Source organism: Rhinopithecus roxellana, chromosome 15 (assembly GCF_007565055.1).
Source record: "Rhinopithecus roxellana isolate Shanxi Qingling chromosome 15, ASM756505v1, whole genome shotgun sequence".
In the NCBI taxonomy this organism is placed as follows: domain Eukaryota; kingdom Metazoa; phylum Chordata; class Mammalia; order Primates; family Cercopithecidae; genus Rhinopithecus; species Rhinopithecus roxellana.
The window spans coordinates 128,547,115-128,619,203 of record NC_044563.1 but is presented as its reverse complement, the minus strand read 5'-3'; the positions used below and the strand labels follow the sequence as shown (position 1 = coordinate 128,619,203).

Here is a 72,089-nt window from a genome sequence, read left to right as displayed (position 1 = left end):
CCGTGCCCGGCCTCCCCTGGATTAGTTCTTACAGGAATAGATTAATTCTTGCCAGAGCAGGTTGTTATAAAAGTGAGGTTGCCTCTAGTGTTTTGCATCCTCACATGTGTCTGCTTCCCTCTTGACCTCTCCCTATGTTATGACCCAGCACAAAAGCCCTCACCAGAAGCCAAGCAGATGCTGAAGCCACACCCCTTGGACTTCTCAGTCTACAGAGCCATGAACCAAATAAACCTTTCTTAATAAATTATTCAGCTTCAGGTATTCTGTTATAGCAACACAAAAGGGACTAAGACAACTACCTTATCATAATAATACTATGATAGTCAAAATAGATAATGTCTGTTAAAATGCTGAAACAGTTTACACATGTTATTTTTACCTCATTTGAGTGATTTATTATTCATTAATATGTAGAGCGGCAATAAGGTATAACAACATAAACACTGAGATCATTAATCAAGGGTCCTGAGATTCTACTCTTGTTCTCCATAAATTAGCTGAGTAAATATGGTAAGTCATTTAACATTTGGGCTTTAGGTTTGTCAATCTATAAAAATGACAAAGTATCATTTAGAACCTTCTAGCTAGGAAATATATCATTTTGTGATCTCCTAAATCTAGTTTTTTCTCACATGCTGGCTCTAAGTGTTTGAGATAGGCTCTTGCTCTGTTGCCCAGACTGGAGTGCAGTGGCATGACCATGGCTCACTGCAGCCTTAACCTCCTCAGCTCAACTGATCCTCCTGCCTCAGTCACTCGAGTACCTGGGACTACAGGCTCATGTCACCGCACTCAGCTATTTAAAAAAATTTTTTTGTAGAGACAGGGTTTTCCTGTGTTGCCCAGCCTGATCTCAACCTCCTGGGCTGAAGTGATCCTCCTGCTTGGGACTCTCAAAGTGCTGGGATTGCAGGTGTGAGCCACCATACCCAGCCTTTAAGTTTTCTCCATTAAGAGACTGTTGCATTTTCCCCCTTTGCTCCTGCCTTGCTGAATGAGTTCATATACATGATTATTACAAAATACAACATGCTTAGGAAAATCTGTGACACATAGAAAGAGGAATCTTTTTTCTTTTGAAACTTTCACTTATTTTGTTTTGTTTAGTTTTGAGCAGGCAGTGCATTTACATTGCCCAAATCTAAAACACCATCACAAGTGACACAATGAGGAATCCAGCTCCCTACCTTACCTGTCTACCCTTTTTCCTGCTCCCATCTTATTCCTAGCTATCCTTCCTGTGTTTTTCTATGCCCAGTTCAAACGATATAAATAGGACTTTTCTAATTTTCTCCCTTTTCCTGTTAGACATTTTACTTTTTTCACTTAATAACATATTCTGGAAATTACCATACATCAGTACACAGTGAGCCACCTTCTATTTTTTTTTCACCTTCGTATTGTTCAACTGTGGGGCAGAACCATAGTTTATTGAATGAATCCTCTAAAGAAGGACACTTGTTTCTAACATTCTGCTGTTGCAGAAAATGCTGCAAATAAATAACACTGTGCAGACATCATTTTGTATTACATACAGGTGGATCTGTAGAATAAATTCCCAGAAGTCAGATTCCTAGGTTAAAGAGTAAATTAAATTATGCATTAAAAAATGTCATATTGCTCTCAACAAAATTCAGACTATTTTGCACAACTAGCAATGTATCAGCGCGCCTGTTTTCCAACAGCCTCATCAACACAATGTGTTCAAATGTTGGATTTTTAAATAATCTGATAGGAAAAATGATATGCAGAGCGATTTTAATTTGCATGAAGAGCTTTTAAAGAAAGAGTTGAGAAGTTGAAATTTAAGGTGAGTTTTGACAGAAATAGATTCTTCAAAGTGTCCCCCAAATAGGAAGCTTCACAGTTAATATTTAAAACCTCTTGTAAATAACAATTGGCATTGAAAGCAAAATATTACTTTGTAATCCAAAGCATATTGTCAGCCAAGCTCAAGGAAGCTTGGCGATTGCTCAATCTTAAGTTACTCAATCTTAAACCAGAGAGATGAAATGGTGCGTTCGTGAGCACTAGCCTTGAACTGTTAACTCTCCCAGCACTGTTAACTGGAGTTTCTTTATTGTTGGGCTCTTATCCATCCTTCGTATGAGTAATTCCAAATTAATAACTGCATGTTAATAAACTCCAAAGGTGACATTACACATATCTGATGTCTTGAACAAATATCCTAGAGCAGAATGGCAGAAACAAGATGAGAAACAGAGCTGGAGGAAATTTTGTTTTATATTGAGTCAATTCAACTCCCTCTCTCCCCGTTTCTCTTGCTCTCTCTCCACATGCACACATCAGCAGAAGCATTTCTTTCAGATTAAAAGAAATGGAAATGTGTACATTCCATTCTATTGTCCTCTTAATTCTAAGTTAAATAAATCAATTTTAAGGAGTTGAATGCTATATAAAATATGTACTATACCTGCTGTGTTTACATGTTATAAAAACTACTATACCAAAGGCTATCTAATATCATTTCTTTTGGTAACACCCCAAACCTCATTTACTTTAAATATACACTGTGCTTCAGTTTACTCATCAGTAAAATTGTAAGGATGCTGATCCTCACCTCACAGGGTTTTTGGTGAAGATTAAATAAGTCAAAACAGCCAGGCATGGTGGCTCACGCCTGTAATCCCAGCACTTTGGAAGACCGAGGTGGGCAGATCACCTGAGGTCAGGAGTTCGAGACCAGCCTGACCAACATAGATAAACCCCATCTCTACTAAAAATACAAAATTAGCCGGGCATGGTGGCGCATGCCTGTAATCCCAGCAACTTGGGAGTCTGAGGCAGGAGAATCGCTTGAACCTGGGAGGCAGAGGTTGTGGTGAGCTGAGATTGTGCCATTGCACTCCAGCCTGGATAACAAGAGCGAAACTCTCTCTCAAAAAAAATTAAGTCAAAACATGTAAAGCATCTAGAAGAATGCACGGCATACAGTAAACACTCAACACATGGCAGCTATTATTATATTTATTCTTTTGTTAGTGAAAATTTTCCTATGACTGCAGACTCTTTGGACATAGTACCTATGGTAGGCATCACATACATTATTTCTAATGTGCATGTTGAAGAAAGTCTTGAAACCTTAATTAATGCACAGTTGTCAGAAAAAGCCTGGAAAGTGGAAAAATGAGCAAATATACAAATGTTTATATTTGTGTTACAATTCTGTCCTTAGAAAGGACTCTCTCATGGTTAGTGTCAATGCTGAACTTGTTTGATGTACTGGAGGCAAAATAATGGTCTCCATATATGTCCATGCCCTAATCCTTGAAATTTGTGAATATGCTACTTAACATGGCTAAAGGGATTTCACAGATGTGATTCAGGGTAGGGACCTTGAGATGGGAGATTATCTTGAATTATCAGCCTGGGCCCAAATTAATCACAAGCCTTTAAAAGCAGAGAAGCTTTCTTGCTGAGGTCAGAGAGAGACGATGACAGAAGAAGGGTCAGGGAGATGTGAGGGGAGGACTTGACTAGCTAGTTGGCTTTGAAGATAGAGGAAGTAAGCTGAGAACACAAATAGCCTCTTGAAGCCAGAAAAGGCAAAGAAACAAATTCTGTCCTGGAGTCTCCAGAAAGGAGTACAGCCCACCTGATGCCTTGATTTTAGCCCAGCGAGGCCTGTTGCAGATTTCTGACCTATAGAACTGTAAAATAATACATTTGTTACAGCAGCAGTAGAGAATGAATACACCACAGTAGCAATATTTTGCAAGGACGTAAAATTTAAGTCCATTTATTATATGTTTTGTACTAAAAATATTAAAATGAAACATGCCAGGAAGGAATAAACAGCACCACATACTACACATTCATCTGAATCACAGATGAATTTGATGCACAATATTCCAATTTGTTATTCTATAAACATTTGAGATGGCTTAGTCCAGGTCTGAGGCTAAAGAAAACTTTTGAGCTATGGGCAAGAAAATCAAATCGCTGCTATCACTTAAGGGCAATGCCAAATCTGTTTCAACTGGGACTTTCACACATAGATGCACAAATGCACTGGGTGGTTTTCTTATTCCTGGTGAAACTGGATCTTTGGAAACTCTTGGCAAGAAATGGTTTGGCTCAAATTTCCAAAATTAAAAATATAGCCTAGGCCGGTCATGGTGGCTCACACTTGTAATCCCAGCACTTTGGGAGACCGAAGGGGGCGGATCACCTGAGGTCAGGAGTTCGAGACCAGCCTGACCAACATGGTGAAACCCTGTCTCTACTAAAAATACAAAATTAGCTGGGCGTGGTGGCATATGCCTGTCATCCCAACTACTAGGGAGGCCAAGGCAGGAGAATCACTTGAACCCAGGAGGCAGACGTTGCAATGAGCCGAGATCATGCCATTGCACTCCAGCCTGGGCGACAAGAGTGAAACTCTGTCTCAAAAAATATATATATATATGTACACACACACACACACACACACATACGGCCTATACTACATTTCTAAAATTGTAGAGTTAAAGAAGTTTCAGACCTTTTTTTTTTTTTTTTTGCGACAGAGTCCTACTCTTGTCACCCAGGCTGGAGTGCAATGGCACGATCTTGGCTCACTGCAACCTCCACCTCCCAGGTTCAAGCCATTCTCCTGCCTCAGCCTCCTGAGTAGCTGGGATTACAGGTGCCTGCCACCATGCCCGGTTAATTTTTGTATTTTTGGTAGAGACAGGGTTTTGCCATGTTGGCCAGGCTGGTCTTGCACTCCTGACCTCGTGATCTGCCTACCTCAGCCTCCCAAAGTGCTGGGATTACAGGTGTGAGCCACTGGGCCCGGCCATTTTTTCTGACTTAAAACTTAAATAAAATAACATTCTGCAGTTCACTTTTATTAATTAATAATGAGAGTATGAATTAAGAGCTACTAATCCATGTTTCCATGCTGCAGTGCAAGATAGTACTGAAAACATAATACGCCAACCTTAAAATACCAGAACTCTCTACAGAGCTCAGGGGTAGTTAGCCCACATATAAATCCATTTGGGAAGTTTCTATTCATTTTCTGAAGTACTTAGATTTTAGAATGGAGGTGGATAAATAGCCTTTACTCTAGCTTATTTCAACTACATTGTGGTCGCTATGATACCAATTTTTTGAGACTTACTGAAACTTTGTTTATTACCCAGTACGTTGTCCATTTTTATAAGTGTTCCCTCTATGTTTACTGGGGAATTGGATTATTTGTTAAGTAAAGGTTAATATATGTGTCAAGTTTTCTACATCCTTACTTAATGTTTGATCTGTTACAGAGAGTGGTAAGTCAAAAAATCTCTGAATGTGATTGTATACTTGTCTGTTTTTCCATGCAATTCTGTCATGTATATGTGTACATACACACACACACACACACACACACACACACACACACACATAGATTAGATAATTGCAAGCTTGGAGTTGCTATATATTCCAGGTTAGTTTAGATGTTTACCATTATATAGTAACACATTTATCCTTTATAATGCATTTTCTTCTTAAACGTCCATTTAATCAGACAGCAATATAGCAAACTAGCTTTATTTTCATTGTATTTACCTAGTTTTTTTTCTATTATTTGATATTCAACCTTTCTGTGCCTTTATATTTTTGATATGTCTTTCTTAAATGTGGTAGAGTCAGATTTTTTTCATCCTAAATGAAAATCAGCTTTTTCATTGGTGCATTTAACCTACTTACTTTTGATATATTTGGCCTTACTTTCAACCTTTCATTTCATGCTTTTTAAAATATGTGCTTTTCCTATGATGTTTTTCCCTCCTTTTCTTCTTTCTTTTGGAGTTCAAATGATGTCTTTTTCAGGATAGACACTGAGCTGCTGTAACAAGGAGACTTTAAAATAAATATCTTAACTGGGAGAAATGTTTATTCTCTCCCATGCAACCGTTCAGAATAGGCTGGGGCTTGGGCACTGTGCCTTCAACAGCGGTGAGTGGCTCTGCTGCATGAGGTCATGCAAGGACCCAGGTTGGTGGACTGGCCCTGCCATCTTGTTTAGCTTTCATTTTCGGATCTCATGTGATCACTCCAGTTGTCATTTTCTAGCCAATGGAAAATACAATTGAGAGGAAAGCAAGTAGCTTTCTTGTAAAATGGTTATCTGGTTGCATTCATCACTTCTACTTGCATCCCATTAGCAAAAACTTTGTTATACGGACACACCTATCTGTAGCAGAAGCTGGGAAAGATGGTCTCCATCTGGTAAGCCATGTGCTGCACTAAAATTCATGGTATTCCATTATTAAAAGGAGGAAAGGGAGAAAGCGTCTTGCCAATAACACTCATGAGCTCTTGTTACTCCGTTCCTGTTCCACATGAATGTGGGTCCAGTAATATAGTTTTATCTTGCTTTTTAAAAAAATCCTCTGATAAGTATATAGTTGTTGTCATTATTTTCTAATTGGTCATTGCTTGGATTTACCCACATTGTTGCTAATTTTTTTGCATATCATTTTTTCTTGCCTCTTTGTCTCATCCTTTGGGTTCCATTTCACTATTCTTGAAGAATGTTGCATTGCCATGTATCTATTACTGCTTAACAAATTACTCCAAAACTTGACGAATTGAAACCGAATTTATTATCTCAGTTTCTGGAGGTTAGAATTTGGCATAGCTTCTCTGGATCCACTGTTTCAGGGTTTTTCTCATAGGCCACAATCAAGGTGTCACCTGGGGATGTGGTCATCTCAAGGCTCAAGTGAGAAAGGATCAGTGTCCTAGCTCACTCCGGTGACTGTTGACAGGATTGGGTTCTTAGACCATTGAATGGAAGCCTCAGTTCTATTCTGGCTGTTGAGGCCACCCTGAGTTATACCTTTGTTTAGTGAGGGTCTGATGGCAATAAGCTCTATCAGTTTTTATTGTCTTAAAAATACAGCCATGTACTGCATGATGACATCTTGGTCAACAATGGTCCCATAAGGCTACCATTTTTAGCTCCTCTAATGGAGCTGAAACATTTCAATCACCTAATGATGTAGCTGTCATCATTATAGTGCAACACATTACTCACATTTTTGGTGATGCTGTTGTAAATAAACCTACTTCACTGACTTTTTATTACTATTTTAGAGTAATTATAAAAAAGTAGTTTACTGTAAAACAACCTCAGGCAGGTCCTTCGAAGGGATTCCAGAAGAAGATATTGTTATCGTAGGAGATGACAGCTCCATGCATGTTATTGCACCTGAAGACCTTCCAGTGGGACAAAATGTGGAGGTGGCAGACAGTGATATTAATGATCTTGACCCTCTACAGGCCTAGGCTCATGTGTGTGTGTCTTAGTTTTTTTGTTTGTTTGTTGTTTTCTGAGACGGAGTCTCGCCCTGTCGCCCAGGCTAGAGTGCAGTGGTGCGATCTTGGCTCACTGCAAGCTCCGCCTCCTGGGTTCATGCCATTCTCCTGCCTCAGCCGCCTGAGTAGCTGGGACTGCAGTTGACCACCACCACGCCTGGCTAATTTTTTTTTTTTGTATTTTTAGTAGAGATGGGGTTTCACCATGTTAGCCAGGATGGCCTCGATCTCCTGACCTCATGATCTGCCCGCCTCGGCCTCCCAAAGTGTTGAGATTAGAGGTGTGAGCCACTGCACCCGGCCCTGTGTCTTAGTTTTTAGCAAAAAAAGTTTAAAAAGTAAAACAAAAAAGTTTTAAAAATAGAAAAAAGCTTATAGAATAAGAATATAAAGAAATAAAATATTTTTGTACTATTGTACAATGTGTGTTTTAACCTGAGTGTTATTACAAACAAGTCAAAAAGCTAGAAAAATGAAAAAAAAGTATAAAGTAAAAATGTCACAGTAAGCTAAGGTTAATTTGTTATTGAAGAAAGAAAAACATTTTCTATAAATTTGTGTAGCCTAATTGTACATTGTTTATAAAGTCTACAGTAGTGTACCATAATGTGTCAGGCCTTCACATTCACTCCCCACTGACTCACCCAGAACAATTTCTAGTCATGTTCATATTAAGTGACCTAGAAGGCATACCATATTTAGTTTTTTTATACTGTATTTTTACTGTACCTTTTCTATATTTAGATATGTTTAAATACACAAATGCTATTGTGTCATAATTACCTACAATATTCAGTATAGTAACATGCTGAACAGCCTTGTAGCCTAGTATCTATAGACTATTCCATATAGCCTAGTGTCCAATAAGCGATGTGGTCTAGGTTTGTGTAAATACACTCTATGATGTTTGCACAAGGCCAAATAGACTAATGACACATTTTACAGAATGTATCCTCCTCATTTAGTGGCTCAAGACTATATTTTTATTTCAGCTTTATTCTAGTTCTTTCTTTCTGGGACTCCAAATAGAAGTAGATCATTTGATTTCGTCCCACAAGTCAATTAGGCTACTTTTTTTTTTTCAGTCTTTTTGCTCTTTGTCTATCATTTTGAAAGTTTCTATTGCTGCGTTTTCAAGTTTACTGACCTTTTCTTCTGTGGTGTTATTGGTTTTCATACATTTTTGTACATTTAGAAATTTAAAAACAATTCCAAATAACTCACTGTCAAAGAATAAACAGAATGGAAGTTTGAAAATTTTTAAACCGAAGTCATAAAGAAACTGAAATGTAAAGGAAATACATTTCAAACTCATTTGATGTAGCCAAACATACTATTTAAAGGGAATTTAAATTCTTAGAAAAATTTATTTATTTATTTTAAAAACAAAATTAAAAATTGATAAGGTAAGTACCTAGCTCAAGAAGTTAGAAAAAAAAGCTTGGTGTAGTGGCACATGCCCGTAGTCCCAGCACACTACAGCCTCAAACTTCTGGGCTTAAGTGATCCTCCCCACTCAGCTTCCCAAGCAGCTGGGACTACAGGTGTGCACCACAACATTCTGCTAATTTAAATTTATTTTTATTTTATTTTATTTTTTTTTAGAGAGATAGGGTTTCACTATGTTTCCCAGGCTAGTCTCAAACTCCCAACCTCATGTGATCCTCCTGTCTCAGCCTCCCAAAGCTCTGGGATTTCAGACGTGAGCCACCATACCCGGACTCAGCTATATCTTTAATTCAAATTTAGGAAACTCACGAATATCATTAGCTATATTTATAAATAGCCTTGGGGTGGAATGTTAATTTCTTGGGACAAAATCAACTTAGGTCTAATCATATACTTAAAAAAAATTCAGATAATCATATATTCTGACTTTACACCTAAATTATATAGATCATGTAGAATCTTAAGCATCTACTGTTGAATACAGAGTTGAAAAAACATATACATAAACAATAATAAAATCATAGTGAGAGGTGAAGCCAGCTGGACTTCTGGGTCGGGTGGGGAATTGGAGAACTTTTCTGTCTAGCTAGAGGGTTGTAAATGCACCAATCAGCACTCCGTAAAAACACACCAATCAGCACTCTGTGTCTAGCTAAAGGATTGTAAATGCACCAATCAGCACTCTGTAAAAATGCACCAATTAGTGCTCTGTGTCTAGCTAAAGATTTGTTTGTTTGTTTGAGATGGGGTCTAGCGCTGCTGTCTAGAATGGAGTGCAGTGGTGCAATTTCGGCTCACTGCAAGCTCCGCCTCCTGGGTTCACGCCATTCTCCTCCCTCAGCCTCCCAAGTAGCTGGGACTACAGGTGGCTGCCACCACGCCTGGCTAATTTTTTTGTATTTTTAGTAGAGGCGGGGTTTCACCATGTTGGCCAGGATGGTCTTAATCTTCTGGACTTGTGATCTGCCCACCTCGGCCTCCCAAAGTGCTGGGATTACAGGTGTGAGCCACCAGGCCTGGCAGTAGCTGAAGGTTTGTAAATGCACCAATCAGCACTCTGTAAAACGGACCAGTCAGCACTCTGTAAAATGGACCAATCAGCAGGATGTGGGCAGGGCCAAATAAGGAAAAAAAATCAGGCCACCTGAGCCAGCAGTGGCAACCTGCTGGGGTCCCCTTCCATGGTGTGGAAGCTTTGTTCTTTCGCTCTTCACAATAAATCTTGCTGCTCCTCGCTCTTTGAGTCCGCACTACCTTTATGAGCTTAACACTCACTGCGGAGGTCTGCGGCTTCACTCCTGAAGTCAGTGAGACCACGAACCCACCAGAAGGAACAAACTCTGGACACACCACCTTTAAGAGCTATAACACTCACTGCGGAGGTCTGTGGCTTTGCTCCTGAAGTCAGTGAGACCATGAACCCACGGGAAGTAACAAACAACTCCGGACACACCACCTTTAAGAGCTGTAACGCTCACTGCAAAGGTCTGCAGCTTCACTCCTGAAATCAGTGACACCACGAACCCACTGGAAGGAAGAAACTCTGGACACATCTGAACATCAGAAGGAACAAATTCTGGACACACTCTCTTTAAGAACTGTAACACTGACCGTGAGGGTCCGCAGCTTCATTCGTGAAGTCAGCGAGACCAAGAACCCCCTGGAAGGAACCAATTACGGACACAATAGCATACTCACACACTTGTATCGATAAATATTTATTGACTAAAGGCATATTTAAAGAGTTGCTGTGATAATTAAATGAGATAAATTACTTTTTAACTTTTATTTTAAATTCAGGGTTGCATATGCAGGCTTGTTACATAGATAAACATGTGCCATGGGAATTTGTTGTAAATGAGAAAAAAATTATAAAGTTCCTAACATAGTTTATAATGAAGGTATTAAATGGCTGCTCTGTGCAGGGCACTATGCCAGGTGCTGGGGATATGAAGATGACTAAGACAGCATCCCTACTCTTTGGGACCTTTGGTTTACAGGAGCTACACAAATTACTTGTGATGGAGCAGGAAGTACCATGAAGCTCACAGCAGATACTCAATAAACATTGAATTTTTTATGGCATTACCTTCTTTACAAAGTACTTTCATGAACATTATCACATTCAAAACAATGGTTACAATACGTTTCATGTGAATAAGCAAAGGTTTTAGGTATTCAGCAGAGGATAAGATGACTTGTTGGGATGCATAGGCATGGCTTCCTGGGAAAGATGGCATTTGAGAAGAGTGCTATGGTTCGAATGTTTGTGTCCCTTCCAAAATTCATGTGGAAACTTAATCCCCAGTGCAACACTATTAAGAGATAGGGCCTTTAGGAAGCGAGTAGGCCATGAAGGCTATGCCCCTGATAGATGAAATTAATATCTTTGTGAAAGGAAATTAAATCTTGGGATCCGAAACTCATTAAGCCAAAGGGAAAAGTCAAGCTGGGAACTGGGTCACTCAAACCTGCCTCCCTCTTTTGGTTCCTAAATAAGATGGCTACAAGATGAAAAGCTACACACCAACCTACACACCTCTTCCATATTTTGCCCACAGGAAGTTCCTAGTGAGCTGCAAGATCTTTACCCTAAGGTGTTTCTGTTAAAATTTCACTGTGGCAATGTAAATCAATAGCTGCCTTTACAAGTGCGGTCACCCCGCCGCCAGTCAGACACAATGCACATTTTTTTTGTTTTTTGTTTTTTTGAGATGGAGTCTTGCACTGTCACCCAGGCTGGAGTGTAGTGGTGCGTTCCTGGCCCACTGCAACCTCTGCCTCCTGGGTTCCAGCAATTCTTCTGCCTCAGCCTCCCGAGTAACTGGGACTACAGGCACACATCACCATGCCCAGCTAATTTTTGTATTTTTTAGTAGAGATAGGGTTTCACCATATTGGTCAGGCTGGTCTCAAACTCCTGACCTCGTGGTCTGCCGGCCTCCCAAAGTGCTGGGATTGGATTATAGGCGTGAGCCACCACTCCTGGCCCACAATGCACATCTGATTGCTCCCCTGCCCCATTTCGTCTATGTTATCTTATGTAAAATACAGATTCTCTGCCTTTTTCCTCTGCACCATTTGTCTATGTCATCTTATGTAAAGAAATGCAGGTTCACTGAGCCAGACAAAGGCATGAATGACTATTTTTTCCTACTCCCCTCTTAAATGAGGATTGTGTACTTCTCAATATCCTACTCTTTCCCCTTTAAATTAGGAGCCCTCAACATCATCTTCAGAGAAAGGCATAGACCTGTCTTCCAGGCACGCATCCTTAACTTTGGCAAATAAACCTCTTAAAATGATTGAGATTTGTCTCATCATTTTTCTCAATTGACATCTGGTAACCATGAAGGGATGCTGAGTGAAGGTAGCCCAGCCTGCAGCAGCTCTCCTATCTGTGCTTGGTACCAGCTTGGGCACATTATAGCCCAAACCGATAGGATGATTTGCTGAAGTCGAGGATCCCTGATCTTCCAATGTTTTTCAGTTGGGGGTCTGATGTTCATTTGCTGTTAAAGAAAAACTCCTTTTTTGTGAGGAGTTTCCATTCACTTCCATCAAGGAAGGTGAGCCTGTCTGCTTCTGCCTTGGTGGAGAGCAGTCTTCAGCTTGGGCCCCATCATTAGGTAAGAAACTGGTTTGGAATTCAGTCTTGCAAATTGTTTTTAAACAAGTAAAGTTAGCACTAACAACCAGCTGTTGTTAATTTCTGCTTACATTTGGAGCGTTCAGAAATCATATAATTTGTGTGATCATTGCTAGTTTTGCTTAACTGTTTTGTTGTTTGTTTCTGTCTTGTTGGTTTTTTGTGTGTGTGTGTTTTGGTCATTTTCCTTATCGGATTTGACCAACTCCATACCCTCTAGCTCATGAGTGTGGAATATTCTACTCTAAAGAAATAAAAGCACCTTGCTTCCCTCAGGCGACTGAGAATCTCGTGGGGCTGTCTGGGAGGAATGCTCCCTAAGACGTGCAGTAGCTCTAAGTAGGTTCCTCCTCAGAAGAACATATTTAGGGTCTAATCTCAGCAAACAGGTGCATATAAGGAGCTGACCCCTCCTGCACCCTGAGCCCCTGACACACTGTGCCAGGTAGCTGTGACACAGGTGGACTGAACCGGTTCTGGGGGTAATGACCCTGAAAAATTAGGTCTGCAAGCAGCACACTTTGGGTTCGACACATGTCCTGACTTGGCTAAATCCGAAGGGGAAATCTAAATTACTGGGAACGAGGCCTCTAAGTTAGCTAAAACCCCAGCAGCTGCAGAACATAGTTCCACTGTTAGAAACTCTGGCCAGGTATATGCAAAATACTTATGGTGAATCGTCATGCAAATATTTAACCAAGTGGACCACTATAACTAAAGCAGATTCTAAGTTACAGCGGCCTAAATGGGGATCTTTTGAGATGCACAAATTAGTGTACCTGTGAACCAGGATGGAAAATACAGGCACAAAAACTAAACAACCAGAATGGGAGAGCTACTTTCAGTGGTACCTGGAGAGTAAAAGGGGGGAAGATCGCCTCATCTCCCTACAGAAGGCCAATAATCAACTTAGAAAAGATAATCAAGAACTCTCCAATTTTTTATCTCTCTTAAAGAAACCCTAGGAATCCATTATTTCTCCCTTGGCACCTCTCCCACCTCCACCTCCACCCCCAATCTACCCTGATTTCTCTGAACTTCCCGGATCAGATCTGTACCCTTCTTCTCCTGCATGTTCCAATCTATCATCTTCTCCTTCTTGTCTACCACTGGCTCAAAAGAAGACAGTAAAGAGTCTAACTTCAAAGACCCTACCTCCTGCTGATTCTCTGGTAGCCCCAGTGGCAGCCTCTCATTGGAAGATGTGGAGGAGATGGAACTTGCAGGGACATCTCTCATGGTCACCCTATTTTGGGAACCCTGGTGTTTGTCTACGAACCTGGTCAAAAGCTGAATTTTGAGGCATAAAGAATTTCCTGGCTGGGTGTGGTGGCTCACACTTGTAATTCCAGCACTTTGGGAGGCCGAGGCAGGCAGATCACGAGGTCAGGAGATCGAGACCATCCTGGCTAACATGGTAAAACCCTATCTCTTCTAAAAATACACAAAATTAGCTGGGTGTGGTGGCACACACCTGTTATCCCAACTACTCAGGAGGCTGAGGCAGGAGAATCACTTGAACCTGTAAGGTGGCGGTTGCAGTGAGCTGAGATTGTGCCACTGCACTCCAGCCTGGGCGACAGAGTGAGACTCCATCTGAAAAAGGAAAAAAAAAAAGAATTTCCTGACCACCATAAAGATCCAACTGGGGTTGCCTGAGAATTTGAGCTAATTATTAGAACCTATGACCCAAGTTATTCAGACCTTTATCAGCTAGTCCACATGTTGGCCTCAGAAGCTAAAGCTAAGGAATGGCTGGAAAAATCACAGTGGTCAGACCCTATAGCAGATTTGACCCCTTAAGGCCCAATAGAGCCGTGACAACCAGCCCCCAAAATCCAGAAGACAGGCACAAAGATGCACGGAAAAGAGCCACTGCTCTGTTAAATATCATTCCTTCAGTGTTCCAAAGGGTTGTGGATTGGAATAAAATCTAACAATGCTGCCAGAATGCAACTGAATCAGTTTTAGATTATTTTACACATTTTGATAAAATGTTGAGACAATATTGCGGGATGTCAGCTGATTGTTTTGAAAACAATAGAAATGGTATATTATCAAGCAAATTTCCTTTTTTTGTTTTTTTTTGAAGTGGAGTCTCACTCTGTTGCCCAAGCTGGAGTGCAGTGGCGCTATCTCAGCTCACTGCAACCTCCGCCTCCTGGGTTCAAGCAATTCTCCCTGTCTCTGCCTCCCGAGTAGCTGGAATTACAGGCATGTGCTATCATGCCTGGCTAATTTTTGTATTTTTTTTTTTAGTAGAGACGGGGTTTCACGATGTTGGCCAGGCTGGTCTCAAACTCTTGACCTCAGGTGATCCACCTGCCTCAGCCTCCTAAAGTGCTAGGATTACAGGCGTGAGCCACCATGCCCGGCCAAGTGCAAATTTCTTAAATGGACTAGATGATGATTTAGCCACCCTTGTAAAATGCCACATGACAAATTGGGCCATGGCCAGAACTAATGAACTAGTTAACTTAGCTGACCAATTATCCCGCACTATGCTAAAAAACGAAAAACAAAAGATTGCCTGAGTTATGCATTCACAGATAAAGCAATTAACTTCTCAAGCCTCTCAGTCCTGGAAAGACTTTAAGCTCCCTCAGTTTGAGGACTCTTCCTGCCCAGTCTGTTTCCACTGTTAAGAGATCAGGACACCTTAAAAGAGACTGCCTTAGAGGGAAACAAAAGAAAAGGCAGGTAAGTGCAACTCAGTGAGCTGGGAAGACTAGGGGTGCTCCGAGGAAGTTCAGGGGTTTCACCTCTCCAAACAGCCTACTCTGACAAAGAAATTAGGAGAGATTTGTATAACAATACACCATGAGCTTACAACTGCCTTAACTGACACAGGAGCAACTACATCTCTTATAAATCCCACCTTATTTAGAAACCCCATTCCTCGGAGTAATGAAAGAATTAACATGGTGGGTGTGTCTAATAAAACTGTCTCATGTTTTAAGTCCAAGCCTATACTTTACCATTTTGTTGGGTTCAGCTCCCCTGCCACAGGCTCTAAGTGTGACAGGCACAGTCTGTCCCAAGCATTTCTAATATGCCCTAGGGGGCCCCTGTCAATTTTTTGGGCCAGGATCTCCTCAACATCCATAATGCCCACATGGGATTATGGCATTATCTTTTTCATCAAAAAGTGAACTCTTTTAAGAATCGGAGCCAGGAGACCAAAAATACCAAATTCAAAAATGTCCTCACAATGTACCACAATTTAGTACTGTAATGTTAAGACGTCATCTTGTGACCAGGAAAGTGAAATAGAGACAGAGAAGGAAATATTAGGGGAGAAGAGAGGACATTGGAATAAAGAGCAGGCAACAGTAAAACTCCTTTTGGCTTCCACAATCTTCCTGTTAACCCCAGAAGCGGAACACTTACTCAAGGATGTCCCCTCCCACTTATGGTCTCAGTCACATACAGATATAGAGAAAATATTCTCAGCCACTCCTATAATGGTAGAGATAAACCCAAAGAAACCCCTACCCAATCTTAAACAATATCCTCTATGACAAGAAACCATAGATGAAATTGCCCCTATCATATAAGATGATCTGAAAAAGGGGCTCATTATTCCCTCCATAAGCCCCTGCAACAGCTCTGTGTTCCCTGTTAAAAAAAAAACGTGGGAGAGGATGGAGATTTGTATAGGACTTGAGGGTAATAAAAAATATAATACCCAGAGACCTAGTAGTCCCCAACCCACATATCTTTCTATCAGCTATACCCACCACCAGTCAGTATTTCTCAGTTGTGGATCTCTGCAGCGCTTTCTTTAGTATTCCTGTAGGTCTGGACAGCCAGTATTTGTTTGCCTTTACTTGGAAAGAATGGCAATATATGTGGACTGTAATCCCCCAAGAGTACACAGAAAGTCCTGTTTACTGTTCCCAAATATTAAAAGTTGATTTAGAGGATTAATTTTTCCCCAGGGCTCAACACTCATCCAGTATGTGGATGACCTTCTCCTTTGTTCAGACACACTCTCTTCCTCTCTGGAAGATAGTCTATATTTAGTCAGTTAGCCACCAAGGGACGTAAAGTGTCTAAAGACAAACTGCTGCTATGCTTACCACAACTTATGTATTTGGGGCATATTATCTCAGTCAAAGGACTGAGTATTAACCCTGATAGGGTGAGAGGAATTTTAGCTTTCCCAATGCCCACCACCAAGAAACAACTTAGAGGACTTTTGGGCCTGGCAGGCTATTGTAGAAACTGGATACCAAATTTCTCCCTTATAGCTCAACCTCTGTATGCATACCTAAAAACTGAACAACCTGATCCCATCACGTGGACTCCAGAGGGAAAATCAGTTGTACAACAAATAAAGGAAATTCTAAAGCCCCAGTCTTAGGGCACCCAAACTACAAATTGCCTTTCTCCCTTTTCATACATGAAATCAGAGGTACTGCATTCTAGAAACACAGTGATCAGCAGAGACCTAGAGGCCTAGAGAGACCTAGAGACCTAGAGGCTATCATAGCCAACAGCTGGAACCTGTGACTCAAGGGCTGCCTCCTTGTGTGAGAGCAGTAGCAGCCACGGCCCTTCTGTACAAGCCTGTTGAAGAAACAAATACGGGTTCCTCCTTTACCATTTTTGTGCTGCATTCTCTTGAAACCCTTCTAAACTCTCATCATACTCAACATCTCTCTGTCAACTGGTTAGCCTCTTATGAAATTCTTCTTTTATCATCTCCCAATATTACCATTTGCTACTGTAATAATCTTAACCTGGCCACTCTTGTCGGGCCCTTCCAACAAAACCCATCATGACTGTGTTCCGGTAACTGACCTATTTCTCACACCCAGGACAGCCCTACAAGAGATGCCACTGGATAATGCTGAGATAAAATGGTGTACAGATGGGTCTTATTTAAGAGGAGAGAATGGAAACTTTAGACCAGGAGATGCTGTGGTTTCCTTACTAGAGGTAATTGAAGCCAGTCCTCTTCCGCAAGTCAGATCAGCTCAAGTGGTCAAATTGATTGTCCTGATCTGAACTTGTCAATTAGCAAGAGACAAGGCTGCAAACATTTATACTGACAGTGCTAGGCTTCTGGGGTTGCTTATGACTTTGGGAGGCTATGGAAAGAGAAAGGATTTTTTTTTTTTTAGAAGTTTTTTTTTTTCTTTTTTTTCTTTTTATTATACTTTAAGTTCTAGGGTACATGTGCATAACATGCAGGTTTGTTACATATATATACTTGTGCCATGTTGGTGTGCTGCACCCATCAACTCGTCAGCACCCATCAATTCGTCATTTATATCAGGTATAACTCCCAGAAAGGATATTTTAACTTCCTCAGGGCAACTCATAAAAAATGGACAACAAGTATCAGAGCTGTTAGAAGCCATTCTACAACCAAAACGTTGGCAGTTATAAAAATCCCAGGTCATTCTCAGACACCACAGAAGGTCGGGGTAACCAACTGGCTGATACCACAGTTAAAAGAGCAGCATTTGATCCACCAGCCCCAATTTGGGAAATGGCCATAAAACCTGAAACACTTAAAAACATGTTGAAAGAAACCCAGAACATAGCTCCTACAAAAGAGAAATCTACCCGGAAACAGGCAGGGGGATTTTTGTCTCCCAAAACTGAAATATGGTGTGGACCTAATAAACCCATTATTCCAATGGGATATCAGGTCTCCCTTATGGAATATGCTCACAACCTAACCCACTGGAATCCAGATAAAATTATATCCTGGTGTAAACAATATTACTGGAAACCATCCTCACAGTGGCACAAAAAATTTACCCTTAATGTGTTATTTGTCCCAAATATAACCCAGGAAAACCCCTCCATGGGGTCCAGGGTCATTTTCCCCTTCCAGCTGGACCTGGTATGGCAGCATGATTTTATCCAGCTGCCATCATCTCAAGGTTATCGGTATGTTTTAGTAATGGTCTGCATGTTTTCCCATTGGGGTGAAGCTTTTCCCTGCAGGCAAGCAACAGCCATGGCAGCTGGAAAAATCCTACTAGAAAAAATTACTCCACTATGGGGAGTCCCCTGTGAACTTCACAGTGATAGGGGAACTCACTTTTTACTGGCCAGATTTTTCAAAATCTTTGTAAAATTTGGCCATGTTTCAACAGTTTCAGGGTGCCTACCACCCCAGTCCTCAGGCCTGGTGGAGAGGACCAATGGAATAAATAAAACACAATTGGCTACGTTCACAGAGGCATTTCACCTCCCCTGGCCCAAAGCACTCCCCCTAGTGCTGCTTATACTCCAATTCACCCTTCCTGGAAAACATCAACTGTCCCCTTATGAAATTATAACTGGAAGGCCCATATATATGGGAATGAAAATAACCAATCCAACTTTTCTCAAGGGAGATAAATCGCAATATTGGGAGGGATTCATTTATCATCTTAAAAAAGCCAATACTTGGTAAAGAATTCCTTTCACAGTGTGCTCCCTGAAGATAAGGTGCCTGGTCAAGCTCTGCAGCCTGGAGATTTTGTCTATTGAAAAAGACATTTAATAAGGTATTCTCTTCAACCTCAATGGAAAGGCCCATACTAGGTGCTATTAACTAATCCACGTGCAGCGAAATTAGAGGGTATAGCCTCATGGATTCACATCTCTCATCTTAAAAAGACACAAACTCCTGACTGGACTGTAAACTCCCATCAAAGACCTTCACCTCCAGTTCACTAAACATCGACCCTCAATCCAGAATAGAAGCAGACGACAGCTGCTGTGGACGGCTTAACCCCAAGACACAGGACCAGGCCTGTATACAAAAGAATGCCTATGTTTATCGTATAATAACCATTACAATTATTGTCCTAGAGCTACTGGCAACTGCTGTCTTATAAGAACAGGACACTTGCCTTGTCTGATTAAACATCCTTTTAGTAACTAAAATGAATTTTACAACCTTGCTATTATTGACCCTATATCCCTATACCTTCTTGCCATTGCCACCCACTGACTCCAATGAAACAAACCTGTTTCTACAATGGACTCAGGATTATGCAGACAGATTACAAAAGGACACCTGCTGGGTATGCAGACTCATGCCTCTTTCCAGTGGCTCTGGCCTGCCATGGTCGGTATCCTCCTTCCAAGGTTAGGACTGAATAGAATACCAAAAATTTATTACATCACAGAAATGGTCTGGTATTCTTAGTGCTGGCATAACAGAACAAGGAAGATGGGAAAAGTTTTTCAACGGAAAGGACCAGCTCATTAGCTCTCACTTTAGCATCCCCCACAACTAAAACAAAAGGTGGTAACTATGCCCCCAAACAACAGCCCATTTCAAAATAGAATAATGCAAATTTGGGATGAATTTATCTGGCCCACCCTTTCATTTGGCCAACTCAGCCAAAATGCTGGGAACAAAGAAACCACACCAAGGATTTATGGCCAGACAGTTCGAGAAATGTGGGGTGGATACCAGGAGAACGCCGTGACCACATTATCATATTACAAGACACTGACTGGCATGCCACTGATTGATTGTAGCAACTAGGTATTTATTGGTTAGCGCCAAATGGGACATATTGGCTGTGTGGTACTAACTTATGGCTGTGGTCACCTCCAGGGTGATTAGGACAATGTTCCCTAGGTTATGCTGAGCACAAGGATGAATAATTCAGACCCTGCACAAACCAGCAAGCCTTTTTCATTTACAATCTCACTGGACACATTCAGTATTCCAGTGGCATGATCACTTGAAGATTTGAAGGTAGGTACTAAAGGCATTGTATGGCATATAGATGCCTTAATGAATTACACCAAGAAGGCCCTAAATGATAGCCAGATGAGTATCTCGTTGCTAAACAATGAGGTCATGCTTTATACTCCCAGCAACACAGCGGGAGGCCTGCACCATCATAAAAACTCAATGTTGTGTGTATATTCCACATGAATCGAAGAACATAACCGACTTATGACTGATACGAAAAGCCAGATAACCAACCTGTCAGATCCAAAACCCTCACTCATCAATTGGTTGAGTGATTGGTTTGCATCCTGGGGAAGTTGGTGGCAGAAGCTGTTGCTTATAATAGGAATAATAATAATAATTTCTGTTCTGTCCTGTTTCTGCTTACAGTGTTGTTATGGTAAGTGCTTGCAAATAAGTCCACACACAACTGAAAGGTCTAGGGTAATGATTGCCCAGGGAATTGCTGTAATTGAGGAGGCAGTAATATAACCTGACCCACCTTCCAGGTTTGCTTCCTATTTGTTGCTATAAATCTGGTCTAGGGACATATATACATATATATGTGTATGTGTGTGTATTTTTTTTCTTTTCCTTTTCCTTCTTTTCTCCCACTTTTTTTTTTTTTTTTTTTTAAATCTTCATGGTACATAACATCTTAGGAATGAGCCTTCCTAGCAACGTGGGACCTGAACTTCCAGGAGTTAACCATCCTAGTGAGGAGAAACCAGGTCAAAAGAAAAGGAAGAGAAAGCAACCTAGGTCAGAAAGCTGTATTCCTTCTGAAATACTTTCTCTAAAAGACTTTAAAGAAAAAGAAGGGAAAATGTGAAAGGAAATTAAATCTTGAGACCCCAAACTCATTAAGCCAAAGGGAAAAGCTAAGCTGGGAACTGGGGCATGCAAACCTGCTTCCCCCTTTTGGTTTCTAAATAAGATGGCTACAAGATGAAAAGCTACATGCCTCCTCCATATTTTGCCCACAAAGAAATTCCTGGTGAGCTGCAAGATCTTTTAAGGTAGTTCTGTTAAAATTTCACCACGGCAATGTAAATGGATAGATTATCGTTACAGATGCAGTCACCCCGCTGCCCACCAGACACAAATGCATATCTCATTGTTCCCATGCCCCATTTTGTCTATGCTACCTTATGTAAAAATGTAGATTTCCTGCATTTTTCCTCTGCTCCATTTGTTTATGTCATCTTGTATATATAAAATCAGATTCACTGAGCTAGACACAGGCATGAATGACTACTTTTCCTTATCCTCCTCATACATGAAAATTATGTACTTCTCAAAATCCCACCTTTTCCCCTTTAAATTTGGAACCTTCAAAATCATCTTCAGAAAAGGCATAGAACTGTCTCCTGGGCGTGCATCCTTAACTTTGGCAAATCAATCTCCTAAAATGATTGAGAGTTGTCTCATAATTTTTCTTGATTGACACCTTTATAAAAGGACTGGAGGAAATCAGGCATGTTTGCCCTTCCTTCTTGCATCATGTGAGGACACCATCACATCAGGACAACAGGACAGGATCTTGGAACAGGACACCATCTTGGAAGCAGAGACTGGGCCTCTCCATCAGACATTAAACCAGCTGGCACCTGAGCGACCCGGTCTCCAGAACCGTGAGAAAATAAATTTCTGTTCTTTACACATTACCCAGTCTGTGTGGTATTTTGTTATAGCATCATAAACAGATTAAGACAAAAGTCTTCAAACAATGAATGGATTTCGAAAGGAGTAAAAGATGGGCTGGGCATGGTGGCTCACGCCTGTAGTCCTGGCACTTTGGAAGGCTGAGGTGGGCAGACTGCTTGAGCTCAGGAGTTCCAGACCAGCCTGGGCAACATGGCAAAACCCAATCTCTAAGGACAAAAAGAAAAGAAATGAAAAAAAAAAAAAAAAGGGAATGGAGGGGTGGGAGTTTTATAGACAAGAAAACAATAAGCAAACAGATAAGCAAAAGCATGTCCTCAGTAATTCCATGTTGCTTTATCTGTATTCATGACCATGTGTACAAATCTCTTCTGGAATTCTGCTGACTACTGGTATTTGCAACTTTTGGCATTACCCCTCACCCACCTCTGAAAACCTGGAGAACATTTTCTCTATCTTTAATCTTCATATACAGGCTTAATGAATTCCGATGATTATTAATGGAAATTACATAACATTAATTTATTCACCAATATTTATTGGACCCTTGATATATTCAAGACCCTGTAGCTGGTGCTGTCGGAGTTACTAAGATGAACTATATATACAACTACTCTATGTATACAAATAACTACTCTACAAAGCAGAAAACTGTCAAGTGCCTTAAAGGAGTTGAAACTGTATTTGCTACAGGAGGGCTGAGAGAAGAGAGAACATCTACAATTTTTTTTTCTCTCCAATTCTCTTCCTACAACTAATTCATCCGACCTTGGAGGTTTGATCTTATTAAAAAAAAAAAAAGTTAACTGCTCTTTTACAACCTCCTCTTCAAGATTTCTTGTCAGGGTTTGCTGTGCCCTTCGCAGACTTTTTCTTCACCCAAAGATTTGAGGCAATTAGAAGCCATTGCCTTCTCTCTGCCGTTGGGTTCCAGAAAGCACCATACATTGTCCGCAGAGACTTTACTCAGGTTTACACTTTCTTGTTTTGAATCTTCAAAAATTAGTGGAGCATGGTGGCACATGCCTGTAGTCCTAGCTACTCAGGAGGCTGAAGTAGGAGAATCACTTTAACCTGGAAGGCGGAGGTTGCAATGAGCCGAGATCGCACCACTGCACTCCAGCCTGGGCAAAAGAGACTCCATATCAAGAAAAAAAAAAAAAAGTATCTGATTGTGTTTAGCATCTCTGCAATATCCCCTCGACTTTGGCCTTTAACCTCATTATGAGTACCCTGATGGAGGAAGGCCCAGGAAGTGGTAGCCTTCCTGGTTTGTGACGCACTATATGTTTTGCGTATTTGTTTAACATCGGAATGGCCCTGAAGGCTGGAACATCTTATCTGTGTTTGAGAGTTATGGAAACTCTGATCCTCTAGGAGAATAATTTTTCCAAGGTCTCAGATCTCTAAAGTAGTAGACCTTGGATCTGAACATTGCTATTTCTGACCTTAAAGCCCACGCATTTCCCACAACATATTAACCATGATAAACTGTATTTTAAAGTTCATCTTTTCTGGTTTTTGTGAAAGTCTTTTAGAAATCTCAGCTCATCCTGAGACCCGGCCACTGCACTCCAGCCCGGGCCACAGAGCGAGACTCCGTCTCAAAAAAAAAAAAAAAAAAAAAAAAAAAAAGAAATCTCAGCTCATCACAAAGTTTCCTGTTCAGTCTCGTGGGTTTCATGTACTCAGCCAGCATTTATTTGCCAGTCAAGGTCTAGGATGGCTGCCTGTCCTCTGCAGCAGCCCCAAGCCTATTCATTATTGTCATTTACAATTTTACAGTCATAATTATTTCTTTGCATAATAGCATTCTGAGATTTTCCAAAATTTCCCACTGTCCTTGTTTTACAGTGCGCAGAACTCACTTTTGCTCTAACTTGACTCCAAGATGACACAATTTCCCAGTTTTTTCTTTTTTTAACGGTTGGGGGATGGGGGGACACGGAACAGAACACAGTGGTCTAGCTAACCGGTTTCCACTAGATGTCCAGCTATCTTTTAAAATACTTTGTTTCCGCACGGCAACTCCAGACGCTAAAAAACCACCCAGGTTACGAGGGAACCTAGAGGATAGGTAAAGGCCCCCTGAGCTGGCCCCGCCCCGTGGGACTGGGCGGCGTGGGCGGGAGACGCGGGGCGGGGCCGCACTCTGCTCGCCAGTGTCTTTATAGATCACCCGGAAGGCACGCGGGGCCGCGGCGTGCTGCTCCCAGTGGGGCCTCTCCGCCACTCCAGCCCCGCGCTCTTCGCCACGGCCCTCGGGCGTCTGCGCCGCAGCTGCGGCCCCCGCCTCTTTGGAGTCTCTTGCGGCCGCAGCCCGCGGCCTGCGTCGCTTCCGGCAGATCCGGACCGCGGGCGATGGCTGCCGCTGGGGGCGCCCGGCTGCTGCGCGCCGCTTCTGCGGTACTCGGCGGCCCAGCCGGCCGGTGGCTGCACCACGCTGGGTCCCGCGCTGGAGTCAGCGGCCTGCTGAGGAGCCGGGGGCCGGGCAGGAGCGCCGGGGCTAGCCGACCGCTGAGCGTGTCGGCGCGGGCGCGGAGCAGGTAGGGCGCCGTGTGGGCGCGGGCCGGGGTCCCCGGTGGGTGGCGCCTGGCTGGTTCGGCCGAGTCTGGTTCCGCTGCCTTCTACGCGTCGGGCCCACACCCCGGAGGCCTGCCTCTCGCCTCGCTCTTCTGGGGTGCCCTCGCGGCTCCGTCTCGCTGCTCGGTGGCGTCGCTGCCTCCCTTCCGTCGCACTGCAAAGTTCCTTCCCGTGTTACCCACTCCCGGCGGGAATCGGGGACTCCGGATGCCCAGCTACTTTTCCCAGCGCCTCCCGTGCCCACAGGAAAGCCGGGACTTTGCTGCTGCTTGTTCTCCGTGTGATTTGTCTGGGATCTGACCTTTGCTCTGCCCGAAACTGGCAGTGACCTTCGCTACAGGCTCCCCTGCTGCTGTCCTGGCCTGACACTCCTGCCAGCCGTTTCTTTCCTGGCCTTGCCCTGCTTTGGGAGGACACCTAGGTCCCAGGTCTTTGTCAGGGGGTGTCCAGGTAGAATACACCAAGCCCATAACCTCTGCTGCTCTGTAGGCCCTTTGCTAGTTGCTCAAGTGTTGAAAGCCCCTGCGTTGAAGTAATCCGCCAGGACTTGAAACTTCGCTGTGGCACGGATTGTCTGACGTGCCTAACTTCGTCAGTCCTTAGGAACCCAGTTTCTCCATTTGCAAGTTGAAGATGATAACAGTTTAGACCTCCTACGGTTAATTGAAGAATAAATGAGTTAATACAGCGATACGGGTTGTCTTGTGCCTGGCACATAGTGAGGGCTCAGTAAATGCCACTTGGTAGCAGCAGCAGCAGCTGCCGCAGCAGCAACCTCCTAGGCTCACAATGTTGAGAGGGTTTTGTTTTAAATATTTTAAGAGATGTGAACAATTTCCCCCAAAAGTGTTGAAGTTTTAGGTTCTTGGGCGTATTTGTTTTTCAAAGACACTCCCTAGGTATACTAGAGATAAAATTTACACATGATTTCTAGCAGCAAGGAGGCTAGCAACATGGTGGTGATTTATATAAAGCAGATCTCTCAACAGCCCTTTGACCCCATGATGTAGGGTAGCAGGAATAGAGAACTAGAGGGAGAGTATGTTGGATTTATATGCTGCTTTTTCTAGTTTCTTCTTGAGAAGGTCTCTCTGAGAGCAGGGTGTAAGACTTTCAGTCATCTTTTCCCCACTAATCCCATTATCTAGTGGGTGCTCCATACATTTTTGTTGTGTGAACTTTGGGGGAAATGAGGAAGAAGGCAAGCCAGATTTATTTGTTCCTGTTTCCTCTGAACTTCCCTGCCTTTGATCTGTGTGGATGCCTTGCTTTCTGTTATACAATGGATGAGTTTTAGACAATTGTATAAATTGGGACAGATACTGAACATACTTGTGTAACTGGTACAAGGGAATATGAATGTTTTTGTAATAATTGGGAGTTATCTTTCTCAGGTTTGTTTTTTTGGATTTGGATATGTCAGGTTGTCTTAAAGGGGAGCATATCTGTTTCCTCATAATCCTGCTGCCCTCTTTATTGGCACAATTTCTTTTTTTTTTGAGACGGAGTCTCGCTCTGTTGCCCAGCCTAGATTGCAGTGGCGCAATCTCGGCTCACTGCAAGCTTCGCCTCCCGGGTTCACGCCATTCTCCTGCCTCAGCCTCCCGAGTAGCTGGGACTACAGGCGCCCGCCACCATGCCAGGCTAATTTTTTGTATTTTTAATAGAGACGGGGTTTCACCGTGTTTGCCAGGATGGTCTCGATCTCCTGACCTCGTGATCCACCCTCCTTGGCCTTCCAAAGTGCTGGGATTACAGGCATGAGCCACCGCGCCCGGCCTGGCACAATTTCTATTCGTGGTCTTATCATTTCTGTTACAGACCTTGGAGCTACAAGTGGATTTTCCAGTTCTTACTGTGTTAATGAAACTTGTGCTGTCCAATACAGTAGCTACTAATCACATATGGCTATTGAAGTTTAAGATAATTAAAAGTAAATAAAATTAAAGATTCAATCGCCTAGTTACACTAGCCACATTTCAGGTACTCAGTAGCCACATGTGGCTAGTGGCTACTGTACTGGACATTGCAGGTATGTGTAGAACATCTTTGTTATGGCACAAAGTTCTTAGGGACAGGCAGAGCAGTTCTAGAAACTGTAGTTCTGTCTTTGAAGTTTAACAACTCGATAAACTATCAGTAATTGAGAGTCAGAAAAACTCCTTTTACTCTAAAATACCGTGACACAATACTTTACATTTTGCAGTGATTTAGGTAGCAAAGAGCTTTCACGTGTATTATTTCATGTGACTCTTAAGACAATTCTATGAGGTAGGGAGGGTAGGTAAATGGGAATAAAAATTTCATATTAAGTAGCTGGCAAAACTAGGACTAGAACTCAAGAAGTTTTTGTGAATTAAAAAAAAAATTTAATTTCTATTTATTTTTAAAATTGCAGTCGTTTTTGGGGCTCAGGTGGTGTTTGGTTAATGGGTACGTTCTTTACTGGTGATTTTGGTGTACTCTTCACCTGAGTGCAGTGTTGCCATCATGGCTCACTGCAACCTCTCCCTCCCAGATTCAAGTGATTCTCGTGCCTCAGCCACCCGAATAGCTGGGACTACAGGCGCGTGCCACCACACTTGGCTAAGTTTTGTAGTTTTAGTAGAGATGAGGTTTCACCATGTTGGCCAGCCTGGTCTCGAACCCCTGGCCTCAAGTAATCTGCCTGCCTCAGCCTCCCAAAGTATTGGGATTACAGATGTAAGTGACCACTCCCGGCATAGTGTCTACATCTTCTGACTCTTAGGTTCCATACTCTTTCACCTGAAGAATTACTTTTTTCTCTCGTTTCCAGCTTCCTCTCCTATTCTTTGGTAAACCTGTTAATACTCTTACTTGGCAGTTTTTTGTAGGGCTGTTCACTTTTAATACAGACCAACAGGTTGGACTTCTTAGCAAAAGGGCTTGGTCTTTAAATAAAAGTTATTAATCAGTGTTTGTTGAATTCTACTATGTGTTACATATTTTGCATACATTGTCAGAACTATAAGATTAATGTTGTCCTGATTTTATAGAAGATGAGGCTGATGTAAAAGAGATTTTGAATTCCTTTGCTGTAAGCTGAGCTCTAGAGTGCTTCAGAAGAACAACAATGCTAAACCTCAGGCTTTCAGTAGTGTGTATAAATGATGGAATTCTTTCTGATGTACTTCCTGTAGCTTTAGCTACCAGGCATTCGTTGATGTCAAATCTCTAGACTTCTCTGTTGGGCTCAGACCCATACCCTTATTTCCATCTGGCTTTTGGACATTCTTACCCGGCTTTTTCATTATTAAATTAAGCAGCTCTAATCTTCAACTTATTTCCGTCTTCCCCAAAGCGCCTTTGCTTTCTGTCTTAAATCTAGGTTAAATGGTACCACCTAATTGCGTGAGCCGGAAATCCCAGTGTTTTTCTTCCCCACTTTTCAATTTAGCTTAAGTAGATGGTCACTAAAACCTTTCGGTCTACCTCCTGGATGTCTGTTAAGTCACTGTGTTCTCCGTCCTTGATTAGTTTGTACTGTTTTGATAACCTCCAAAGTGGTCTCCCTGCCTCTGGGGTATTTTCATTCTCAGTCATTCTACTTTGAAAAAAATGGCAGTTATTCATATTGAAAATCATGAATAATATGTGGGAATACTAGTTTTAAAGCATTTTTGGCTGTGAAAAGAAGTTGGAGAGCGCAGGCCCTTTTGAGGAACATTCCTGAATTTTGAGGAACATTCCTGAACACACACACCCTTTTAATGAGTTTTAATGAATAGAATCCTGGTTTTTTTCCAGTGTTATAATATTAGGGAGGGCATTATCTAGTGGGGCTTCAGTTGCCTCATTTGTGAAATGGGATCATTGGACTTGATAACTTTCGAGATAGTGATGGGTCTGAAATTATTTAATTCTGAGTTTTACTTATATTAAAGATTTGTTTGATGGCCTATTGCCATCTATTGGTAGTAGTAAGAATAACAACTCATTATTTTAAGTTGAAGAGAATCTTTTCAAGTGTGAGGAAAAATTAAAATGACCAATGGTGGAGGAATAAGGATCTAGTTGCTAGTATAATGTCTTCTCAAGTTTTGGAGGGATGTTTGTGAGAAGTGAAGGAAATTTAAGTCAGCTAGCTGATAGCTAACATACTATCTTTTAAAACATGTAAGGGGGTATTTCTCTTACAGATTCAAACAGATAAAAAACTTTTTCTAGTCCCTTTGATTTGTAAGTATACAATGTGGACTGAAATGAGATGTCAAATACGCAGAAAACTATTAAACAATGTCTCTCAGCAATAGTAGTCTATGTAGCACTTGCACAGCGGTTGCTGTGTTGAGAGCAGAATGATTTCCTTTTTTTTTTTTTGGAGACAGAGTTTCACTCTGCCACCCAGGCTGGAGCGCAGTGGTGTGATCTCAGCTTACTGCAACCTCTGCCTTCCGGGTTCAAGTGATTCTCCTGCCTCAGCCTCCCAAGTAGCTGGGATTACAGGCATGTACCACCACGTCTGACTAATTTTTGTATTTTTAGTAGAGACGGGGTTTCACCATGTTTGCCAGGCTGGTCTTGAGCTTCTGACCTCAGGTGATCCGCCTGCCTTGGCCTCCCAAAGTGCTGGGATTACAGGCGTGAGTCACCATGCCCGGCCATGATTTGCTTTTTAAAAACTCACTACAACCCTGGTCTAGTCTTTTATGGACACATTCGTGTTTTTCAGAGTTACGTGACTATGTTTTTTCACGTTTTTTTTGAGACGGGGCCTTGAGTTGTTGGCCAGGTTAGAGTGCAATGGTGTAATCACAGCTCACTACAACCCTGAACTTCTGGGCTCAGATGATCCACCTCAGCCCCCTGAGTAGCTGGTACTACAGGTAAATACCACCATGCCCTTTATTTTTCACACAGCTACAACCATCTCAGTTTTATTTTTATTTTTTGTAGCTATAGGGTCTCTCTATGTTGCTCAGGCCGGTCTCAAACTCCTGGGCTCAAGCAGTCCCCAGCCTCGGCCTCCCAAAGTGCTCCTGTACAGGTGTGAGCCACCACACTTGGCCTTTTCTTTTTAAATGACAGGGTCTTGCTGTGTTGCCCAGGCTGGAGTGCGGTGGTGCAGTCATATCCCACTGCAGCCTCCTCCTCCTCCTGGGCTCAAGGAGTCCTCCCGTCTCAGCCTCCCAATTAGCTGGGACTACAGATCACATCACCACACCTGGCTAATTATTTTATTTTTTGTGAAGATGGGATCTTGCCATGTTGCCCAGGCTGGTCTCAAACTCCTGGCCTCAAACGATCTTCCCACTTCAGCTTCTCAAAGTACTGGGGTTACAGGTGTAAGCTATTGCACTGGCTTGTATGAGAGTAAAATAGAGTTCATGAGTGATAATAATTGCCAAATGTTTTATAACTGTGACTATTAGGGAGACATATACGGAGGCCATTTGACCAGGTAGTCATTGCTGTTTCCTATAAAGTAGTAGAGCTTATTACCTGGTAGCTGGGTAGATATATATGCCTTTGATTTGTGATGCCTTCTTCCCAAATAAGCTTTGGAAAGAAAAGAAAATACTTTCGGCTAGTCATGGTGGCTCAGGTTTGTAATCTCAGAATTTTAGGAGGCCAGATTGAGAAGATTGCTTGAGGCCAGGAATTTGAGACCAGCTTGAGTAACATGGTCAGGCCCTGTCACTACAAAAAATGAAAATAAATTAGCCAGGCATGGTGCTGGGCACCTGTATTCCCATCTACTCTGAAGGCCTTATAGGCTTTTAAACCAATTATTTTGGATTATGTTTTGAAATTACTGAAAATACTAAAGGACTGCTTTCTTTTCCAGCTCAGAAGATAAAATAACAGTCCACTTTATAAACCGTGATGGTGAAACATTAACAACCAAAGGAAAAGTTGGTGATTCTCTGCTAGATGTTGTGGTTGAAAATAATCTAGATATTGATGGCTTTGGTGAGTATGAAACATTTCTTAAAATGCATAAGTGAAACTGTTAGGCTTCAAATTTTTGTTTTGTTTTGTTTTTTTAAGAAGTTTAACCTATAGCATGCTAGTTAAAATATTAACATTCGGGTTGTGTTAGTGTTGTATTCTTGTTTATAAATAATAATAGAGTGACACCGTTGTTCTGTTCTTTGTAGATTTAAATAACTCATGACCAGAAATCTGCTGTGGCCTCATTACCTTACTGTTTATGTGTGCGATGCAAAGCTGACGGTACGGAGTAGAGTTAAAAGATACCAGGTTAGAGAGAATAAATGTCATAGCACAGAGGGGTACTTAAATATCTTGAATGTCAGCTCGCCTTCCTAGGAAAGGTAATTTATCCTAGAAAGTGATTTATTTAGAAAGTTTTCATTTTTAGACTTCTGACCATATGCCTTAACTACACGTGCAAAGCCTGTGTTCCTGCAGCTGCCCTTTTACACTCCCTGAGGCATACCCTGTATATCACCTGTCAGTTTTGTTCAAGCACTGTGTGTCTAGATTAGCAGTTCTCAGAGGGTTTCCTTGACCATTAGCATGAGTGTCACCTGGGAAATAGAGATTCTCAGGCACTCCTCCCCCACCCACCACCCCTGCCCCCGCCCCAGACTTACTGAGTCACAAAGTCTGGGATAGGTCCAGCTTTGTGTGTTGTGACAGCTGTCTGTGTGATTTGGATGCATGTTCGAGTTTGAGAACCACTGGTCTGGAATAAGGTTCAAGGAGCGTATCTGACTCTGCTTCTTTCAAGGCACTGTTCACATTACCTTTAAATAACCATTTCTAGATCAGAATTAATTTATCTTTCTTTGGTTTTCCCATGATTTATTAAATCTACCTCCCTTTGTTAATGCTTTTAACAGTTTTCCTTTTTAGAGAGAATGGCTATCTCTCTCATTAGATTATTAGTTTTTGGAAGACTACTCCATGAGGTTACTTAGGTACAGTAGACTTTGTCGAGAGTTGGCACTCAATAGTATTTGCTGAATATCTTTAAAAAATTTTTTTGAGACAGAATCTTGCTCTGTCACCCAGGCTGGAGTACAGTGGTATAATCACAGTTCACTGCAGCCTCAACCTCCTGGACTCAAGTGATCCTCCTGACTCTGCCTCCTTAGTAGCTGGGACTACAGGTGTACCATCACACCTGGCTGAATTTTGTATTTTTTGTAGAGACAGGGTTTTGCCACATTACCCAACCTGGTCCTGAACTCCTGGGCTCAAGAGATCTTCCTGCCTTGGCTTCCCAAAGTGCTGGCATTACAGGCATGAGCCACCATGCCTGGCCTTAGATATGTAAATCTAATTTTTTTTTTTTTTTGCTAGTTTTAAAATAATTGTAACAACTAGAATTTGAGTGTATACTACATTCCAGCATATGTTAAATGAAGTAGACTTTTTTTTTTTAGCTCTCCATTTGATAGTTGAAGAAACTGAGTCTCATGGAAATTAAGTTGCCCTGGTTATACACACAGCAAGTGAGAGGGCTAAGACTCAAACCTGTCTTGAAGTCAAGATTGGTATATCTCATTGTGGTTTTGATTTCCATTTCTCTGGTGATTAGTGATGTTGAACATTTTTCCATATGTTTGTTGGCTGCTTTTGTGTCTGTGTCTTCTTTTGAGAGGTGTCTGTTCATGTCTTTTTTTTTTTTTCCAACTTTTATTTAGATTCAGGGAGTATATGTGCAGGTTTGTTAAATGGATGTATCATGTGATGCTGAAGTCTGGGGTATGAATGATCCTGTCACCTAGGCAGTACGCTTAGTAACCAATAGGTAGTTTTCCTCCTTGCCCCTCTCCCTTCCCCCTCTGGTAGTGCCCAGTATCTACTGTTCCCAACTTTATGTCCATGGGACCCAGTATTTAGCTTGCACTTTTAAGTGAGAACACTTTGCTTTTCTGGTTCTCTATTAATTTACTCAGGACAATGGCCTTGAGCTGTATCCATGTTGCTGGAAAGGACGTAGTTTTGTTTTTTTTTAATGGCTTTGTGTTTCGTGGTATATATGTACTACATTTTCTTTATCCAATCCACCATGACGGGCACCCAGATTGATTCCAGATCTTTGCTATTATGAATAGTGCTGAGGTAAGCATACAAGCGCATGTGTCTTTTGGTAGAATAATTTGTTTTCTCCTGGGTATGTACCCAGTAGTGGGATTGTTTGGTTGAATGGTAGTTCCATTTTTAGTCCTTTGAGAAATCTCCAAGCTGCTTTCCGAGTGGCTTAACTAATTTACATTCCCACCAGCACTGGCTAAGTGTTTCCTTTTCTCCGTAGCCTTGCCAACATCTGTAATTTTTTGACTTTTTAGTGATACTCTTGATGACTGGTGCAAGATGGTATCTCATTGTGGTTTTGGTTTGCAGAGTGGAGTATTTTTTCATGTGTCATGTCTGTTGGCCACTTGTTCGTCGACAGTGAGACGAACTCTCACTGTCACCCAGGCTGGAGTGCAGTGGCACAATCTCAGCTCACTGCAACCTTCACCTCCCAAGTTCAAGCGATTTTCATGCCTCAGTCTCCCGAGTAGCTGGAATTATAAAGGTGTGCCACCATGCCCAGCTACTTTTTATATTTTTGGTAGAGACAGGGTTTTGCTGCGTTGGCCAGGCTGGTCTTGAACTCCTGACCTCAAGTGATCTGCCCTCCTTGATTTCCCAGAGTGCTGGGATTACAGATGTGAGCCACCATGCTTGACCTCTGCCCACTTTTTAATGAGGTTATTTGTTTTTTGCTTGTTGATATGTTTAAATTCCCTATAGATTCTGGATATTAGATCTTTGTCGGATGCACAGTTGGTGAATATTTTCTCTCATTCCGTAGGGTGTTTACTTTGCTTTTTTTAGTTTGTTTGTTTTTTGAGACGGAGTCTTGCTCTGTCGCCCAGGCTGGAGTGCAATGATGTCATCTTGGCTTACTGAAACCTCCACCTCCGGGGTTCAAGTGATTCTCCTGTCTCAGCCTCTTGAGTAGCTGGGATTATAGGTGCCCGCCACCATGCCCAGCTAATTTCTGTATTTTTAGTAGAGATAGGGTTTCATCATGTCGGCCAAGCTGGTCTGGAACTCCTGACCTCAAGTGATCTGTTCACTTTGGCCTACCAAGTGCTGGGATTACAGGTGTGAGCCACCACGCCTGCTCTACCCACTTTTTTTTCCGCCCCCAAGACGGAGTCTTACTCTGTTGCCTAGGCTGGAGTGCAGTGGCATGACCTTGGTTCACTGCACCCTTCACCTCCCGGGTTAAAGCAATTCTCCTACCTTAGCTTCTCGAGTAGCTGGGTTTACAGGCGCATGCCACCACGCCTGGCTAATTTTTTTGTATTTTTAGTAGAGATGGGGTTTCACCATGTTGGCCAGGCTGGTCTCGAATTCCTGACCTCATGATCTGCCCGCCTTGGCCTCCCAAAGTGCTGGGATTACATGTGTGAGCCGCCATGCCCGGCCCTCTGCCCACTTTTTAATGAGGTTATTTGTTTTTTGCTTGTTGATCTGTTTAAGTTCCCTGTAGATTCTGGATATTAGACCTTTGTCTCATGCATAGTTTGTGAATATTTTCTCTCATTTTGTAGGGTGTTTACTTTGTTGACAGTTTCTTTAATGTGTCGAAGCTCTTTAATCAGGTCCCATTTGTCAATTTTTGTTTTTGTTGCAATTGCTTTTGAGGACTTAGTCATAAATTCTTTGCCAAGGCCAATTTCCAGGAGACCATTTCTGAGGTTTTCTTCTAGGACTTCTGTAGCTTTAGGTCTTACATTTAAGTCTTTAATCTGTTTTGAGTTAAATTTTGTATATAGTGATGGGGTCTAGTTTCATTCTTCTGCATATAATAGCCAACTATCCCAGCACCATTTATTGAATAGGGAGTTCTTTCTTCATTGCTTATTTTTGTTGACTTTGTCAAAGATCAGATTTTCTAGATGAATAGCTTTATTTCTCGGTTCTCTATTCTGTTCCTTTGGTCTGTGTCTGGGTTTTCTAGTTTATGTGCATAGGGGTGTTAATAATAGTCTCTAGGATCTTTGTATCTTTATGGGATTGGTTGTAATGCCGTCTTTGTCATTTCTGATTGAGCTTATTTGGATCATCTCTTTTTTCTTTGTTAATCTAGCTACTGGTCTATCAAGGAGCGTATCTGACTCTGCTTCTTTCAAGGCACTGTTCACATTACCTTTAAATAACCATTTCTAGATCAGAATTAATTTATCTTTCTTTGGTTTTCCCATGATTTATTAAATCTACCTCCCTTTGTTAATGCTTTTAACAGTTTTCCTTTTTAGAGAGAATGGCTATCTCTCTCATTAGATTATTAGTTTTTGAAAGACTACTCCATGAGGTTACTTAGGTACAGTAGACTTTGTCGAGAGTTGGCACTCAATAGTATTTGCTGAATATCTTTAAAAAATTTTTTTGAGACAGAATCTTGCTCTGTCACCCAGGCTGGAGTACAGTGGTATAATCACAGTTCACTGCAGCCTCAACCTCCTGGACTCAAGTGATCCTCCTGACTCTGCCTCCTTAGTAGCTGGGACTACAGGTGTACCATCACACCTGGCTGAATTTTGTATTTTTTGTAGAGACAGGGTTTTGCCACATTACCCAACCTGGTCCTGAACTCCTGGGCTCAAGAGATCTTCCTGCCTTGGCTTCCCAAAGTGCTGGCATTACAGGCATGAGCCACCATGCCTGGCCTTAGATATGTAAATCTAATTTTTTTTTTTTTGCTAGTTTTAAAATAATTGTAACAACTAGAATTTGAGTGTATACTACATTCCAGCATATGTTAAATGAAGTAGACTTTTTTTTTTAGCTCTCCATTTGATAGTTGAAGAAACTGAGTCTCATGGAAATTAAGTTGCCCTGGTTATACACACAGCAAGTGAGAGGGCTAAGACTCAAACCTGTCTTGAAGTCAAGATTGGTATATCTCATTGTGGTTTTGATTTCCATTTCTCTGGTGATTAGTGATGTTGAACATTTTTCCATATGTTTGCGATAAAGAAAACCCCATTTTCTGGGGAGAAATTCAAGTCGGCTGCAGAAATTTTGATAAGGAATGAGGAGCTGAATGTTAATCCCTGAGATACTGGGAAAAATGTCTCCAGGGCATGTCAGAGATCTTCATGGCAGCCCCTCCCAGCACAGGCCCAGAAGCCTAGGAGGAAAACGTAGTTTTGTGGGCTGGGCCCAGGGCCCCCTTGCTGTGTACAGCCTAGGGACTTGGTGCCCTGTGTCCCAGCTGTCCCAGCTGTCCCAGCTGTGGCTGAAAGGGCCAACGTAGAGCTAGGGCTGTGGCTTCAGAGAGTGCAAACCTCAAGCCTTGGCAGCTTCCATGTGGTATTGAGCCTGCTAGTGTACAGAAGTCAAGAATTGGGGCTTGGGAACCTCTGCCTGGATTTCAGAAGTTGTATAGAAATGCCTAGATGTTCCAGGCAGTAGTTTTTTGCAGGGCCAGGGCTCTCACAGAGAACTTCTGCTAGGGCAGTGCAGAAGGGAAATGTGGGGTTGGAGCCCCCACACAGAGTCCCTATTGGGGCATCGCCTAGTGGAGCTGTGAGAAGAGGGCCACTGCTCTCCAAACCTCAGAATGGTAGATCCACTGACAGCTTGTATGGTATGCCTGGAAAAGCCACACTCAATGCCAGCCCATGAAAGCAGCCGGGAGGGAGGCTGTATCCTGCAAAGCCACAGGGGTGGAGCTGCCCAAGAGTGTGGGAACCCACCTCTAGCATCAGTGTGACCTGGATGTGAGACATGGAGTCAAAGGAGGTCATTTTGGAGCTTTAGGATTTGACTGCCCTGCTTTATTTTGGACTTGCATGGGGTCTGTAGCTCCTTTGTTTTGGCCAATTTCTCACATTTGGAATGGCTGTATTTACCCAATGCCTGTACCCCCATTGTAGCTAGGAAGTGAGTAACTTGCTTTTGATTTTACAAGCTCATAGGCAGGAGGGACTTGCCTTGTCTTGGATGAGACTTTGGACTGTGGAATTTTGAATTAATGCTGAAATGAGTTAAGACTGTTGGGAAGGCATGATTGGTTTTGAAATGTGTGGACATGAGATTCGGGAGGGACCAGGGGCAGAATGATATGGTCTAGCTCTGTCCCCTCCTACACAAACCTCGTCTTGAATTCCCACGTGTTGTGGGAGGGACCCAGTGGGAGGTAATTGAATCTTGGGGGCAGGTCTTTCCCATGCTGTTCTATGATAAGACTCACAATATCTGACAGTTTTATAAGGGGTGGGGGGGTTCCCTGCGTAAGCTGTCTGTTTGCCTGCTGCCATCCATGTAAGATGTGACTTGCTCCTCCTTGCCTTCCGCCAGGATTGTGAGGCTTCCCCAGCCATTGTGGAACTAAGTTCAGTAAACCCTTTTTCCTGTATAAATTACCCAGTTTCAAGTGTATCTTTATCAGCAGCATGAAAATGGACTAATACAACTGGTTATATAGTTGAAGGCACAAAACTGTGGCAGTGTACCTCAGTCTGCAATGACTGATGTTTATGGGTGCTGAAAATTCATCTTTACCTCTGCCCTGCCCCTCTACCTATTTTTTTTCTGTAGGAAAATTATCTCAACTGAAGTTTTAAATTATGTGAAGCTTTCAGCACTAGCATCTCTTGTATAAAAAAAGATGATTGGATTTAGATTATCTTCCCTCCCTGCCACATCATTTAACATGGCATCTGTTGTTTTTTGATTTTTTAATAATATCCTTTTTGTTTGTTTGTTTGTTTTTGAGATGTAGTTTAGCTCTTGTTGCCCAGGCTGGAATGCAATGGCACGATCTCGGCTCATTGAAACCTCTGCCTCCTTAATTCAAGTGATTCTCCTGCCTCAGCCTCCTGAGTAGCTGGGATTACAGGTGTCTACCACCATGCCCACCTAATTTTTAAAATATTTTTAGCAGAGATGGGGTTTCACCATGTTGGCCAGGCTGATATCGAACTCCTGACCTCAAGTGATCCGCCCGCCTTGGCCTCCCAAAGTGCTAGGATTACAGGTGTGAGCCACTATGCCCGGCCAACAGCTAATACCCTTTCTGACTGGTGTGAGATGATATCTCATTGTGGTTTTGATTTGCGTTTTTCTGATGATTAGTGATGTGGAGCAATTTTTTCATGTTTGTTGGCTGCTTGTATGGCTTTTTTTGAGAAGTATCTGTTCGTGTCCTTTGCCTATTTTTTAATGAGGTTGTTTTTTGCTTGTTGATTTAAGTTCCCTATAGATTCTGGATATTAGACCTTTGTTAGATGCATAGCTGGTGAATATTTTCTCCCACTCTGTAGGTTGTCTGTTTACTTTGTTGATAGTTTCTTTTGCTGTCTAGAAGCTCTTTGTTTAATTAGGTCCCACTTACCAATTTTTGCTTTTGTTGGAATTGTTTTTGGGGACTTAGCCAAAAATCCTTTGCCAATCCAATGTCTACAAGAGTATTTCCTTGGTTGTCTTTTTTATAGTTGGAGGTCTTACATTTAAATCTTTGATCCATTTTGGGTTAATTTTTGTATATGGTGAAAGGTAGGGAGTTCAAGTTCAGACTTCTGCATATGTCTAACCAGACATCCCAGCACCATTATTGAATAGGGAGTCTCTTAAAAAGAGTAAGTGCTGGCCGGGTGTGGTGGCTCATGCCTGTAATCCTGGCACTTTGGGAGGCCAAGGCGGGCAGATCACTTGAGGTCAGGAGTTTGAGACTAGCCTGGCCAACATGGTGAAACCCCATCTCTACTAAAAATACAAAAATTAGCCAGGTGTGGTGGTGCACACCTGTAGTCCCAGCTACCTGGGAGGCTGAGGCACAAGAATCAGTTGAATCTGGGAGGTGGAGGTTGCAGTGAGCTGAGATAGCGCCACTGTACTCCACCCTGGGTGACTGACCAAGACTGTCTCAAAATAAAAAAAAAATAATAAAAATATGTATGTATATATGTGTGTGTATATATGTATATATGTGTATATATGTATATATGTATGCATATATGTATGTGTGTATATATATGTGTGTGTGTGTGTATATATGTAACTGCAGAACAACCTCTGAGCTGCTACTCTGGGCACACTGCCTGTGGGGTAGCCCTGCTCTGCAAGGAGTCCTACCTCTGCTGCTGGTGTACGCTGCTGCTTCAATGAAAGTTGCTATTTAACACCACCGGCTTGCCCTGAATCCTTTCCTGGGCAAAGCCAAGAACCTTCCTGAGCTAAGCCCTAATTTTGGGGCTTATCTACCCTGCATCGATTCCATATGAATTTTGGAATAGTTTTTTTATAGTTCTGTGAAAAACGATGTTGGTAGTTTGATAGGAATAGTGTTGAATCTGTAAATTGCTTTGGGCAGTATTATTTGCCTATTTTTTTGATGAGGTATTGTTTATTTTTATAGGTTAGCAAAAGCTCTTTAAATGTCCTATTTGATAAAAATTGTGAAGACAGATTTTTAACATTTATTTAAATGGCTTCCAACTGCTGTTTTACATGAAGCTACATATTCTCAAAATAGTGTAAAATGCTTTTTGCATAAATAATTTGTGTGGATTGCTTTATATTAATTTCTTTTAAATTAAAACACAAGTATTATGATCTTAATACTTGAAAGTATTCTTTTACGTTTTTAAAAGTATTTTTTTCTTCATCACTTGTGACTGTGTATTACAGTCCAGTTTTTTTTTAAACTGCAGGTGGCAACTATTACAGGATCATGAAATCAATTTAGTCACTCCCAACTAGCATTTTAAAGAAATCAAAAAGAACAGAACATATAAAAACATACCATCTTTTGCAAGGGTATTATCTTATTAAATGTTTATTTAGCTATTTACAAGTATGTGTGTACTGGGTCATGATGTAAAATGAAATTCATACTCTGAATCACAGTTAACCAAAGTGTTTTCTGAAAGTCATTGGTTGGAATGGATGAATGTCCTGCCTGGGCTTCTTTCCCAGCTCTATCACTTTTTCAGCTTTGTGACATTGGGTTAGGTATCTAACCTACTCATACCTCATCTTTTCATCTGTAAAGCGGGGATAATATTAATATCTACCTCATAAAATTGCTGTAAAGATCAAATTAGTAAATCCAAGCAACTGCTAAATAAATATTAGCTAATATTGTTAACATAGGTATTAATACAGATTCATTGTTCATTATAGCAAATTTTGAAAATAGATTTAAAAAGAATTTAACACGTGATATCATCACACAGAGATAAACACTGAAATAATCTTTTTTCTCGATGCCCAAGAAATATAGAAAATTTAATGTAAATGTAATTAAAGAATTCTGCTGGTATCATAGAAATTCACATATTCAGACTCAGAAGAAAAGCTTTAAAGATCAAGTATCTTGACATGTCCACAAATCTTTGTATTTAAAGATAAGCTTGAGATAAGTAAGCTAAACTAGATTCACCAAAGATAGAGTTAAGCCTAAGCCTCTTTCTAGAATAAAGATGAAAGAAATGAAATCAGGAAGGGTGCAGTGTTACGTTATAAAGAAGAGCTTATTACCACAACATTATAGGGGCAGCTGTTTCATTAATTCCTGAGGCTGAATGCAGGAGCCCATCTAAATACCACACTTGTCATACGTCCTACTCACGGATGAACACCGTACTCCAAACGTGGCTTACCAAAGTACTCAGTTTCTTTACAGTTTCTCCCTGGGGTGATCTCATCTGTTCTGTGACCTTAAATCCTTTCTAGATGTTGATAAACTCTTAAATTTACATCCTTAGCTCAGACCTCTCCTCTGAGCCCTGACTTACGGATCTAACTTCTTGCTTTACATCTCTTCTTGGAAATCTAACATATTTAAAACAGCTTTTGGCTTTTTTCCTCCTGACGTAACCTGTCCTTCCTCGAATCTTTCCTATCTCAGTAATGAGCACCACCCGGCTGCTCGAACCTGAAACTGTAGAGCACCATTCCTTCCCCTTTCTGCCCCACCTGACATCCAGTCCATCGGCACTTCCTGCCAGTTGTGCCCCCAAGATTCGTCTCTAGCACCTCCTGTTGGCTCCATCCCTACAGTCGGCACGTGGGGCTGGCCAGCCACTGTGCACCTGGAGCTGTGCTAACCTGCTTCTGCTCTGGAGCTTAGCAGCTGGGTAATTTGTCCTAACAGAAATCAGACGTATCAGTTCCCTGATTAAAAACTATGAGTGGGCCTGGCACTCATGGGCTGATGCATGTAATCCCAGCACTTTGGGAGGCCTAGGCGGGCGGATCACAAGGTCACGAGTTTGAGACCAGCCTGGGCAACATGGTGAAAACCCGTCTCTACTAAAAATACAAAATTTAGCCAGGTGTGGTGGCACGCACCTATAATTTCAGCTACTTGGGAGACTGAGGCAGGAGAATTGCTTTAACCCAGGAGTTAGAGGTTTCAGTGAGCCGAGATTGCACCATTGCACTCCAGCCTGGGCTACAGAGTAAGACTCCGTCTTGAAAAAAAAGAAAAAAACAAACAGAGACGGGTGGATCACGAGGTCAAGAGATCAAGACCATCCTGGCCATCATAATGAAACCCTGTCTCTACTAAAAATACAAAAAAAAAAAAAACCCCAAAAAACAAACAAGAAAACCAGCTGGGCGTGGTGGCGGGCGCCTGTAATCCCAGCTACTTGGGAGGCTGAGGCAGGAGAATTGCTTGAACCAGAGAGTCAGAGGTTGCAGTGAGCCGAGATCGCACCACTGCAGTCTAGTCTGGCAACAAAGTGAGACTCTCAAACAAAACAAAACCACGAGTGACTTTCTTTGCACATAGGATAAAATCTGTATTCCCAACCGTAAAAGGTTCTGCGTTATCTGGCCGTATCTGCCACTCTTCCTCTTTTTTTTTTTTTTTCTCATTGTCCTTTGTCTCACTTTGGCGATACTGGCCTTTTCTCAAGAGCTTGAGCTCACCCAAAATTCCTACCTTTGAGACCTCGTAGATACTTCACCCTCTCCCCGAGATACATCCCTCTCTCTCCCATCCCCCAAATTTAGCTTTTCATCTCTCAAATCTCAATTTATATACTTCCTTAGCAAGGCTTTTCCCAGCCACCCAGTCCAAAGTAGTGGTTCTCTTGTTATCTTGAACCTATTATCCTCCTTCTCAGCATCTTGTTCGTTTCATAGTATTTGTCACAGTTTAGTAATTATGTATTTCTTGTGTATCTTTCCCAATAAACTTCGATGAGGGATAAAGTCATTCCTATTTTATTCTTCATTGTATATGAAATGAAGTAGTGAATGAACAAATGAATAAAAAGGGACAGTCATACATTTTGGAAAATGCAAACTTATAAACATTCTCATTGCCAACTTTTATATTAATATAGGTCTTTTGGATGATGCAGGTACCTGTTTTCAGAGTGTATCATAATATTCTGTCACTAGGGGGCAGTGACGCACCTGCAGTTCAACTTACGTAGTGTACTCTCAAGACATTTTTTTTCTTCAATATTACCTATTTTCTTCATGTGTCTGTTTTGAGGGAAATTATACAAATTAGAAGATCCTGATTGTGTTTGTATAAGTTTATATTTTTTCCCTTCATACTTGAGTCCCTATTGATATAATGTATTTCTGACTATGCTAGATCAATCTTTACTCTAGAAAATTAGATTTTATGTTTACACATAATTTCCATTTCTAATATATAATATTCCCATGCAGCCATCCTCTAGATTTTTGTTTGGGAAAGGGGTTGGGTGTCGGGGCGGGCAATCTGTATTGTCAGCATCGTAGCAGATAATACAAAATGATCTTAATATGAGATGCATACACACGAAATGTCTTTTCCCATTGGCAAACACTGAAGTTACATGAAAGGAAAGGAACAACAGTCTGCAGAGATCTGACTTTCTCTAGGAATTAATTTCGCAGCTAGAACTTCTAAGGATTTGCCCAAGTGCTTACTATCATTATTCCTGTTTAAAAAAAGCAAAACTTGATTCATGAGTTCACCAACCTTGAAATTAGTAAGCGTGCTTTACTATTCTTCATGTCATTTTATATGCATATTTGAAATTGTGCAGATTAACAGTATTGAGATTCTTCCTCTAGCAAAATCAGAAGTATTGTGAAAACCAAAACTTTTGTCAGGAATCCTGTAATTTTAAGCTGGCAGGCTGTGTGAGTTGTAAATTTTATGTTTGTTACTGCAGCTAAAGATGTACCATTTTAGCTTATAAACAAATCCCTGCCATCCTTTGTCAGCACCATGTGAACCACACTGTTTATAGATATTTGAATATCTGTATGATTTTCTTGACTATGGTGATGATATTTTAAACTGTGGTTATTAATTTAAAATCATTTTTAAAGCCTGTATCAGTTTCAGCCAAGCGTTAAGTGCTAATACTGAAAAATGTGTCTGAAAATGAGTTATTTTGGAACAGAGGTTAGATGTAACAAAATGCTAGGAAGAAAGCCAAAAACCTGTCATGATACGTGTTACTGTTAGTTTAGGAGAAAGAACTCTGAATTGTTAGTCAAAATGTCAACAAAATCAAAGCAGTACTAAAATGTATATACTTTTAAGTTCATGAAAATTGTTGTATAACCAAGCCAGGATGGTGGGTAAAATGCTGGCCCCAGGGGCTAATATCAGCGTGGCTGTAACGTGTTCCTAAATCAGGTTATTTTCAGTGCTAAGGCATGAAATATGTTATTATTATTAATTTAAATTGACAATCATAATTGTATTTATGGGGTAGGTACAGTGTGATGTTTTGATACATATATACAATGCGCTTTGCCTCAGTTATTGTTTGTGATGAGACATCTGAAATTTACTGATAGTAACTTTTGAAATACACAATACATTATTATTAACTGCAGTCACCATGCTGTGCTATAGATTTTTAAAAATTCTTTTTAAATAATTTTTTGAGACACAGTCTCACTCTGTCACCCAGGCTGGAGTGCAGTGGCATGATGTTGGCTCACTGCAGCCTCCATCTCCTGGGCTCAGGTGATTCTTGTGCCTCAGCCTCCCTAGTAGCTGGGATTATAGATGAGCACCATGACACCTGGCTAATTTTTGTATTTTTAGGAAAGATGGGGTTTCACCATGTTGGCCAGGCTGGTCTCACACATCTGACCTCAAAAGTTTGCCTGCCTCAGCCTCCCAAAGTACTGGGATTACAGGCATGAGCCATCGTGCCCGGCCTGTGCTAGACGTGTTAAACACAAATTCCTCCTAACTGAAACTTTGTACCCTTCGAGCAGCACATGCTCGTTTCATTTCCTCACCCCCACTCCCATCTGCTGGTAACTACCATTCTATTTTCTAAGGCAGTGGCCCCCAACCTTTTTGGCACTAGGGGCTGGTTTCGTGGAAGACAAATTTTCCTTGGACGAGGTTGGGGTGGGGATGGTTTTGGGATAATTCAAGTGCATTACATTTATTGTGCACTTTATTTCTATTATTATTACACTGTATCATATAATGAAATAATTATGCAACTCATCATAAGGTAGAATCAGTGGGAGCTCTGAGCTTCTTTTCCTGCAACTAGATGTAGGTCCCATCTGGAGGTGATGGGAGAGAGTAACAGATCATCAGGCATTAGATTCTCATAAGGAGGGTGCACCCTAGACCCCCCACATGCGCAGTTCACAATAGGGTTCTCACTCCTGTGAGAATCTGATGCAGCTGCTGATCTGACAGAGGTGGAGCTCAGGCGGTAATGCGAGCAGTGGGGAGTGGTTGTAAATACAGATGAAGCTTCCCTCGCTCGCCCTCCGCTCACCTGCTTGTGTGGCCTGTGGCCCGGGCCTGCTGTATTTTTGGTTATTTGAAAGGTGGGTATAGTAATGTAAAGAATTTGACTTCATACATTTGTTCTACTTAAGTATATTTTAAAACAAAAATGTTTGAGGATTTTAGATTTTTAAACTTTAGGAATCCACTTTCTAGTTTGTTTCATTGAGAAAATAATTCTTGAAATATGGGACTTGTACAATTCTCAAAATCTTTGAGAATGCATTTCTCATAAAACGTGATCACTTTGTGTTTACATATATGTGTATATCCATGGATATATACACACGCACATACATATATACATACATGTACATACGCATTTTCTCTATTCATTTATTTTTATATAGCCAACCACTTACAGAGACACTCAAAGCTGACAGCCACCAATATTACTCTGGGGCAGTGTATATAATAAGTTATATAAATTTTGCACCTTATTCTTTCATATACATCATGTATTAGTATGCCCATATTGTGATCAGCTGCAAGTTTCAGCCTTGTAGTTATTGTTTGTTATTTGTTATTTTATATCCTTTATTCTCTTATAGTTTTATAGGTTATCTTCTACTGTTTGTTTTGTAGGGTTCTCTGTGTATGTGAAAAGCAAAAAAAAAAAAAAAAAAAAAAAAAATGCTCCCTGTTTTGTGAATTGTGAATAGGTTTTGTTTCCATAATCTATTTTCAGGTCAGCTGCTTGTTATTTGGAATTTGTTTTCCCATAAACATAATGTTGGCTAAATTTTTGAGCCAACATGCAGAACCTATTTCTTCACAACTGACTTAATCACCATTTATAGCTTGTTTTTTGGGATAAAATGCACCTTCTAACTCTTGTAATTGTATTTTGGGATAAAATTGCAATTTTGGGATAAAATTGCACCTTCTAACTCTTGTAATTGTAGCTGCTGCAATGCTTCTTTCTTCTACTTTTAAAAAGAGACAGGGTCTGATGCCAGTCAGAGTGGTGACTATTAAAAAGTGAGGAAACAACAGATGCTGGTGAGGTTACAGAGAAATATGAACACTTTTACACTGTTGGTGGGAATGTAAATTAGTTCAACCATTGTGGAAGACAGTGTGGTGATTCCTCAAAGATTTAGAACTGGAAATACCATTTGACCCAGCAATCTCATTACTGAGTATATACCCAAAGGAATATAAATCATTCTGTTGTAAAGATACATGCACATATATGTCCATTGTAGCACTATTCGCAAGAGCAAAGACATAGAATCAACCCAAATGTCAATCAGTGATAGGCTGGATAAAGAAAATGTACATATACACCATGGAATACTATACAGCCATAAAAGGAACAAGATCATGTGCTTTGCAGGGACATGGGTGGAGCTGGAAGCCATTATCCTCAGCAAACTAATGCAGGAACAGAAAACCAAACACCGCATGTTCTCACTTACAAGTGGGAGCTGAAAAAGAGAACACATGGACACAGGGAAGGGAACAACACTTACTGGGGCCTGCTGGGGGAGGGCACAGAGGGGAGAGCATTAGGGAAAAGAGCTAATGCATATGGGGCTTAATGTCTAGGTGATGGGTTGATAGGTGCAGCAAACCACCATGGCACACATTTACCTATGTAACAAACCTGCACATCCTGCACATGTACCCCAAAACTTAAACAAAAAGAGATGGGGTCTCGCTTTGTCACCCAGGCTGAAGTGTAGTGGTATGATCATAGCTCGCTGCAGCCTTGACCTCCTGGGCTCAGGTGATCCTCCCGCCTTAGCCTCCTAAGTAGCTGGGACTACAGATGTGCGCCACCACACCCAGCTAATTTTTAACTTTTTTGTAGAAATGGGATTTTGCTATGTTGCCCAGGCTGTTCTCAAACTCCTGTCCTCAAGAGATCCTCATACTGCGGCCTCCCAAAGTGCTGGGATTATAGGCATGAGCCACTATGCCCAGTCTGTACCTTCTAATCCCAGATCAGGGACCCACCCTACACACATGAACACACACACACACACACACATACACACACGAGGAATACCTTAACTCCCTGGACCCACCCTACACAGACACACACAAAACAAAACAAAAAAACAGAGACTCCTTTCTCTGTGTTGCACCCGAGTCTGATAGTGGGAATATATGCATGGGTGATTCTCAGTGCGGAAGATACCATGGTGGATAGGAGCCTGGGAATTCTGTGATGCTGAAGAAAGAAGGCTTAGAAGATGACGCCTAATGACAATGTTATCTACTTTGTTTCTGCGGATAGGCTTTGGCATCTGGGGCTGTGACTCTAGCGTAGTTGGGAGCCATAGGGATGCTCATTATGGCTCTGAACTCTCTGTGTCAAAAGAGATAGAGAATTGGTGGCAGTTCTCATGTTTTAACTGGAAATAAGAAGGCAGTACCAGATCAACTTTATGCAAAATAAGGTGCTGATAAAAGGAATCTACAAAAAACTCTATAACTAACATCATGCTTTATGGTGAAAAATGGAATGTCTTTCCTGTAAAATCGGAGACAAGGCAAGGATGTCTACTTTCACCACTCCTATTTAACATCACACTGGATGTCTTAACCAGTGTATTAAGGCCAGAGAAAGAAAGAAAAGGCACACAGATTGAAAAAATAAAAGTGGTTTTAGATGACATGATTGTTTATGAGGAAAGTCACAAGGAATCTACAAAAAAATTCTTAGAGCTAATAAGTAAGTTTAGCAAGGTCCTAGAATATAAGGTCAACACACACACACACACACACACACACACACACACCAGTTGTATTGCTGTGTACTTAACAGTGAATGTTTGGAAATGAAAACTAAAAAAAAATTCCATTTATAACAGCTTCCTAAATGAAAATTTTAGGTTTAAATCTAACAATATGTTTATGGAAAAGCGAAGAAACTAGAATAGCCAAAACAATTTTAAAAGAAGAATAAAGTTAGAAGAAGCACAGTACAGGTCTTAAGACTTACAATGACACCACAGTGATGAAGATGGTATAATATCAGCAGAGAGACAAGCAAACATGTAGATCAGTGAAACAGAATAAAGGGTTCAGTGACAGACCCATAAAAGATGGGCAGTTTTTTTGGTAACAGCTTTATTGAGGTATCATTCAAATACCAAACAAGTCACCTATTTAAAGTATACAGTGAATTTTTTTTAGTATATTCAGAGTTGTGCAACATCACCTTAAAACATTTTCATCACTTCAAAAGGAAACCCCATCCTCTTTAGCTAGCACCTCTCAATGCCCCATTTCCCTAGCCCTAAGCAGCCACTACTTTCCGTACCTATAGATTTGCCTATTCTGGACATTTCACATCAATGGAATCATATAATATGTGGTCCTTTGTGAGCGACTTCCACTTAACATAATGTTTTCAATGTTCATCTTGTGTTTTAGTTTGTATACTTCATTCCTTTTTGCGGCCAAATAATATTTCATTTTATGGATGTGTACCACATTTTCTTTATCTCTTTAGCACTTGAGAGATATTTGGGTTGTTTCCACCTCTTGGCAGTGGCCAATTGGTTTTTGACAGAGGTGCAAAACAATTAGTGAAGAAAGAGTATTCTTTTCAACAGGTGATGCTGAATCAATTGGATATTCATGTGGGAAAAAAAGGAGCATCAACCTAAACCTCATAAATCTTATAAAAACAGTGATGCAAAATTGACTTAGATCTAAATGTAGAACTTAGAACTCTAAATTCCTCAAAGAAAGAACAAAGAAAAATCTTTAGGACCGGTGGGTAGGTAGGCAGAGAATTAGACATGACTAGAAGAGCACAATTTTTTCTTACATATAAGAAAAAATATATAAATTAGACTCCATCAAAATTAAAAACTTTTGTTCTTCCAAAGACACTGTTAAGGAAGTGAAAAGACAAACTACAGACTGGGAGAAAATACTTGTAAATCACATATCCAGTGAAAGGACTTGTATCCCGAATATGTAAAACGCTCTCAAAACTTAACAGTAAGAAACAACCCAGTTAAAAAATGGGCAAAAGATATGAACAGACGCTTCACCAAGGAGAATGTAGAGATGGCAGATAAGCTCATAAAAAGATAATTGAGGGGCATCGGGACTGAACTTGCGTGTATGAACGACTCAGTGTTTAGAGTTTTCTTCTAGAGGGACAGGAGACTAATGGTGATGTCATACTCCCAAGTGGCTTTGGAAAAAAAAAAATGAGGCAAAGTTAAAAAAAAAAAGATATTTTACACCTTTAATTTCTTGTAGAGAATGTGAATGAAAGTCACAATGTGACACCACCAGATACCTATTAGAAACAAACCGTGGGACATTCAAACAGTGGAATGCTTCTTAGCAATGAAAGGGAGCAAATTATGGATGCACGCAACACATTGGGTGAATCTCAGAGACATTGTGTTGAGTGAAATAAGGCAGTTTCAGTCATACACTGTATGATTCTATTTATGTGAACATTCTGGAAGACTAAACTGCAGTGATAGAGAACAGATCAGTGGTTGCCAGGGGTTAGGGATGGGGTAGAGTGTGACAGCAAAGCAACAGTAAAAGGGAATGTTTTAGGCTGATGAAGCTGCTCTGTATCCTGAGTGTGGTGGTGGTTACACACGTCTATACATGCATTAAAACTCACAGAACTGGCCGGGTGCAGTGGCTCACGCCTGTAACCCCAACACTTTGGGAGGCTGAGGCAGGCAGATCACCTGAGGTTGGGAGTTCGAGACCAGCCTGGACAATATGGTGAACCCCCGTCTCTGCTAAAAATACAAAAGTTAGCCAGCCATGGTGGCTCACGCCTGTAATCTCAGCTACTCCAGGAGGCGGAGGCAGGAGAATCGCTTGAACCCAGGAGGCGGAGGTTGCCATGAGCTGAGATCATGCCATTGCACTCTAGTCTGGGCAACAAGAGTAGGACTCTGTCTCAAAAAACAAACAAAACAAAACAAAAAACCTCATAGAACTGAACACAGAGACAAGTAGTAATTGGAGGACATAGCTATCATGAAATGGAAGTATTTTATGAGATAAAGAAAACAGAAAAGGAGGAACTTTTTTTTTTCTCTTAATAGTCTCTTGTTCTTCTCAGAGTTTTAAGCTCTTTTTATACCCAAATATTTACCTTATTTTTGCAGGGTTTTTTTCCTCCTAAATACCCTTTTTGGATAGGTGTCTCCAATATTCTCAAAAATTCTTTATTTGTTAATAAACCATATAGGTTAAATCTCAAAACAAACTCTAGAAAATGAATCATCTGTCTTCTTTTTTTTTTTTTGAGACGGAGTCTCGCTCTGTAGCCCGGGCTGGAGTGCAGTGGCCGGATCTTATGAAATTTTGCAAGATTGAAAGTTTCTTTTTACTTTTTTATTTTTTAAATTTTTCTTTGAGCCCTGACCATGGCAAGGACAGAATAGTTCTTAAGTGCTATCCATGGGGTCTTGTAAACCCTTGCTACAGATCGTTTCTGTAGTGATAGTTGTTCTAACACAGTCTGACCATGAGCTTTCTCTGGTTTAGTGTTAGCTCTCTCACATAGGCTGGTTTCATTCTGAGTCTTATAGTTTCTATTATATTTGAACTTCTTCCTAGTACAGAGAATAAGAAAGGATAAATTGTTGACAGGTTTTTGTGGCAGAAAAGGTTCGAAAAGGATCATAAAATAATGAGGGATCATGAATGTGATGTGTTCATTTAAAGAATAAATACGGGACTAGAATGTATAATAGGAACTTAGTGTGTAGACATCAAAAGTTAATCTGTAAATATTCAGCATTTTTCAAATTCTTTTTTTTTTTTTTTGAGACAGAGTCTCGCTTTGTCGCCCAGGCTGGAGTGCAGTAGTGCGATCTTGGCTCACTGCAAGCTCCACCTCCTGGGTTCACGCCATTCTCCTGCCTCAGTCTCCAAGTAGCTGGGACTACAGGCGCGCACCACCACGCCCGGCTAATTTTTTTTTTGTATTTTTAGTAGAGATCAAATTCTTATTAGAATAGTCTCTTCAGCGCTGAGCTTAGCAGCTTAAGCAAGATGTGGAAACAATTGCCAAGGTTCCTGAGCCATGAAAATTTAAATAAGAGAATAGAATAATACCTTTAAGAGAAGGTTAAAAGAATGAAAGCTTCCTAGGGAAGAGAGGGGGAGAATTTGAAACCTATGAAGAGCTAGAACAGGATGGTAACTCTTCATTTCGACTGGCCACTGGTACAAAAAGCAGTGTCCTTTGTTTTTCAGGAGGGATTTGTTGGCATATGAGCCTTTTCTTTCCATTTAATGTATAAGTAAGGTAACTTACATTATTGTATGGCGATACAGTAATGATTAGTTGCCTACAGCACTGGGAAACTTAAGTTGAAGTCCTAACTCATCTCTAACTAGTAGTATGACCTTAGTCCATTTCTTTAACTTCTGGGGCTTAATTCTTAATTCCTCTTACGTTTACAAATAAAGTTCAATTACTCTAAGAGTTTCTGTGACTTCCAGATAATAATAATAATGTTTACCAACACTTACATAGCACATACTATCTGCCAGTCATGGTTGCCAGTATATATATTTATATATATTAAGTATGCAGTCATGTAATTCTTGGAACTACTATGTGAGGTTAGTATAGTTACTCTTGCGGAAACTGAGACATGGAAGGTAAAGTAGCCCAAGGTGACAGGATTGATAAAAAGGGAAGCTGTAGTTGAAGGGAGGAAGTCTGGCTGAAAGCCCATGTTCCTAACTCTTGTACTTCACTATATGGTCTCCCTCTCCCATAATTCTATTATTGCTTTGAATTGGATTTAATAAAAATGAAGATTTAGAGAGGCCTCTCAATGGTTTTATTTTTTTCTTTTTTGTTTTCTTTTTTTTTTTTTTGGAGATGGAGTCTCACTCTGTCGCCCAGGCTGGAGTTCAGCGGTTTGATCTTGGCTCACTGCAATCTCTGCCTGCATCCCAGGTTCAAGCGATTCTTCTGCCTTGGCCTCCCGAGTAGCTGGGATTACAGGTTTGCACCACCATGCCTAGCTAATTTTTGTATTTTTAGTAGAGACAGGGTTTCACTATGTTGGCCAGGCTGGTCTCGAACCTCACATGATCTGCCTGCCTCGGCCTCCCAAAGTGCTGGGATTATAGGAGTGAGCCACCATGCCTAGCCTGTTTTTTTTTTTTTTTTAAACAGTAAAATATGAATAACAAATGCTTAAATTATAAGGAAGGAGCAACTCTAGTTAAAATGATCCATTCAGAGGAAAATCAAGAAGGTTACTAGTTGTTAATAGTGCTTGTGTATATTTGATATAATGTTTAGTTCCAAAAGAGAATATAAATCAAACTGAAGTTACTCTGAGGACTCTATCGTCTTTGAAATTGTACAATGGCTTTAAAAAATCGTGTGAAAACAAACCCGAATCACTGTTTTTAAAGTTAGATTTAACCAGACTGTGATTCTGCACGCCTCTGTTGTCGGGTTCTCCCCTGGGATACTAATATGTTCTGGATGCCATATTTTAAGAAAAGCCCAGCTGGCCTGAGGGATGGGATTTAGAACTGTCTTGTGTAAGAAACTGTGGAAGGACCTAGGGGAAGGACCTGGGGATGCTCAGCTGGGAGAAGGAAGAATAATCTCAAATAAATGAAAAGCTATCCTTTAGAAGGATTAAATTCCATGGGATAGCACTGGACTAGTAGGTGCTAGTTACAGAGTGGCAGACTTTAGCTTGGTGGAAGCCAGCCGAATGCGAAATTGGCTGACTTATGTGGTGTTGGTTTCTTTGTCAGGAGATTTTCAAGCAAAGTCTGAGTAACTCTTAAACATTTAACTTAATTTAGTGGTAGGTTTGATTGCTTTCCAGTTCTTCTTATATACCATAACTTACATTGCTATTATGTCAGTAATTACTGTGTAAGTTTAAAAATGCACACACTTTTATATATATGCATGTCTCAGCTTATTAATTTTTAAGCTCTCTATTAGGACTATGTATTTTCATAGGTATTCCTTCATAGCACCAAGCCAAAACTTTTGTGAAATAATACAACGTGAGGGATTTCAAACTCGTGCGAGTATGTGTGTGCATGCGGCAGGGGATGGAAGGTTGTTGCCCTTATTCTTTTCATTTTCAACTTTCACTTATGTATTCTTTTTTTTTTTTTTTTTGAGACAGAGTCTTACTCTGTCGCCCTGGCTGGAGTGCAACCTCAGCTCACTGTAACCTCTGCCTCCCCCGTTCAAGTAATTCTTCTGCCTCAGCCTCCCTAGTAGCTGGGACTACAAGCATGTGCCACCATGCCTGGCTAATTTTTGTATTTTTAGTAAAGACAGGATTTCACCATATTGGCCAGGCTGGTCTCGAACTCCTGACCTGAAGTGATCTGCCTGCTTTGGCTTCCCCAGTCACTGGGATTACAAGTGTGAACCACTGTGCCTGGCCTCACTTATGTATTCTAACGCTGATTCTAACATTTAGAAACCTTTACTGAACCAGGTTTGAATCATCTGATGTAAAAGGGAGTATGTTCAGTGTTTGTTGCTTTTGTCAGGTGCATGTGAGGGAACCCTGGCTTGTTCAACCTGTCACCTCATCTTTGAAGATCACATATATGAGAAGTTAGATGCAATCACTGATGAGGAGAATGACATGCTCGATCTGGCATATGGACTCACAGACAGGTAAGATTTTTGGACTGCTTCAATTGTACTAATAATCTGGGAACATAGATGTTTTATTATGTTGTCTATGTAAGACCAGACCCGTGAATGTAATAGTATTCTACCAGGTTAAATAACAATCACAGATTTTGAGTATCATATATGTGGCATTTCTCTTTGTTTTCACTGCTATAGTTTAGACCTTATGAAACTTTACAAAAGTAAAAAAAATTAATTGGAAGTATTGGAAGTATAAGTTATAGATCCTAACACCTCTTCTTTAGTCTCTTTTTACTCCAGGAACTAATATTTATTACAGCTGAATGGAGGGGTTAAATTTAATGCTTTTATAGTATTCTTGAAGGACAGGTTTGATAATTGAACACAATTATAGTGGAAAGTTTTACCTATTGAAGAGAACAGAATTTTTAAAGAAACTTAATATATAATAGTAATTATGTTAAAATGAATAGTTCTTTTTCTAAGTGTACCTTAATCAGAGCTTATTCTTGTTATTAACTAATAGGTAGAGTTACTCTTGAAAGTGGTGAGATTTACAGTAGCAAGTGACATCAAGTGATATTTTTTTCTTAAAATATCTAGTCTCAATTGGAGTCAATGAAGGTAGCTAGCTGGTATACTGTTTCAAGGGGTAAGATAATGAGAGCTTATTAATTAAGGTTGGCTTTGTTTAACTCTAGTTTGGTGACCTTAATGACAAATACTTTTTTAAAAATTAAAAATAGTAATAATAGTTTTATTTCAAGTGTATTATATAGCTACAATTTTGTTATATACTTAACATAAACTACCCCATTTAATCCTCACAAAAATTTTCAAGTCATTTGTATTTATTTAGAGAAGGAGAATCATTTTGTTCCTTTTATAGTTCATTTCCCTCTTGGCAGATGTGAGACTGATAACCCTGGGAAGAGAAACTGGTGAAATAGTATCTCTTTGGACACCAAAGCAGAGTGGATTGTGGCTACTGTCTGCCTGTCCCCTCACATCTTCAGTGCCATGTTCTCTATGAGCACCTCCTTTTTTCCCGCTTACCCCGGAAACTAAATCCAATGACTGTATTGGTTTGGTTCTGAGAATTGTGTCTCTTTAAAAGAGAGTTAAATCATAACTAACTGCTTGCCCTTTTATACAGTTACAATTGTAGATGCATGTAATAGATAATTTTCTTTTTTTTTTTTTTTTTTTTTTTTTTTTTGAGACGGAGTCTCGCTCTGTCGCCCAGGCTGGAGTGCAGTGGCCGGATCTCAGCTCACTGCAAGCTTCGCCTCCCGAGTTCACGCCATTCTCCTGCCTCAGCCTCCCGAGTAGCTGGGACTACAGGCGCCCGCCACCTTGCCCGGCTAGTTTTTTGTATTTTTTTTTTAGTAGAGACAGGGTTTCACCGTGTTAGCCAGGATGGTCTCGATCTCCTGACCTCGTGATCCGCCCGTCTCGGCCTCCCAAAGTGCTGGGATTACAGGCTTGAGCCACCGCGCCCGGCGATAATTTTCTAATTGAAAAGAAAGGGAAAAGGGAGAGCTACGGTTAGATACAAAAGGTCTGTAATAAACGTCAGCTAGCAAGAATATTGATGATAAAATTGCCAAGTTTTAGAGCTAAATAATGGAGAGCAAGGAATAGCTTTTATAGTGTTTTATGGCTGGTATTCTTAAGTACACAGCATTTTAGTAGAAATACTTTGTGAGAAACAGTATAATGAGTTTCACAGCTAGCATTTACAAAACAAATTGACATATTTGGAATGGAAAGCATTTTGTTCAAAGCTGGTAACCACAGGTAAACTTATTTTTAGGGCATCAGAAAGTTTCAGAAAAAGAAATAAGGAAATTCAGCCTTTTAGTTCATATACTTACTTTACTTTAAATACTATGTAAATGTTTTTAATTTTTAAGCAAAAACACCATCATTTTATTTTATTTTATTTTTTTGAGACAGAGTCTTGCTTTGTTACCCTTGCTGGAGTGCAGTGGCATGATCTTGGCTCACTGCAACCTCTGCCTCCTGGGTTCAAGCAATTCTCCTGCCTCAGCCTCCCAAGTAGTTAGGATTACAGGTTCCCGCTGCCATGCCTGGCTGATTTTTGTATTTTTAGTAGAGACGGAGTTTCACCATGTTGGCCAGACTGGTCTCGAACTCCTGACCTTGTGATCTGCCCGCCTTGGCCTCCCAAAGTGCTGGGATTACAGGCGTGAGCCACCGTGCCTGGCTTCAATGTTTTATTGGTTGTCCTTACCTTGATTGTTGATGGATGGATGATACATGGACAGCCTCATTGTTTTTTCATACTGGTTACCTCTCTCCCTTTCCCATTAGAGGAGCCGCCATGTCTTATTTTACCATTGTATCTCTAATGCCAGATTCGCAATAGAGGTCACCAACTGCTTGTGGAATTAATAGTTGATGGAAAGGGAGATTCAGGAATTACCTGTGAGTTTACATTGGATGATTGTCATTGCTCCCTGCCACCAGTTTGCATGGATAATCTACACAGAGGCCTCAGATTCCTTATATGTAAGATGAGGATAATAATAGTATCTACCTCACAGTATTGCTGTGTGGAGTTAATGAGGAAGTATATGTGAAGCTCTCAGAACAGTGCTTGGTGGAGAAAGCGTTCATTAAATGATAGTTGTTAGCATCGTAACTACCATCATATCGACCTATCTATTGGGAATTTACTGTAATGCCTAGGCACTTAAATATTATTTCTAACCTTCAGGGTTAGGCAGTACTATCGCCATATTGTAGGTGGGAAAACAAGGTTTAGTTGTCGCGGATTTGCTTAAGGCTGCACAGCTAGTGGGTAACACCCCTGATTTAAATCCAGCTATGTTGGGCCACAAAGGCTTTAGTCTTTTACTGTTTCAAGCTGCTTCTCTGAATTGAAAACAAAACCCTAGATCTAAACTAAACCCAGTACGCAGTATATTTTCACCATCAGGGATATGTGGCAAGAGTGACTGGAGAAAATAACTTCGAGGTTTGCACAGGTGTCAGAATGTTTTGGGACTCAAAAGTGTGAAATCAGGGGAGCCTTGTTGTCTGTTTCCTTCTCTAAAGTATGAGACACTGTCTATATTGGTGGATCTTGGAGCCAGAGACCTTTAAGGAAGCAGAAGAAGTAGGAGAGTGAAGAGATAGTCACGGAGCGCCACTGCCTTATTTTCTAGAGTGAGCAGGAGCTTTTTGTTCCTGTCGCTTTCTGTGTTCCCATAACAGGCTTATTGTTCTTCTGTCACCACACTTCTGGTATCCTGCCGTGTTTCACTGATAACTGTTTCCGTCTCTGTTTCCCTTACTACAGTAACAGTTCCTTGAAGACCAGCATCATCTTGCTATCTGTATATGAATACCAAGAGTAATTAACAGACTCCAGAGCTCACTGCTGTCTTAGTGAATTTGTCCAAATTGGCTTGCCACTTTTTCTCTCTTGCAGACAGAGCTTAATGCACACTTGAGTATTGTGAAGGCTGTTTCCAATTCTACAAATAAAGAACTCTTGGTAGAAGGGATTTTTTTCTATTAGTAATCAGTATTTCTCATGGTTAAGCATACCCCTTTACTCCAAAACTTCCTGGTGGTGCCTCCTTGCTCACCAGTGAAACACAGACCCCGTAACTGATATTCACAGCTGCCTGTGCCTCTGGCTGCCTTTCTGGCCCATCATTCCCCTTGTCCTTGTTTACGCTGTGCAGCAGCCAAGCTAAAACACCCATCTTGCCTTAAATGTGGCTTGAGCTTCTCTGCGCTGTGTTGCCTTTGCCTCACATACTTTTCTCCTTTATCTTTTACTAAATAGTAAATAGTAAATCCTACCTATCCTGCAAAGCCAAACACCACCTCCCATGGCCAGAAGTAAGTGCTTTCTTCTTAGACCTCTCAGAGCCGTTTGGCTTTCTCCCTCGGTGGCATTTGCCACAGTCTCACGTGTTAAGTATCTGAATGTGTCTCATCTCATCCCTTTGATTGAAAGTTTACTCATTAATGCTGGCATTAGCAACCAATCCTCACATCAGTCCTGTGAGGAATTCTCCTACTCATCTTGAAGATTAGGTTAGGAAACCAGTATTTGGTGAGGTTAAGCAAGTTGCCTGTGAACATGGTGTATTAAGTGCTAGGTTCTGCACTGCTGGTCTTTTTGGCTGTAACTCTGATGCTGTCTCTTTAGTGCATCCCAATGCCCAGAAAACAAGAGGTGTTCAACAAGAAAGTGTGGAGTTGAGTTGGTCTTCGTCACTGACGTTTAGTATTATGCCTTTAGGTGCTCCATAAATGCTTGATGAATACATTAATAAAACCAAGACCTGAATATCACATTTCATCAAATCGAAGACATGTCGATTGTAAGATTAACATTTCTTTTTATATGCCACTAAGGAAGAAAAAAGCACTGCTAATTCAAATATGGCACAGTGTTATCACTTAACATATTTTCTGCGTATTGAAAGAGTGATTTAGACTTCTCTATACACAGATTTGAATTATATATCACTGCTAAGAAAAGAAAATGGCTGAGTGCCGTGCCTCTTGCCTATAATCCCAACACTTTGGGAGGCTGAGGCGGATAGATCACTTGACCTCAGTTGAAACCAGCCTAACAACATGGTGAAACCTTGTCTCTACAAAACGTACAAAAATTATTCAAGCGTGGTGGTGTTTGCCTGTATTCCCAACTACTCAGGAGGCTGAGGTGGGAGGATTACCAGAGCCTGGGAGGTAGAGGTTGTAGTGAGCTGAAATCATGCCAGTGCACTCCAGCCTGGGTGACAGAGCCAGACCCTGTCTAAAAACAAAAAAGGAAAATAAACACAAAAGAAAATTAGTAGGAATTCTGCAAAAAAAATAAAAATAAAAATAAAAATAAAAAAATAAAAAAAGAAAAGGAAATTATAGTCCTTCTTAAAATGACAAATATGTATTAATTCCAAATTTATACCCTGCTTTCTTTCTGTATTCTTCATTTTCATTTTGCAGTCTTTTTATACTTATTTTGAAAAGTAGGTAAATTCAACATGTGGAACTTATATGCTTTCCATAACTAAGTTGAAGAGACCCCTATATGAATATTGTCACCAAATTTATAGCTGTGAGATGACCATTACCTGACAGTGTAGCAGTGATTGGAAGATTCCACTGATTTTAAGATGCTTCTTGATTTTCAGAGATGGTAAAAATTTGAGAAAAAATATGCAGTTATAATTGATGACTTAAGTCTACGTATTTATTCCAGATTTCTTTTTTTAAAGGCTTTAAAAAGTGTAGCTTCCTTTTGTAGTCTGTGTAGTTTTAATTATCTAGGAATTGGTTAATCATTTTCTCGGCCTTGCTAATAGCCTCAGTTCCCCACCATTATGCCTTCTGATTGTTTCCTTGCTTGTCAGCTCTTTGACGAAAAAATAGTGGTCTGTGAAACAGTTAATAGATAATAGGAACCACAGGCTAAAATGAAGCTTTAGTACACCAGATTTATTGTATTCATATATACCTTTTGTTACTCTCTAGTTGATAGGGTTGGTTATATCTGTTTTGACATGAAGGAAATTTAAAAGGTTAATAAGTTCCCTGACTGCTTTGGGTAAGAAAACATAAAGACTATCTTAAACAACTGCATTACCTTGTGAATATATATATGTAATAAGAAATCATATCTTCCCCCTTTTCTATACAGGTCACGGTTGGGCTGCCAAATCTGTTTGACAAAATCTATGGACAATATGACTGTTCGAGTGCCTGAAACAGTGGCTGATGCCAGACAGTCCGTTGATGTGGGCAAGACCTCCTGAACTAGAACAAATGGGAATGTTTTCATGGAATTTTACCTATTTTTATAATTATTATTTCTTAAAGTGATTAAATGAGAACATGGATGAGTGGACTTCATATTATGACTAGCTTTTACTATTTTAATTCATGTTATATAACTACAGAATTTTGTCATTCTTGAAAGTATGCAATTTTTATTTTGGTCGTATTACAAAAATGTCAATCAAATATTAAAAAATAGTTAATGTGATAGAAAAACCTTACATATTTTTTTCTTATTTTTGTTTAGCAACTTTAGCAAAATGTTTTCATATAATCTCATCTGTTTACCTAGAAGATAGGTTAAGGAAATATATTATTATTCCTGTTTGATGTGGGTGAAGGCAAAGATCTAACCTGGCTTGTTTAGGGCCATACCACTAATTAGAAAATCTGTACTAGAACCTGTGTCTTATTACTATAAGCCCTGTGTTCAGACTGAAACTGAAGAAATTATGACTATTTATAGCGGTAGTTAAATCTGAATGTGTATGGACAAAAATATTTAATTGCTCAGTAAACTGCTTAACTTCAAAGATAGTTATTAACCTTATAAATAAATATTTCAGAATTTTGATTCTGAAGTCTAAGTCTGAGCATAGAAATTATAACGCTATCAAAGAAGTTTGATCTCTGTTTTGACTAAACTAGAGGAATAACGATTGGATGTGTTTATTCTTTTTTAAGCAGAACGGTTTAACTTTGTACTCTTTGAAAAATAATGCTGATTTATAAATCTCTGCCTATAACAGAATGGAAACCTTATGAATGAATTGTTTTTCTCTGTCCTGAGCTGGAGAAGGGAATGAGCAGGCTGACACATCGCACAGCCCCAGGTGGCGCCATTCTCTCACGCAAGGATGGGGCTGCAGGGTGAGCGGCGTGGACTGCAGTGTGTCAGTCCCAGGAGGGGGGCAGTGGCGAGCACCACAGATTACCATGTATGTGTGGAAGACATTTGTATCCTTATCTTTACTATAAATAAATTCATAAAAGTTAACAAAGGGGTACACAGTATGGTCTTTGGAAATATAATAAAACATCAACTAACTTGGACTAATTGTGAGGAAGAGCAGAACAAATTAGTAGAAAGAAGGTGAATTGTAAGACAATTGAGTTAGCTTCATGTGTATTATTGCAGCTTGATCATTTTTATAAATATTTGTCTAGTGCAGTGCTTGACATACAGCATTGTGTTATGCCCATTGGGGACACAGAGGTGAACAAGACAAGGAATGTCATCAGGGAATTCACCTTTTATTAGGAAAAGATAAAATATGTATGTATGTGCAAATAATTTGCTTGAACTAAACTGACTAGTTCTGCAAAATAAGATTTTAATTCATATGTGAAAAGTGATTAGGAAGAACTTGAAGAATCTGATTTTCATTTGATGCTTAATAACTATTGAGTAGTGTTTGTTTGTTTTGAGACAGGGTCTGACTCTGTCACCCAGGCTGGAGTGCAGTAGTATGATCTCAACTCACTGCAACTTCTGCCTCCCAGGTTCAAGCAATTCTTGTGCCTCAGCCTGCCGAGTAGCTGGGACTGCAGGCACAGGTCACCACGCCTGGCTGATTTTTGTATTTTTTGTAGGGATGAGGTTTTGCCACGTTGCCCAGGCTGGTCTTGAACTTTTGAGCTCAAGTGACCCACCCACCTCAAATCCAAAATGCTGGGATTACAGGTGTGAGCCACTGCGCTTGGCTATTAACTATTGAATGCTTTCTATATGGAGAGTGCTTATCTTAATTTTCTGTAGCTATAATAGAATACCACAGACTGGGTAATTTATAAAGAAAAGAGATTTATTTGGATCATGGTTCTGGAGGCTGGAAGGCCCAAGAGCATGTCACCAGCATCTGCTTGGCATCTGGTGACAGCCTTCTTGCTGCATCATTACATGGTGGAAGGGCAAGAAAATGCGAGTGAGAGCAAGAGGGCAAAATGATTATCCTTTTATCAGGAGCCCACTCCTGATATAACCCGCACCTGAGATATCGGCATTAATCCATTCATGAGGGCTGTGCTCTTAAGAGAGATCACCTCTTAAAGGACCCACCTTACAATGCCATTACACTGGCAATTAAATTTCAACATGAGTTTTGGAGGGGACATTCAAACCATAGCAGTGCTATAATTTTAAAGTACTTCAAAGCCAATTTATTCTCTTGATTAGCTTCAGTATTCTCGTCTTTGTGTGTGGATTACTTAAACTCTCCTTCCAGAGCTACTTTAATGATTATATTCAACCAAAGTGCTCTAAAATTTAGAGTATAAATTGTCTTATATTTCAAATTAGACAAGTTCAAATAAATGAAGTTTGTGTTATTAGATAAAACCTAAAATTATTAAATGGAGGATATAATCTATAATTGGTTTATACAAAGGTGATTTTTCAGTTTGAAAAATCATTCTATGTTTGATGTATGTGTATTGTAGGTAAATATGTTGGTTTATCTGTTGCTGCAAAACAAATTACCCCAAAACTTAGTGGCTTAAAACAAGAAACTTGTGTTATTTCAGACAGTTCCTATGAGTCAGGAATTCAGAGTACAGAGCAGGGATGGCTTGTCTCTGCTCCACAATGTATGGGTCTTAAGCTGGATGACTCAAAGGCCAGGTTCTGGAATCATCTTCAGGCATATTCTTCATGTGACTGGTGTCTGCTGTTGGCATCAGCTGGGGCGTCTAGGAGAAGATACTGGCTGGAACACCCACACGTGGCTTCTCTGTGTGGCCTGGACTTCCTCACAACCTGGCGCCTGGGTTCTAAGGACAGGCATCCTCAGAGGAGCGTGCATGCCAGGCAAAACTGGATCCTCTTTATGAGCTAGTTGTGGAAGTGACAGAGTATCACTCCCAACTATTCTTTTCATTAGAAGTGAAGCACTAAGTCTGGCCCATCATCGGAAGGGATGAGTTTCCAAGTATTTGGAGATACCAGAGTAACTGTTAACTTATTGATAAGCCCCTTATCTCCTGTGAATATTGACCTTTTAACTAACAATGTTCTAAACTTAAGAGGAGCTAGCTTTTTCTCTTATATTTGAAAGATTCTTGTGTCTGCTTTATTATGATGGCTCACTTGTTTTATTCTGTAACTCCCAACATTTTGCTTCTTGACTATTGATTTAAATGAAAGGAAAAAATAGTGGGCTCCCTTTCAATGCTGTATAATTTTTTTTTAAACTTTTCATAGTCATTTTTCTACCAAGAAAGGCATCTTCCTTTGGTATAGAGTTCTATGTAATTATTGGTTATGTGCTGATACTTAATATTGTATTTGGCTTTCACAGATAAAGCCAACCTATAATTAAGTAATTCAGAACCACTGAATTTCTTAAGTGAACCATTCTAAGGAATTCTAAAACCTTTTGCCTTTAACTGTGAAAATATTTCTAATATGTCTATTTTTTCTGTCTCAAAGGACAGCTTTCCTATTTTCTAACTAGCTATTTAAGTATCATATGATGATCTATGTGGTAACTGTAGTGGTCATTCAGCAGTTACTAGAATGATTATATTTACCTGAAAAGTTGTTTTCTAAGAGAGACTTCAACTATTCATATATTTTCCCATCTTTTCTTTTTCACAAGTCAATTGTTTTTCCTTCTTTAAACTACGTGAAATTTTGTGGTAAGCCACATTTTAGATCAGAATTTGTCAGATGGCTTTCTTATTTATAGCACAACTTAATTGTTCTATTACCCCCTAAAATAGGAATAATGTTGTATTTTACATTACTAAAACTTTTATAAAGCGTAAATAAACAACAGTAAGACATTCATACGTTACATATAAACTTTGTTTTCTATTAGAGAAATATTGAGAGTAGAAATACGACTTTGGTTAGGCAATGACAGGATTCTTTTAATGTGTCAATATGCCACGCGATATCAGGTTATTTTTAACGGATTTTTTTCTGTTTATAATTTCTAGAATCTGAAAAATTAGAAAACCAGCTGGCAGGAGGAAGGCATGATCAGTAGCAGACACAGATACATGTGGCTGCAATAGAACAGAAATGGGGAGTTAAAGGATAATTTACATCTACCAGAAGCAGCTTCCGAGGGGAGTTGATAGAAAGGATCTCGGCCAAGCGTGGAGGCTCACGCCTGTAATCCCAGCACTTTGGGAGGCCAAGGTGGGCGGATCATGAGGTCAAGAGATCGAGACCCTCCTGGCCAACATGGTGAAACCTCGTCTCTACTGAAAATACAAAAAAATTAGCTGGGCGTGGTGGTGCGCACCTGTAGTCCCAGCTACTTGGGAGGCTAAGGCAGGAGAATTGCTTGAATCCAGGACATGGAGGTTGCAGTGAACTGAGACTGCCCTCTGCACTCCAGCCCGGCGACAGAGTGAGACTCAGTCCCAAAAAAAAAAAAAAAAAAAAAAAAAAAAGAAAGGATCTCACGATGAGGGGCATCACTGCTGCAGTGACTGTTAGTAGTAAACTGTCTAATAAAGGTCTCTTTCCTTTTTCCCTTGACTCCCATTTGCTTATTATCTAAGATATTATTTGTCATTTAATTTTTAGACTGGATTTGATAGTAATATAAAATTAAGCAGAGCCTTTTGCCTTTGTGGCTCCCTTGCTTACTAGCCATTTCTGAAATCATCAGCACTCAGCTTGGTTTACCTCACTCTCTTGTCTGTCCCATTACTCTGCTTCAGGCCGCCCTTTAGAGCATTTCCTACGTCTGGCATATGTAGCACTTACTCCATCTAGCCGTTAGCACACCAGCGGTTTTCATCATCAGTTTTTCCCTGAGAGAACAGCACCTCCTTTTTTTTCTTCTTCTTCTTTTTTTTTTTGAGACAGAGTCTTGCTCTCTTGCCCAGGCTAGAATGCAGTGGCATGATCTCTGCTTACTACAACCTCTGCCCCACTTGTTTCAAGCGATTCTCGGGCCTCAGCCTCCCAAGTAGCTGGGACTACAGGTGCACACCACCAAACCTGGGTCATTTTTTGTATTTTTAGTAGAGACAGGGTTTCACCATGTTGGCCAGGCTGGTCTCGAACTCTTGACCTCAAGTGATCCACCTGCCTCGGCCTCCCAAAGTACTGGGATTACAGGCCTGAGCCAGCACTTAATATTTTTAAGAATAAGGACTCTCTTGTGTTCAATTTTATAACTGCGATGTCTATGATAGTATTTAGCCCACAGTAGGTGTATAGTAAGTGTATGAATTAATCGAATCCTGGTCTTACAAGGAATCTGCTTTTAGCATTTGGCTCTGTGGCAGTCACTTGTTATGGACGGGACTACATAAGCTCAATACAGACCAATATACTGAGCCTGCATCCTAATTAACTTAACAGGAGTCAGGTTACATAGGAATTTTTTTTGAAAAATGAGGTAATTTCCACTGCATTGAAAAGGACAGTGTTCAACTCATCAACTTTTTTTTTTTTTTTAAACATATCTTGAAGGAAACTGCCTTCAGATGAGCTGAATACAGAGGTCCCTCTGCTAGTTTTGATCTTGTAGGTCAGTGGTTCGGAGGCATGCGTGCTGAAGGTCCTATAGGTGGCACATGGACTCCACCTCCCTGTATCATGTGGTTCTGTCATGATCATGCCTCCAGATGAGTGCTCGTCCATCACTCGGAAGCACCTGGCCTCATGCATTTCTGATAGCCCTTGGTGACGTCTTACCAGCCTTAGGCTTCCCATGGATTCTAATGAGGATTCCACAGAATATTCTCCCCAAGCCAGCAAGCCAAAGACTGAGAATTACAGAAAAACACTTTTCTTAGTATTTTTAAATTTTAACCTTTTTCTTTGATACAGCTTTATTTGTTTCTTATCTGAACTCTAAGGACTGAATGAGCCTCAAAGAGATAGCAAAGTCAGCTCTTTTACGTATTAGGGGAAAAGCATCAAATTTATCATTTGAAGACCTGGATACTGTTTACAAATTATCTGAAAATTGGAAATGAAGAACTGCATGTCTCTTCCAAGTTGTATATAGAGGACTGTCTAACTGGGTCACTGAAGGATCACTTGATGTTTTGTTAGGATGGGGGTTAGCAAACTGTCGTAATATAGTTTTATGGGAACACAACCATGCTCATTCATTCCTTATTGTCAATAGGTGCTTTCATACTACAGCGGCAACGTTGAAGAGTTGTGACAATGACCATATGGCCTACCAGGCCTAGAATATTTGCTGTCTGGCTCTACGCAGATTAAGTTTGCTGACGCCTGTGCTGGGGACAGTAACTTTGACTTACTGCGTACTATTGATTAGTACCCAAACTCTGTAAAGTTAGATGTTAACTTAGAAAAAGTTGATAAGTTGCAAAAAAATTTCTCTTTGGTAGGGAAGGTAACTCCAAGAGTTAACGGTTTTCTTGCCTTGAAGGGCGTTATCCAGTTTTGTATCTATCTATGCAGTCTTATTTCCCATCGACATTCTTTTTTTCCATTGAGTGCCTGTGTCAGTTTCTCATATCCTTCTTTGAGCCACCCTTTGTCATTCGGCAGGTCCCTTCATTAATGAATTAAAGAAATCTTAGACACACACTCACTGTATATTCCTATGAGAGTCTTTATTGCATGGAGAATTATACGGTGTCTCCTTGAGGCTTGGCAGTGCCTCTTGAATGTAGTCATTTATCCCTCTTGGGCCTCAGGTAACTCCTCTGTTAAGTGGAAATCATTATACCCAGTATCTTAGCCAAATTACTGTCTCACCCAAATAATAACTGGACATAGTTTTGTAATTAAGTTAAAAGATGTTATGTTTATGAAACAGTTTTGTTAACTGCAAAGCACTGTTTGATGGTTGGATATTGCTTCTTGAAAAAATACAGATCTTAGATATTAAAGAATATGTAGAAGCCTGTTAGGTGTGAATTATAAACAGATATTTGATTATTTGACTTCTCCATTCAGAATAGTTATTTTTAAAAAGCAAACATGTAAAGGTCTTTCTACTCTTAAGCCTAACCACTCATCTGATGAGTGTACCGAAAATAGAAGTGGTTTATTGAAATATGTCAGAGAAATATTCTACTGATAACCACCCATACATGAAATCTTTAAGTAGTAGTTATGAGTTGGAAATTTCTAGGTTGTAATCAGAAAAGGGAGCAAATGACAGAATACAGCTGTGCATTGTTTGGAAGTGGGCTGGAAAGAATTCATTGCCTCTTTAATTGAAAAAAAGTAAGGAGTGATACTAATCAGAGTAAAAGAAGGGAAGTACAGCTAAAAATGGAACTATAAATTGTTTTCTTTTTAGAACAACATCAGTTCTTTGAAACCCATACAGTTCCTTATAATATTCCAAAACTGCCATATGGAAACCTGTTTAGAAAGGAATAATAGCACTCTACCCTACTCCCCAGCCACTAAATTAAAACATACATGAAAATTTAATGTGTTTTTTAAATCAAGCTCAGAAAAAAATTTTTTTTTTTACATATTTTTTGACAGTCTGATCTAATTTTTTGAAGTATGAACATTGGGTAGATCTTGTGCAGTAGATAAACCATTCTTTTTTATTTTATTTTGTTTTTTTTATTATTTTTGAGATGGAGTCTTGCTCTGTTACCCAGGCTAGAGTGCAGTGGCACAATCTCGGCTCACTGCAACCCCCGACGCCCAGGTTCAAGCACTTCTCCTGCCTCAGCCTCCTGAGTAGCTGGGATTACAGGTGCGCACCAGCACACCCAGCTACTTTTTTTTTTTTTTTTTAAGTAGAGACGTGGTTTCACCATGTTGGCTAGGCTGGCCTCGAACTCCTGACCTCAGGTGATCCACCTGCCTTGGCCTCCCAGCTCATGCTGATATTCCAGGCACGAACCACCACGCCCAGCCAAGAAACCATTCTTTGAGCACAAGCAAATATACTTTGGAGAAAATTTTAATAATCCTGGCAGGGCTACATTCAGCATAATTCTGTTGTGGGGTGAGGCAGCATGCTCTGGCTGCTCAGTGAGCTATGTTTTTTTGTGTTTTGCTTTTTTTTTTTTTTTTTTTTTTTGAGACAGTCTCACTCTGTCACCCAGGCTGGAGTGCAGTGGCGCGATCTCAGGTGATCTCGGCTCACTGCAAGCTCCGCCTCCCGGGTTCACCCCATTCTCCTGCCTCAGCCTCCCCGAGTAGCTAGGGCTACAGGCACCCACCACCACGCCCAGCTAATTTTTTTGTATTTTTAGTAGAGACAGGGTCTCACCGTGTTAGCCAGGATGGTCTTGATCTCCTGACCTTGTGATCCACCTGCCTGGGCCTCCCAGAGTGCTGGGATTACAGGCTTGAGCCACAGCTCCCGGCCTCAGTGAGCTATGTTCTGTACAACCAAGTGAAATTGCTCAAAAAAAAGATTCTCGTGTTTACAGTAACTTAAAGTGATGCAGTCTACTTAAGATCAGATCTGAGTTACAAAATCAAACGTGATAGCTCCTATGTTCTTTTAAAGTCCAATCTCTTATTCATTGTGCTCCAAATGCCTTGAGTACCTGATGTAGAGTAGGTGGCCAATAAGTATCGGTTGAATTTCTTGAACGAATCTTTTATGAAAAGATCTACTTTGCTCATCTCTGTGCCCCAATAGCAGGAGCTTGAGGAGAAGGATAAAAGCTTGGGTCAGAGCTTTTGATTAATATGTGTGATTATATTAAATGGGTTCACTAAACCAAAAAAAGCAAAGGAAAACAGTTAAACCAAGAATTCTTGAGGTTAAAGTCTTGTGATGATTAAAATCGTCATCCTAAGATCATGATGACAAAGTTTCAAGTATTTTTCTGTCTTGACTGCTTTTGTAAGTTGGTCAAACTCTTTAGTTCTTTTAAGAAGACTTCCAGAATTTACAAAACTGTTGATGTACACAGTGGAGTGGACATACTTTGACCCAGCACCCACCTCCACCAGCCTCTACTTGTTGTGTCCTGAGGGGCACTGCAAAGTGGCTACACTTGTAGGATATAGAGGTTTCTTTTATTGTAGAGGACGAAAGAGAGGTAACCCCGGGAAGCTGACTTTGCTGGCTTTTCTTTCCTCCACCAGGGACTAAAACCTATGTCCAACCATTGTGCCAGCTCTCAGTCAGCCAGCCTGTTACTTTTGGGCAGTACTCAATGCACAGTCTTGGAGCTCTTCTGCAACCCCAGTGAAACCCCATTGTTTGGAGGCCATGGCCTCATCTTGATGTAGTTGAAGTACACACCTCAGAATGCCCGTCATCAGGCTCAGAATCCATGCTGAGTGGCAAGATAACAACTGATCACAAGGTATTAGATTATGAAACGACCTGTTCACACTCTTCTGTCTCCATTATTAGCCAACTTTTTAATGCTACAAGTCCAATTTTGTGGATCAACTACAGCCTTCCAAGAGAAAAGTTGTTTGGAGAGAGAGCAAAGGAAAAACTGAACAGGAAATAAGTAAACCAACAGTCATCACCTAATGCAACTGCATAGAAAAGCTGAAAAATATTTTAAGTGATTTCAAAATGTTTGTAGATATCAAAGAGCCAAACCATCTGGGTGAAACATTCCATAACTCTTCATTCTTTTGTAGGGGCATTAATTTTGAACTGGAAAAATCTCACCCCTGCCCAAGTTAACATATTTTGTACTTAACACCTCATTCAAAAGTCTCAAGTTAAGTTCTAATTAGTAATGAAACTTAGAAGTGCATAGCCATTAGTGTTTTTCTTTCAAGCATTTGTCCAGGAGCCTTGAAAAGGGAGGAATCCCTCCCTGTCCCACTCATGTTTCCTGCCAAAATATTAATTCCATTCTAGCTCCTCCCCTATGCCAGGAAAGTCATGCCCTCCCTGTTCATGTCTTTTTTTATATATTCTATCCAGCTGCTCTACCTTCTGCACTAATTCTCCTGGGTGCTCTGCCTAGCCTCTCTCCTTACCTGAGTCTATGCTTTTCTCTGTCCTCTCCTTCAGGTAGTGCCTACCCTGCCCTCCTTTTCCAAGGTGTCTTCCATGCCTAACCAAATACTAGCCCGGGACAGTTAGCAGGGCAGAGCTTATTGGTAGGACTCCTTAATCTTGAAAGAAATGATGAGTTTGGTCACCTGAAAAACCCAGACTGGAGATGGGGGACTATGATTTGAATGAGGAGGAGACATCCAAGAATGTTTAGGGTCAGTCTCTGAAGATCAGGTCACCTGTAAAGGCCATGAGGGACTGGCAAATGAGATTATGTCCACTTGGGAGGAAGGAGGACCACAGGGGTCAGGAGCTGCTGTTTCACTCTAGCTTGCTATTTTCTTTTTTTTTTTTTTTTTTTTTTTTTTTTTTGAGGCGGAGTCTCGCTCTGTCGCCAAGACTGGAGTGCAGTGGCGCAATCTCGGCTCACTGCAAGCTCCGCCTCCCGGGTTCATGCCATTCTCCTGCCTCAGTCTCCCAAGTAGCTGGGACTACAGGCGACCGCCACCTCGCCCGGCGAGTTTTTTTTTGTATTTTTAGTAGAGACGGGGTTTCACCATGTTAGCCAGGATGGTCTCGATCTCCTGACCTCGTGATCCGCCCATCTCAGCCTCCCAAAGTGCTGGGATTACAGGTTTGAGCCACCGCGCCCGGCCTAGCTTGCTATTTTCAAACAGCAGGGCAGGACACTGTTTCAGAATTTTAGAAGAGAAGCTGGAACCTAATTATTTATTTGTTTGTTTATTTATTTATTTATTTATTTTGAGACAGAGTCTCGCTTTGTTGCCCAGGCTGGAGTACAGTGGCACAATCTCAGCTCACTGCAAGCTCCACCTTCAGGGTTCACACCATTCTCCTGCCTCAGCCTCCTGAGTAGCTGGGACTAAAGGTGCCCGCCACTATGCTCAGATAATTTTTTGTATTTTTAGTAGAGACAGGGCTTCACGGTGTTAGCCAGGATGGTCTTGATCTCCTGACCTCGTGATCCACCCACCTCGGCCTCCCTAAGTGCTGGGATTACAGGTGTGAGCCATGGTTCCTGGCCACCGGAACCTAAATTTTGATGTGAAATCTGATTTTTATTATGTTCGCAAAGATTTTTAAGTAGTTTTAGTTTGTTTTTAATGTTACATGGGACAAATAAAACATCCATGACAGATATAATGGGCTACAACCTCTGGTCTAGAGGATCCCTTGGGAGGGGGTTAGTTAAGGCCTAAATTTTAAAATTTTTATTTATTTTATTTTTTTAATTAGAGACAAAGTCTTGCTGAGTTGCCCAGGCTGGAGTGCAGTGATGCAATCATGACTCACTGCAGCCTTGACCTCCTGGGCTCAAACAATCCTCCCGCCTCAGCCTCCTGAGTAGGTGGGACTACAGACATGTGCCACCATGCCCAGCTAATTTTTGTATTTCTTGTAGAGATGGGGTCTCACTATGTTGTTCAGGCTGGTCTCAAACTCCTGGGCTGAATTGACTTTCCGGTCTCATCTTTGCATAGCGTTGGGATTACAGGTGTGATCCACTGTGCCCAGTCTTAATTCCTAATTATTAGGACTTTGGTTGTACTCAGTGGGCTCTGAAATGTCAACAGGGGTCTTGGGTGAGTTTGAATTTCAAGGAACCTCACACTTGATTATTTACCTCCTAAGGGATTCTCTGGTCTTATGAGGCTGGCCAGACCTGGAGTGAACCCTGTAGGTTGGCCATGGACTGGAACAGACCACCTAATCTCTCTCTAGGTTATATGCCTGATTTTAAGGGGGCCTCTAGGCTACACAGGTTTCTGAAGGATCCATGTCCCCTCCTGTCATCATGTGGAAAGGGCAAGGTGTGTCATCTAAGCTTAAGTTGTCAGGGAATTCTCTCTCCCTCAAAAGCATTTTAAATAATCTCCTGAGTCTTGCTTTAATTGGCCTTCTAAATCTTTAATAAGCCTGCATTAAAGCCATCCTCCATTAGGATGATCAATCTGAAAACAAATTAGATCAATTCCATTAGTCCAAGCCCCTTCGTATAGCATATAAGAGATGGCGAGCCCTGTAGCTTACGTTCTGATAACTCAAGCCTCCTTGTGTTCCCTGAATACATCATGCTGTTTCATAACTCTGCGTTTGCTTAGGCTGAGCTCTGACTGGAGCTGCCTCCTGCTCTGTCTTGGCCCAGCTAACTCTCAGTTATCTTTCAAGATGTCTCTGGGAAGTGTTCTCTGAACTTTCAGCTGGTATTAAATGCCCCCCCAGCGGCCCGGCTTTTTGGGACCGCCCCCCACCCCTGCCGCCCACAGGGTATAGTTACATCTTAGCCTTTGCTGTGTTATAGTATATTGATCCTGGTGGTGGGTGATTGTCTCTGCCAGTAAGCTGTAAGCACATCCTGTGTACCATCCAGCACAGAGCATGGAAGCTGACACTGAGTAGTCAGTCAATACCAAAATATTGGAAAGCAGAGAAAGGGTGCCTTCATGCTACAGGGACAAGCCACGTGAACACTTTAAAAAAAAGGAAGCAGAGTCTAGACACCTCAAACTCAGGAAGGACTTATAGTGTGGGTAAAGAGGCCCAGGCAACATTATTTGTCTCTGGTTTGGACATGCCCTTTGTCTTGGAGCCCGTTAACTGTGTTTTGTACTTACTGACAGTTCAAGTTTTTCTCGTTTTTTTTTTTTTTCGTACTTTGGAAGGGCAGAGACATCTGATCTAATACCATCTGTGACCAAGGGAGGAAAGGTGGGAGGAAGGAAGAGAATATCCGTTCATTCACTTAAACATTTCTCGAGCATCTGCTAGGTGCTGAGGATTCAGCAAGGACAAAACAAATGAATTCCTGCCTTGGCAGCTTCCTCTCCAGTGTGTGGGAATAGAAAATGAATAACAATAGAGAGTGCCTTAGGCGGTGATAAGTGCTACGGAGAATGTAAAGCAGAGAAGAAGGATACAGGTGTTGAGAGTGGGGAGCAAGGAGCTGCAGATTTTGAATGGGGTGGTCTCTGAGGTGGATGCCACAGGAAGGCATGCTCCGGGAGATGGCCTGGGAGGGCAGGGGAGCAGCAGGAACGGTGGTCAGGAAGGTGAATGAGCTGGGAAGGGGAGTTTGCAGATGATGCAGACCCTGTAGGCTAGGGCAAGGGCCCAGCTTTTACTTCCACGGGATGGAAGCTACTGGAAGGTTTTGATAAAAGCAGTTCAGTGCTCTGACTTACCATATGTCCAGCACTGTGCTAGGTAGTCACATAAATGACCTCATTTAATTTTGTAAAGTACCCTGCAAGATATGCGGTTTTATCATCATTTTGCAAGTGAGGACTTAACACAGACCTCCAAGATCAAATATGTATGGGGAGTCAGGAAGACTTAACTTCTCTAAGGCCCAGCTTTGACCTCTGTAAACTAGGAATGATGCCTATAAACCCTATGCAATTCTGAAAATCAAACGATAATGTAAATAAAGAGAGTAGCAAAGCACTTGAGGAACTCAATAAATGTCAATTTCCTTCTTTGTTCCAAGGTCACACACACAATAGCAAAGTGAACACTAGTTAGAAGATCTGCTCCATCCTCGGTGAACCCAGAGTAGGCACATCCATTGCACTTAACAGATTTTCGTTTCTTCCCTCCTTTCCCCTCCTCCTGTCTCCGGGTTCAGTTTCCTTATCTGT

At 40.9% G+C, this 72,089-nt stretch overlaps 1 protein-coding gene across 1 annotated transcript; it reads left to right on the top strand.

Moving 5' to 3' along the window:
- The first annotated feature begins 23,907 nt into the window (after positions 1 to 23,907).
- On the top strand, positions 23,908 to 59,531 carry FDX1 (ferredoxin 1). Its single transcript, XM_030918795.1, has 4 exons — positions 23,908 to 24,325; positions 30,172 to 30,296; positions 52,597 to 52,726; positions 58,398 to 59,531. Exons 1-4 carry the CDS (start codon positions 24,141 to 24,143, stop codon positions 58,510 to 58,512), a joined length of 555 nt encoding a protein of 184 aa, XP_030774655.1. The 5' UTR covers positions 23,908 to 24,140; the 3' UTR covers positions 58,513 to 59,531.
- Positions 59,532 to 72,089: the final 12,558 nt, after the last annotated feature.

Coding starts and splice junctions, on each gene's coding strand:
- FDX1 (XM_030918795.1), top strand. CDS start 24,141: ATGGCTGCCGCTGGGGGCGCCCGGCTGCTGCGCGCCGCTTCTGCGGTA. Junction 30,297..52,596: donor TCTAGATATTGATGGCTTTG/GTGAGTATGAAA, acceptor TGCTTTTGTCAG/GTGCATGTGAGGGAACCCTG. Junction 52,727..58,397: donor GCATATGGACTCACAGACAG/GTAAGATTTTTG, acceptor TTTTCTATACAG/GTCACGGTTGGGCTGCCAAA.